The sequence below is a fragment of the Cryptomeria japonica genome, chromosome 4 (assembly GCF_030272615.1).
Source record: "Cryptomeria japonica chromosome 4, Sugi_1.0, whole genome shotgun sequence".
Lineage (NCBI taxonomy): Eukaryota > Viridiplantae > Streptophyta > Pinopsida > Cupressales > Cupressaceae > Cryptomeria > Cryptomeria japonica.
The window spans coordinates 584,299,383-584,371,471 of NC_081408.1; positions in this window are offsets into that span (position 1 = coordinate 584,299,383).

Below are 72,089 nucleotides of genomic sequence, written 5' to 3' on the forward strand. Positions count from 1 at the left end.
TCACAGCCTTTACTGCCTCTTTTGTGATTTTGTGAACTGAGTCTAACTAGAAGAATTCACCATGAACCTTGCTTAAAACTATCCTTATAACATCCTTAGGGAAATCCGGAATACTGAGAATTTCAGTGAATCCTAGGGTTTCAACTATTTTGTGTTTAGGTTTAACATTACCAGAATCATCACAAATTACAGTCTTATACATGCTCTTGATTTCCTCATCACCTAATTCTTCTATGTGACAATGAATGTACATTCTAGGGTCTTCTACAAAAACTACTCCTTTGGGGATTTGAGAAAATGCACCAACATTATCATCCTTCTTAGCAATTTCGGGAACTAACTGAAATACGGGTCTAGGGCGTTTAATCACTTCGACTACAGTAGGGTTTGCTATCAATTCAGGAACATATGAAGAAGCCATGGATATAAATACCTTTATCTGCCTTAGGAAAGATTGCTTGCTGAATTGCTTTGCTTCTTTGCTCGAAATGTCTTTGCTCAGGAATTTTCATGCTCTTTGATGTTTGAATGCTCGGTGAAATAAAATTAGAGCCTAAAACACTGATTTATAATGTTATTTTTGCCAACCACCATATTTAATGCTTGCCGGTTAAGTAATGACTTAACTTATCTGCCGGTATAGAAGTAATTTCAACTTCTCACCATCAATTGAGGGAATAATAGCATGTTTCACATTTGATTGCTAAACCCTCAAGGAAATTTTCTTTAGTTAGATGAAGAGTCTCCTTCTGGTGGAGTGTTACTCTCTTCTACCGGTGGAGTGTTACTTTGTTTTGCTGGTGGAGGAGTATTCCTATCAACATTTAGTTCTGATTTCCCGATCCATTGTTTTGAGAATTCCTTCTTTACTTCTTCAAATTTTTCTTTACCTTTCAAACTAGGACCTTTGTTATTTACCGGTGAGGACTTGCTTCTACAAAATTTTGCAATATGTCCAATCTTGTTACAGGCATAACAAGTCACATTATTTTTCTGAATAGCTTTTCCATATCCTATGCCAGTTTGTGTTCTGCATTGATTAGATAAGTGTCCAAATCTTCCACAAACATAACATCTTACATTCATTCTGCAATTTTTAGAATTATGACCAAATTTGTTGCATTTTGAACATTGACCAGTGGGTGTATTGGTATTCTGATAATTTCTAGATCGACATTGATTTTCTCTATGACCATACTTGTTACAGTTAAAGCATTTGCCATTAAATTTATAAGCAGTAGGTTGTCTTACCGGTTTGCCATGATCCTGTGTGTTTGCATTACCAGAGCTTTCACCAGCTTCAAAGCCAAGACCATTAGTGTCACCATTAGGTTTCTGATTCTTCAATAAGTCACCAAATTCTTCTGAGCTTTTCTTGAATTTTTCTTTATGTTGATTTGCAGCAGCCAGTTCTCCTTCCAAGATACCTTTTTGTCTCATGAGTTCATCTGAGTCATTCTGTGCATGCATTAGATCTGTCTTCAACATATCATTTTCATAACTAAGTCTTGTGTTTTCATGTGCAGCTTCATTCAGTCTTCTAGTCAAGTCTTCTTCATTCTTCTTTCTATCTTCAATTTCTTTACAAAATCTCATAGTCATATCCTGCATCTCATTCTTTGTTGTCATGTTTTCTTCTTTCAACTTATTCATTAGATCACTAAGAGTTTCCTTTTCATCATTCTCATTTTGCATATTTTCACAAAGTTCTCTTCTCTTGTTTCTTGAAATGGTAAGATTTTCTTGAAGTGCTTGAATAATATCCTATGCAGCTTTTAGATCATCTTCAAGTTTGATATTTTTCAATTTTTCAACATCATAGTCTGAGAGAGCTGCTTCTAATTGCCTCATCAAGTTTTCCATCTCTACTGGTGTCAATATCTTCCTTAAGCTATTAGGCTTTTGAAAATAGAGGACCAAGCTCTGATACCAATTGTTAGGATTCCCACAGATACTGAGAGGGGGGGGGGGGTGAATCAGTATCTAACTGGTTATTAGATTTTCTTAACTTAAAACATGTAGAACATATTAATACTGCATATTGGTAAACAAGAAATAATACAATAAACAAAGATAACAACCACATGAAAAACACACCATAACACAGTAGTTTAACGGGAAAAATCGGTGTGGGAAAAACCTCGGTGGGATTTGTGACCCACAATATTCACTTACTGGCCAATAAGAGAATATTACTGCTACAAGAGGGGCCTGCACATGCAGGAAGGCCAAGTGCCTCGAGATCACTACTCAATTACAAAATGGGAAGTCTCACTGACTTACAAAATGGATTATATAAATCCAATGTCTTGTACTGCTTCAAAATAGCATCTACCATGCCAGATCCAGTACTGGTTTATAGCTCTGCTTCATACATAAACCCTTAACCTATAATTCGCATAATAGGTTTGCCTTATTTTGCCTATATATTTTCTTCCTTCTTCTACTAAATGTTCTACAATGATCTCTTATATATAAGAGTCATTTTACAACTTGCCAAGTTGGCTTACAATGATTTTACAATAGTAAACAAAATATGTTACAAACAAAATTCCTGTAGGCTTCTGTGTCGGTATGCTTCCTTTTGTTGCCGATGGTCTCTGTGCCGGTGTAGAGTCTATCTTTGCTGGTGCCGGTAAAATTGTGTTGCCGGTGTCATAGGATTGTAAGCTTTCCATCAATGACAAAACCTTCAATCACCTACGATGTCTCATTGGAGTGTGCATTTGCCAACATGTACATGGTCTGCCACTAAATCTGTGAAATGAAAAGGGTTCTTCCGTCTCTGCAAATGAAGCCCAAACTTGCAATTGCAGCTGTGCAACTACAACCAACACACATAAAAGAGAAGAAAGGGGGGTTGTGGATAGGGGTTTGCCTCAGTCAAATCCCAATTGAGGAATCAACTTTGAAAGAAAGTAATTGCAAATACTTGAATGTAAACAATGGAAATGTATACCTTGTAGATCTGAAACTTGTTGATGATGATTGCTTTTCTTCTTGAATGTAACCACAAATGTTTTATGAAATTACATGTAACATGACCAAACCCTAACACACACATGCTTGCAAATGAATATTGGAATGTTTCTCCAATGGATGAATGAAGAAGACTTGAATGCTTGAATACTTGATGATGACCTTGAAATATTGTATCTTCTCCTTATGCTCTCTATCTATCTTTTCTTTGTCCATTCATCCAAGAATGAGGGTATTGAATTCCCTTTTATACATGCCTCAAGGATTAACTTTCAACCATCGAAGGGCGACAAAGAGGAATAACAAACCCTGAAGACAAGGAACGCATAGGAGATCAGGCAGAATGAACATAGGGCCACCCTAAGGGGTGAGGACAAGGGAACCACACCACTATCTAAGGGGGATAGGGGCACCATGCCACTGTCCTAGGGGGGAAAGGGGCGCCACGCCCCTATCTTGGCCTATTTTTCCACGCCCTTGTCTTGGCCTATTTTGGGGCTCAGACAGGGTCTAAAAAAGACACAAGATATGAAGGAGGAAGAGAGAAGGGTTAGAATTGCAGAAATAGGTCTCGGTTAAGGAAGGAGATGTCGTCGCCAAGGTGATGACCCCAAATGTGGTTAAAATTGTAGGGGTCACAATTTTATGACACTAAAGATACCACAAACCAAAATCAACCGTCCCTTTCAAATATCTGAATATTCTTTTTACAACAATAACATGAGATTCCTTAAGATCAACTTTAAATCTATCAACATGACACATATCATTCATTATATCAGGTCTAGTCTGAGTCTAATACAATAATTTACCAATCATAGATCTATATCTGGTTTGATTATCTTTCAAAGAATCATCAACTTTTATCAACTTATATCCGGTCAACATATGTGTACCAACTGGTTTAGAGTCCTCAATACTAAATTTTTTCAACAATTCCTTCACATACTTGGACTGAGATATGAAAATACCTTTATCCAACTGAGTAATTTACAATCCTAGAAAGAATTTCATCTCACTAATCACATACATCTCAAACTCATTTTGCATCTCTTCAGCAAATTTATTAAATAGGCAATCATTTCCTCCAAAGATAATGTCATCAACAAAAACTTCAACAATCAAAATATTATTCTGATCAATCTTGAAATAAAAATTACTATCAGTAGTACCTTTATTGAATCCAAGACTCATCAAATACTTATCCAATCTAGCATACTAAGCTCTGGGGGATTTCTTCAATCCATACAATGCTTTCTTCAACAAGCAAACCGTGTCCAATCTAGCATACCAAGCTCTGAGGGATTTCTTCAATCACACACATGCTTACAAAATGAGTGATATAATCTAGCATATCCAATCTAGCATGCCAAGATCTAGGGGCTTTCTTAAATCACACACATGCTTGCGAAATGAGTGATGCAATATTGCTCCAATGGATAGATGAAGAATATGTAGTCTTGAAGAATGCTTGATGTAGTCTCCTTGCCTTATCACCTTATGCTCCTTGTGTATGATTGATGGATGCCAAATGAGAGGGGAAAATCTCCTTATATACTTGCCTGTCGTCAAACTTATTAATTTTCTGACATAGGCCAACATGAAGAGGCAATTCCAACTCAAATTTGAGATAGGGTCTAGCAGCCAAAATGGGCCCCAATTGGGGAGGACTAGGGTGTGGCACCCTAATCTTGGTGAGGACCAAGGTGTGCACCCTAGTCCTACCCTAAATTGAGTCAAGGTTAAGGGCTTATGCAAGGTGTAGGATGGGAAAATGAAGCTTGGTTGCATGGAGAAGGCACAAATAGGTCCCGATCAAGCATGGGGATGAGACTTCAAAGGTGAGGGCCCCAAATGCGGTCAAAATTGCAAGGGGTGCAATTTTAGGATGCTACAACATGTATTATTTTTGTCAATCTGATTCAATTCTTCTTTCATAGCTTTAATCCAATTTTCATCTCCATCAACATTTTTAGGTTCAATCTTAGAAATCAAACAAATTTCTTTAGCAAGTCTTCTCCTAGTCATCACACCTTTATTCTTATCACCAATAATCTAATTTTTTGAATGATTCAACCTCACATACTTGGGAGTTTTAGGATTTTATTGAATTTCAAGCTCTTGAACTCTTTCTTCTGCACAAGCATTTGCACCTTTCTCTTCATTCTCTGACTTTTCCAGATCAAATTGAACTTGACTTTGGGTCTACACTTATTTTCCTTTATCTAAACTAGCATCCTGATCATCAAAAGCATATTAGCAAGATCTGATCTATCTTACATTACCTTCATCAACCTTCACATTAGTATTTTGAACTATATTTCTGGTAGGCCTTACTTCTAGTAGAATAACCAAGAAAGATTCCTTCATCACATCTAGCATCAAACTTTCCAAGATCTTCATCTCTTTTGATATAGAATCTACTTCCAAAAATTCAAAAATATCTAACAGTAGGGGCATGACCAAACCATAACTCATAAGGAGTCTTACCAGTATCTTACTTCTAGTAGAATAACCAAGAAAGATTCCTTCATCATATCTAGCATCAAACTTTCCAAGATCTTCATCTCTTTTGATATAGAATCTACTTCCAAAAATTCAAAAATATCTAACAGTAGGGGCATGACCAAACCATAACTGATAAGGAGTCTTACCAGTATCGCCTTTGACATTTACTCGATGAAGAGTGTATATTGTAGTACTCACATCTTCTCTCCAATACACATGCACAATATTTCCTTCAATCATCATGGTTCTAGCATCTTCTTGAACTGTTCTATTTTTTCACTCTACAACACCATTCTGTTGTAGTGTCCTAGGAGCAAATAACTATCTCTTAACTCCATGATCTTCACAATATGCATTAAACTCACCAAAAATAAATTCTCCACCTTTGTCAGATCCCAGACACTTCAGCTTCAATCCAGTATCAATTTCAACCATAACTTTGAAAATCTTGAACTTCTCCAACGCTTCAGACTTCTCCCTTAAGAAGGTAACCCACATCATTGTTCAATAATCATCAATCAACATCATGAAATACATGTCACCCTGCAAGCTTCTCACTTTAGAAGGACCACACAAATAAGTATGTACAAGATCCAACAATCCATTAGAATTATATGGTTTTCTCTTATAAGTAACTCTTGTGTACTTCGCTATTTGACATTCCTTACATACCGGATTAGAAGGCTTTATTAACTTCGGTAGATCTTGTTGGCAGCAACAATGTAGGAAAATTGAGAGAGGGGGGTGAATCATTTTTCACCAAGTTAAAAAAAATTAGCCTCAACTTTAGATATTATCAATAGAATCAATAGAAAAGATAAACACCACATCAACAACACACATAAGACATGGATTTTTGATGTGAAAACCCGGTCAAGGGAAAAACCACGGTGGCAACCTACCCACAATATGAAGATACTCTGCGATAGTATGTGTAAATATTACAATGGGAAATTCACATGCATTCAAGCACACTGCCTAGAGCTCACTTCTCAAAAACAATAAAGGGAAACAACCTTGGGAAGGCTCACTACCTTACAAAGATTGAACAACAATCTGGATTACATAAATTGAAAGAATAACATCTTCAAATGCTTGATTACAGTTCTGATTGGGCACACTGTTTGCACAACAACACTTCTCTGCTCTGCTCGACTACCAAAAGATAAATTCACTTGTTCGCACATACAATACTCTCACAGGTCTTAGATACAATTGTAGACACTCGCAGACACACATCTTACATGACCGCACCACCTATTTATACAAATCATCAACCTTAACCTTAAGTTCGGCTCAACACATAAGACCTAGTTACAAAATTACATCACACGATACATAAATCCATAACCGGACCAATAAAATGTCGGCAAGGACATATCATAGACCTAAATCAAATCCTTGAACACACAAAACCACCAAATAATTCACCAAGATCTTCTATAACACACAACATACATCGGGTCAGCCAAAAGTCGTATAAAATGAAGAGTACCACTAGACCATTAAAATATTCAATATCGAGCAACACGATCAACATGGACCACCAAAACACATAGAACATGATCAGAGAACATCAACAAGCAATGTGAATTCCACTACCATAACCACAACCACTCAGATAACAAGAATCATCATTATTTCACTACCGAATCTCAAGAATACCAACAACAAAATGAAAGAAACACTTGTGAAGTTCAAAATCATGAACCACCCGAACTGAGGACACACATGAACATCCCAAACATTCTCCAAAATCCGCACAACATAAGTGTGTGTGTGAAAAAGTGGTCTGTAGCTGCAAGCACAACACTTCAATTAAGTAATTACATGTATGGTTAGTAATCAATAATCAATAAATAATAAACCATAACAAAGTGACTAATTGCCTTCTAAAAGATGCGAGAATAAGATTTCTCTCAGATTTTTATAAGCAATACCAGTGACTAGACTACACCAAGACAAAGAATTTAATCTATATGATATTAACTATATGGATGCAAAATGGATGAATAATTTCAAGTAAATATGGATTCAAGCAATATGGATTCAAGCAATGATGGATGCAAATAATCTAAAAAGCATAATGATCTTCAATGACTCTAGAGTGAAATTAGCATGATAATAATCTCCAAACGTGTTCTCAAAAATCTCTGGGGTGAATTGAAATGAGAGCTGAAGACTGAATTTATAGAGCATCACAAGAGAAAAGCTAAAAAAATCTCAATTTAGGATTAATTGAAAATAATTGAGAAATCAGGTTTAGTGAACTTTGAGATAGATTCCAATTATAGTTTAATTGAAATGCATTCAAATTAGAAGTCCAAGTTGCATTGGAAATAATAATAAATTAATTCCATGCATTTGTGATAAAAATAGATAATTCTTTTATTTATTCAAGAAAAGAGTCTTTTCAATGCAACTGAACTTCTTTTTCTAAAAAGCTTTGATTTCCAATTTTAGAGAATAATTCAATAATTCAATTAATTGCTTTTCTGATTTCAAGTTCTAAATTTAGAAAAAGAAATAATATCTCAAGTTTGATTTCTCTCTCAATTCAATTCTTTTATTTTAATTTCAATTCAACTCTTGTTTTGTAATTAATTCCTCTTTTGTAATAAATTAATTCCTTTTGCATGATTAAATGACAATTTTATTAATTAATTAAATATGCAAGGATATTTAATAAATTAAATAAGATAATTGATCAAAATGATATTCTTGGAAATGATTCAATTAATTAAATGAATATTTAATTAATATTGAGTAATTGATTTGCCATGTGATATTTGATGATTAAAGAATTAATAATGTGCTCAAGATTGATTTATTGCCTTTAGTTAGGACCTTGGTGATGTTGTCGAGATTAGGGGCCCATGGTTTAGATGACCATTTTTAGGGTATTACAATAAGGAATCAAAATCGGATAAATACAATCTAGAAATCACAACTCCGCAATATAGAACCAACAGAAAAGCCAACCATCACACAGGATCACATAACTCGATCAAATCACCTTTCGAGATACTAAAAATCATACTAAATCAACTAGATATAAGTATCTCAAAAACCATTAATCCACATCAGCACATCTGCAATAGATCACCCAAACCAACTCTCTACAATAAACCAATTCTCTGCAACATAGGAATAAGTTGACATCAATGGCAACAACATATTCCAACAACTCTAATATCCAACAAATCTCTCACTTCTTGAGTAGAACTTATCTTAACCAAGCAATCAAAATTTATATGACACATTAATCTATGCCATAACCAAATCTTATCAATCGAAGCAATCAAACAACTTTTACTACCATCATTCAAGTGAAATATATTACCTTTAGTATTTGTACCTGATGCAATCTCAGTTCTAGAGCTACTCAAGATCTCACATTTGCCATTCTTGAATTGCAAGTTATATCCCTTATCAATCATCTGACCAACACTCAAAAGATTATTATTTAAACCTTCAACATACAATGCATCATCAATATTGTTTTTACCATCAAGAGAAGTAGAACCTCTACCACGGATTACACAAGCTTTGTTATCACCAAATCTTCCTATACCACCATCATACTTTTCTAAATTTACAAATTTACTCTTATCACATGTCATGTGATGAGATCAACCACTGTCAATTACCCTTTCATCTTTCTCCTCAACTTTAGCAACCAAATCTTTCTCCTCATTAATCCATCTTGTAGAATATATAGTTACAGGATCATCTTCTTTGATAGAAATGAACATAAATTCATCTCTCGAATTTCCCTTATTCGCCTCATCATCTGTCACACCTTCATCAATAGTATAATAACACTTCTTAAAAAATTTAGGCTTATATGGCTTAAATGGCTTCTAAGGATTTCTATATCTTTCTAGATACCTTGATGCAAAATTTCCTATCTTATTACATGAAAATAATTTAAGATGTAACTTTCCTTCATACTTACCGACACCTTTAGGAAATCTTTTGGCAATAAGTGCTTGAAGCTCCTCAAGTTCTCTTTCTTCATCTTTCATCTCTTTCATCTCTTTCTCATATCTAGATACTCTTGTAGAACTTTCTCCCAAATCATATCTTTGCTTCCCAAAAATAATAGATTTGAATGCAGATTCAGTCTTAGGAAGAGAGTCTCCAAACCCACTGAGCTCAAAAGTGGCAATTTTACCAATCAACATGTCTCTTGTCACATTCGTCACAGTCTGGATCTCATCAATAGCAGCAACTTTATTTTTGTAAGAATAAGGCAAGGATCTCAACACTTTAGCAACAATCTCATATTCTTCTAATACTCCACTAACACATATGATTCCACACACAAGCTCATTCACTTTCTAAATAAAAGAAGTATTGTTCTCATCTTCAAGTTCTCATATTTTCCCTTCAAGCTCTGCAACTTAGCAATCTTCACATGACTATCACCTTCATGCAAGGTCTCTAATTTTATCCAAATTTCATGAGCAATCTCTAAGTCCATCACATTAGTCAATTCAGAATCTGTCAAGGCACTCAGTAATACTTCCTTAGCTCTAATATTGCATTCTTCTTCCTTAATCTCATTTGGAGTAGTAGGACCATTCTGAGGAACATTATATACATTCTTAGTAATCTTCCAGCACTCTTCTCCAATGTATCTTAAATGACATTGCATCTGGCTTTTCGAGAGAGTATAGTTTGTTCCATAAAATCTCAGACTATCCTTCTTGAAAGAAAAGGTTGTCATCCTGAATCTCCTCAAGTGGTCAAGCTTCTTCCGGAGGATCTATCTTTGATACCAATTGTTGGAGAAAATGCAGCAAACTGAGAGGGGGGTGATTCAATTTGCACAAAAACTTACTGCAACTTAAACCATAAAAACTAGATTTGATAACTTATAGTTTAAATCATGAAACAACACCACATAAATAACACACATAACACCAATATTTTTGATGTGGAAAACCCGGTTAAGGAAAAAATTATGATGAGAACCTACCCACAATGAGATAATACCCTGTTAGGAGTAAGTGAAATATTACAATGGGGAATGCACATGCATTCATGTACACTGCCTAGAGCTCACTGATCAAACAAGAATCCTAGAAAGGGCTACAACCCTTAGGGAAGGCTCATTGCCTTACAGGAAGTCTCACTGACTTACAAAAGCATTCAAATTACATCTAGAGAATCATGAACTAATGAAATAACATCTCCACATGCTTGAGTATAGTTCTAGTTAAGCTCACTGTCAAATCTTCTCTGCGCCACACTCTTTTGCACAACTTCGCACAACTTCCCTACTACTAAATGATTGATACAATATTCACACATAGCATGATTCCTCTCAATTATTATTACATTCATATATACAAGTCATCAACCTATATTTCAAGGTTGGCTCAACACGCTACATATTACAAAATATAATTACAAACGCTACAACAATGCATGCAGACCAAAATAATGTCGACTAAGACATAGTCTAGACCAAAAAAACCACCGTAAACATGCAACACCTCCAACAATTACGCCTCGATCATTTGCAACACGCTACTATCACCAAGAATGAAGCATAACATGAAGAACGCCACTGGACAAGGAAAATCTTCAACAACATGCACAATAATCAATGTGGATCACCAATATGCATAGAACACGATCTAGAAACATTCACAAGCAATGTGAATTGTACCACAACAACCGCAACAACTCGGATTACTAGAATCATCATCATCTCTCTACTGCCACTCAAGAACACCAACATAGCTGACTGTCAACCTAAAATATTCTCTTGTGGATTTCCAAATCATGAATCAATCAAACTAAGGACACACATCAACATCCAGAATATATCCCACACATCCTCAACTAAAGATATTACAATTCAGGATCAATACGGACCACAAACCAGAATACCAAATAACATGAACAATTGAATAACATCCTCAATATCAAAGCTCATAACTTGATCAAATCAACATGCGAACCTCTGAAACTTCTACCAAATTAACTAAACATACATATATCAAAACCCATTACACCTCATTAGCTCATCTGCAACACATAGGCTAAACCAAGTCATCCAACCTAACTGCAACACTAGAATACATAGAAGAATATGTTGACATCAATGACAACACACTATTCTAATAAACTTATCAACAATATCCAACAATATATACATAAACACTCATTGAAGATATAGAATTAGAAGTTCATTTTTATTTAACTATTTCATATATCACAAATTTCTCAAATCAAAATGTTCTATCTAACATTTCATAAAATTCAGAAAGTTACTAGTACATTTCATCATATTAACATATTTCATTTACTCAACTAATATTAGCATCATCTAATTGTTTTCTAAGGCTAGTGCATTTCTCCACAGTGTCCTCCCTTGCACACACTATTAGAGGTTCAAAGTGAACATGATAGAGACTACACTTAACACAAAATGAGGGCCCACAATACTAAACATTCAAAATGAATACTATAGACATCAACAACAAAAGAGAAATTCCAAAAAGAAAGGATCATCAAATTCAACATTAAATCACAAAAAATTATCGATGAAATCAACAAGAAATAACGTGCGACAAGTGTCACCATAAAGAACAAAATAGATGAAATAAGAATTACAGAAATCCAAAAATCAAATTAACTCCAATGATACTTCTTTCAATCACCAAGTAAATCAAGGCAATTTAACCAACTCATCCAAATCTACATCAGGAGGTGACCATTATCAGTCACACCTAAGGGAATAACTGCTACATAGCCTCCAAGGGTATAATGCCCTGAATGTGTTAGAGAGTGCACACCAGACATTTAAGACCATATATTTATTTGCATATCCATATTCCTTTATTATCTTTTAATGCAATGCCTTCTCTTATGAAATTCTAAGAAATTATTCTTAATGAAAGAGGACATATACTAGGAAAAGATAAAGTGTCTCACACAAGTTCTTCAATTACACAATCCTATACACATATTACAATCACTTTAGTTTCTATTCATAAATGAATTAATATATTATTCCAACGTGACACATTAATCCTATAAGCATACCATTATTTAAAAGGATATACACAATTTCACTCACTCTATAGCATAATCATTTATATAGTGAAAACAACCTTAACATTCAGGCAAGCACTAGAAATTATAGATCAAAGCAAGACCCCATAGAATCATTTAAACATTTATTGCATCCAAAAGTCAAGCATAAGGAACAAATACAGATGTTGCACACAACTATAATTTCTAGAAAGGATTAAAGAGACAACACAAAGCATAGATTTCTAAAATTTTCCAAGGTTCCAATGTTCTTTGTTTCGTTACAATTTTCAAAGGAGAATTAAAGTCAAAGAGAAAACTATAGAACACCATTTAGGACTAAAATAAACAACCTTAACCAGAGATCCCAGTGTTTGCAACACGGGCTATGATACTAGATGTAATGCCCGCCAAAATACCCCGAAGAAACTAACCATCTAATATGCAAATAGAGATATTTTGTTTTAAACATATACTAATTCAACACATGCAAATAACTACTCATATTCATATAACATCCATTAACAAGATGAAAAATTAACTACCATGAACATATTCACCAAAGTAGTATACGTGGGTGGAAATAAATACAACTCTACAATTAATCTTCCCTAGGGTATATCAACACCATTACCTAACCTATCCATAGAGAATAATCACATCAATAATATATCATCATGAGCATAACATCATCATGATTACTACCATCATCTAATGCATTTTAACTCATCTATAATTATCTCTTCTCATGCATACATAAGATTCTTTTTTAGACCATCTATCATGATTCCATTCCTAATAATACAAATGCCAATAACTCCTTAGAATCATTTTAAAGCATCAATTACAAATGTTCCTAATCCCAATCACTTATTCAACATCCTAGCATAATTATTCCATTTCCAATACTAATAACCACATTACTAATTCATTTCCTTAACCATCATAGACATTCACATAACACTAGATGCATATCCATAGGTTCAATTCCATTAATGAGAAATATCCAAGATATAACAAGATACAACAAGATACATCATTATGTTCACCTAATATATCATCTACCATTACACATGAATACAATATCTATTTTACATCAATGAGAATAGCTCTCAACTACAAATACAATTATATCATGAATTTTACACACACACCAATCTGCTACAAGTATCCATCCATAGTTGAAGAGATAATAATCCACAATCATACACAAGAGAATCCAATGAAGAAAATCCCAATGGAAGAAGGCATCAAACCAACTAACCATGTGGAATGAAAGGAACCAACTCTCATGCTAGGACATGACACAAGATCTCACACACACTCTAGATCTAGGTTGACACCTAACAACCAAAGGATAACACTGCACACATCACATGGCTAAATCAAATTCAATAAAAACATAATACCTCCAGATGCTACTCAACTAATCAAGACTCAAGGTGCTAGGACCTACATGTAGGGAAAGAGTGTCATTGCATGCAATCATAATGGGAACTTGGGAACCTATCTTGGCATCCATAATGCCCATGTAGAGCTATCTCAACCTTGAAGGAGTAAGGGAGATTATCTTACCTTGATCATCAAGGTCTTCCCAATCCTATCCTAGATACCGCCCTTGGGAAAGAAATTGGGGCCACCATAACCATTTCTTATCTTATTATAGTGAATTACTATTACACAACCCTCTTAGAATAAATTAATTTAAATTATCACTTGATTACAAGATAAACTCCCAATGAGATATTTTGGAAGTCTAGACTCCAGGTAACCTAGTTGTCTACTCCCCATGACCCCAGTCACTCACTTGGAAACCCATTTCCCCTAGCACGCACCTCGACCTTAGGGTGACAACAATGCACATCACACAAAGCATGGGCTCTGAATACATCATAACTAGATAACCAAGATTATACATCAAATAATAATCTCCAAGAACATGAACAACATATGCCAAAATCACAGCCTTACATAGGCAACCAAGAATCGTCAAACATCAATAATTGCATTATCAAAAGCATCCAATATGAGCCCATTTTTTAAAATCCATTAGTTCAATTAATTATCTCAAATCAATAAATCATTCCCTTAACAACATCAGGAAACTTAGAAAAGCCAAAAGAACAACCTTTGAACTGGCAAAAATAAAAGAACAAAAAGCCAAGATGACTCAAAACATCAAACACAATAGTCTAGTGCTTATGCAGACTATCTCAATGCATATAAAAAAACAGTGTAGTGCTTATGCCAATAAAAATAGTGCTTTTGTTTAACAATTTAGCTATGCATATGAACAACGTTACAACACATTCACAAATAATACAATAGCGCAAATAAGACATAGCACACAAATGTCTCAAAATGGCCTAGAAACATTCGGCTAAGTCCGAAAAATAAATTAAACACTTAAGCCAAAGTCAGACTTAATAAAAAATGAGCCATAAATAAGTCACAACATGAAATAAATTGAATTAACCAAAACGACACCATCAATCCATTCATCCAAAATTCACGACAATCATTTCTAGAAAAGAGAATCACAAAATACAATAGTCTGCATAATATATTATTAAACCATATAATTAATTTAATGGCAACATCAATTTCTTATCCCTGCAGACAATCTTTTACAAACAGTCCATTTCAATAACAAAAGAAGTAGATCTCCAACCTGGTATTAGAAGTTATGAAAAGACAACAATCTGATGAAGTGCAATCCCAACTCCAAGCTCCAAAACCAAAAATCCCAAAATCTTCAAACAATGCAAAATTTCTCCAGCTAAGCCCACACCACAACAATCTCAAAAAAACCAAAAAAATATAATTCCATTCCAAATCCATGAAACATGTCAGCCAATAAAAAATAATTAGAAATATAATATTTCATACCAACCCCTACCCAAATTCGAGGTAAGAAAAATATAAAATAATATTACTTAACTTACCTGAATATCTCAACCAATAATAAAATAGGGTAGGTAGGGTAAATAATTAAATAATAGATAAATAATTAAACCAAATGAGAACATGGAAATTAAACAATAATAACCAATAAATAAAATATATAGGCTTAGTAAAATAAACCCAATAAATCAAATGTCCAATCAAAATAATAAAAAATAATATGTTTCTCACCAACCATCTCCAAAATTAAAACAACAATAATATAAAATAATATTATTATAATCTCCAACCTCATAACCAATAATGCGAGAGGGTAGGTAAGATAAATAATAAATAAATAATGGGTAGGAAGAATAAACAATAAACAATAATAAATAAACCCATTAAGCAATAAATAAAATAGAAAGGGCTAATAAATAAAATAAATAAATCAAAAGTCCAATAAATGTTAAACCACAAAAATAATATAAATAAATAAATAAACAATAAATAATATTATCTCACAAACACAACTCCCAAAAAGGTCAATCATAACAAGGGGTAAGTAAATAAATAAATAAATAATAAACAAATAATTAAATGTACAGATAGATATAAAAATACTCTAGCCAATATAATTTAAACTCAATAGCATTACTATCTCCCACATACATATAAAATATAATAAATAAATAAATAATCTTTCATTCAATATTATAAATGTCAAATATTATGATCCATAAAATAACATTAATAAATAATAACCCTCAATAATTAATTACACAATTATATTTAAATACCAATGCCATCCAATAATTTAATTTGTTATTAATTAACTATATATGTCAATTAATTAATTAATAATTTAATTAACCAGTAATCGCAACTCCTCAAGACAACCCATCATAGGGTAACATAAAATAACACATGACAACTCTAACCACAAAACTAAGACTGACATGGTACCAACTTAAAATCTAGAGTGTAGAATTGGATTTCATATAGTCTTTGATCAACTTGCCATTGGGATGAAGATACACTCAAACCTGTGAAGCCAAGTGGAGTTAATGTCTAGTACCTGCAAATGTGTCACCACCAATACACGTACAACAACATATACCATAACATATATATATCATGAAATAGGTAGACAAATGAAGGAGAATCACAATGTCATATCATGCTCATGAATGAGTGGTATGACATCGTCCATATCACAAACGTAGTAGAAGACAGTCACAATGACCAAGCACTATCATAATCATCATCATATCCAATATAATCCTGAAATAGGGTTATTACATAGTATGATACCATCAAATTATCATAAAGTAGACTAAGCTATATCAATATGGTCTATTGATGTACAAAAAGGCAAGATGAATCAGGGAGGGGCACTACTTAATTATTATGAGTATATAACAAATGAAAAAATGTTGGGATAAGGTGCTTTCACTTCCAAATATTATGTTTATAATGTATTACTTAATTATTATGAGTGTTGCACCTAGGGGAACCTAGATGGACATGCATCACTAGGAGTTAACATTCTTGCAGGGGCCACTTTATGTGTTGTATTATAACATTAGGAATCATATTTAAAGTGGGTGTCATGTTGAGATATTATATTATATTTATTTAATATTGGGAAAAGATATTTAATAAAGTGAACTTAGTAACCAATATTAAATGGGGGGTCAATGGTATTGCGTTCACCTAGTTTTACTTTACCACTTGGTTATTTTTGTTTGAGCTTCATTCTATAAAAGAAAGAACACGTTAGTGGTTTGGATTGGTTGGTTGATTGGGCTATCATTCTTTTCATTTTGAGGAGTGCATATGTGAAGCATGACATGTGATGTGTGGATTCATGCTTGGACACATGGAGAATGCATTGGAGGGCTTGTAGTTTCAGGGGTAATCATTGTAACTATGTAAGTGCCTTGTATTTCTTTATGGTTGAATAATACATAGAGTATGTGATTTTGGAGGTTGAGTTTTTTCCTCATGAGGGTTTCACTAGGGTATATCTTATGTTATCATAAGGCTTGTCTATTTAAAATTTGCATAATGGTTATTCTGTAAGCTTGTATGCATGCTTTTATCTCATGGGTTTTGTAGGATATTGATTAAATGTAACTGAGAATGAAGTAGTATTTCCTAACACTTCATAAAGAATGAGTGATAGCAGATCTATCTTTGAATTTTTTCTCCAGAGAGCTTAAAACAATATTGCAAATATTAGCTTCCTAAATTCATGCTTCTCCTTAAATTTGTGCATGAAGTGCAATTTGCACAAGCATGGATTCTCCCTTCTCATTATTTTTCTCTTGTTTCCTTCTCCATGCTTTTGTAATTTCTTTTTTTTTCCATGGTATTTTTTATCATGTCCTAAATAGATGGTTTCACAAAAAATACTTCTACAATATTGTTGTATATGTCCATAATTGTTGCATTTATAACATACAACACTATAATCCACTAAAAGAACAAATGAGCTAGTAAAGAAGCATATGTATTGTAGTTCCTACTTGAGAATCCCTAAGGTATTCTATTATTGTTCCAATCATAATCATATATCACATGTGTTATATAGTCCCTTGCTCCATGTCCAAAAATATTACATGAATAGCAATAAAAATAGAAAAATGACCAAACCTGGACGTATGTGGTTGTCTTGAAGGAAAGGACTTGAATTTTTTCTTGTTATATTTTGGAAGAATTCTTGATTTTTGTGTTAGCTGAATCTTCTTTCTACCCTCATTTTTAATATTTCTTTTTAGGGCTCTAATATACCTCTTTGGTTCCATCTTTGGTGCATTTTTGGAGTCTTCTTTATTTGCCTTTTGATTTTATTTATAACAAAATGATGATTTATTGAAAGATGACCTTTGTTCATTTAATATATACTCCAAAATCTCATTAGTCTTATCTAATTTAAGGCTCTTGTTCAACTTAAAGGATGTCTTTTATAGTTCCCTTCTCAAGGAAACAATCTTTGGCACTAATCTTTCACAATATTCTTCTTTTACTTTCAATTGGTCTTTCATCTCATGTTTAATGCTTTTCCCTTCTTCAATATGAATTTTTAAATCAATGACCACCTTTTCAAATACTTCAAGTCTTTGTGCTTACTCTACATTGGATTTATTGTCCACTTAAAGTTGTACATCTAGTTTCAAATTTATTTTCTTAAGTTTCTCATTCTCTCTATAAGCATAATGAAATTCCTCCTCAAGATGCACTTCTCATTCATCTTCATCATTTTATTCTTCTAGGTTCATATCAAAATTCTCGTCATATTCCTTTGAATCCTCTTATAATTTGAATTCTTCTTCTCTTTCACTCACAATATGGTCTTTATCTTTCAAGGATATCATAATTTGTTTCTATTGGCATGTGTGTTCCATTTGTCACCTCATCGTTAGTTCTTTCTTTTTTCCTATCACTTGCATTTAATTTTGTTGGTGCTTATTTATCAACACTCTACTTGGTATTTCCTTTTTACTTATTTCTCTTTCTTCTTACCATGTGTGCTTCCTAGGAGAAACCTTCAAGTGGTTAAACCCTAAATTCTCAAAGGAACCAACTCTAATACCAATGAGGAGCACAAGATTATACTGAGAGGGGGTGAGGTGAATCAGTATAATACATTTTTTTTCTTTTCCAAACTTAATACTATAATAATATCATTTGCACAATATCATTCTCATATGACGCAACAATTACACAACACAAGAAGAACACAAGAACACATGTGATTTTATGTGGAAACCCTTACAGGAGAAAACCATGGAAAAATATTTTCTTATGCAAACTATCCTTTATAAAATTTGTAGGCACCAACCCACATGAGAATCCAATCTCCTTAATTCATAGGCACCAACCCCTACACGTAAGAACCAAATTAGTGAGAGACACCAATCTCTCCTTTAGGAAGTGTCAACTTCCTAAAACAAGGTTCCACCTTCTAAATATTGCTACTACAATGGATGATCTTGGCAATTCAATCTCTTTTATAAAATTATCAATATCACATATCTTTAATGGATGATATTCACACAAATATCTTCATAAGATAGTTCCTTATTTTCTTCATACAAATCTACATATGGTAGTCTTCTAAATTCTTCATCTATTTCCTTCACGTACAAATTTGCCTCTTGGATTCTCTTCAAACAAATCTACCTTGCTCAAATATTATATAGTCCTATTAACAATTGTATATTCTCTCCTTCATTAAACTACATATTATCTACTTATCTCTACATGAGATTGTTGGTGTATAAAATTTATTTTAAATCTCCTCTCACACCTTCTACAACTTATTCATCTCCCTTTAATTCACTTCTATTCTTTATTCTCAATTTTGATTGTAAATCCTTCACAAATATTCTCACAACTCCTTTATAGTATCTTTACAAATATGCTCGAATATACTTCAATAATATGATCCAATTATACTCATAAATCTGATTCAAATATGTTGTAGAAACTCCTTAATACATCTTCTCTAAAATTACTATTATTCTCCTCTTGAATTTGCAATATCTTATTCACTAAATTTTCTTATAGATCCACAATAATGTTTTTCACAAATCTACAACAAATAACTTTTATTTTTACTCTTCCATGTGAGAGATATTCAATGAATGCTCACCTTGATATTTTTAGTTAATTTAAATTCCTTGCCCAAAATGGAAACTCATCCCAATGAGGTTAGCCCAAGAAAAAATATTTTTTATTACATGTCTTCCAAGTTGGGTGCCAAGAATAGGAGGGGCCCCTTAAATTATTATTATTATTATTTAATTTTAAAAGCCACATTTGGGGAAGTTCGGCCTCAAAGAGCATGCTTAAATTTAATTGTTTTAGATCCATTTAAAATCCAATGTAGATGCTATATTGTTGGGTTTTAGGTACCATCAACCTTGTAAATCTATGTATTTAATAATGTTCCTAATATTATTTGTAATTCACCCATAAGGGATAGATAATCTCATCGATAGAGGTAATTAATGTTTTACCAACATCGGTAATTGTATATTTAAAAACAATTAGTTACCATGTTACTACATACTACATAGTCATCGTAGTAAAGGTTTGGTGTCCACCTTTGGAATTTATATTTTGAAGGTTTATGACATTTGTCACAATTTGTAAGAGCATTCATGATATTTATGACAAATTTCATAATATGCTATGACAACTATGACAATATTTATGAAATTTATCATAAATTTTAAGAGCTTTCATGAGAGTAATGACAACTTTCATAAGATTCTATGACAACTATGATAATATTTATGATATTTGTCATAAGTTGTAAGAGAACTCATTATAGTTATGAAAACTGTCATAAGATGATATGACAAATATGACAATATTTATGACACATCTTGTCTATCTTAGAAAAATGTCTTATGACAGTTGTAAGAGCATATATAAGAGGTTATTTATGGGTCAAGTTGATGATTCCAAGGAGGTTTTAATGAAGGGGTCACATGGATTTTTACCATGGTATTTTGGAATCTTGTTTTGGCCCATGGTAATTTTTTGTGGTGGTATTTTGAGCCCTCGTGGGTCTATATATTGAGGGGTTGAGTTGGAGACACATATGGGCTTGTTCAAGACTTTTTTTGAACGGGTTGTGCTATTGGATTAAAGATTGAGTGGAGTTTGCGAGTTGTATTGTAATTTCATATTGCTAATAATCAAATTATTTCATCTCTTCTTGGTGGATTTTTTTTTCAAAAGGGTTTCTCCATGAAATTTCGTTGTTATGTGTTCATATTTTATAGTTTTCTTGATTTCATTATTGTAGCTATTTTATTTCCATTTGATAAACATAGATAAATCTGTTTGACAGTTAATTTGAAGCTACATATATTGTTGTTCACCTCTTCTTTTCTAACATATATAGCTTCTTCAAAACTCTATTTCTTCTTCTTTGTATCTACTCTAAAATTAGGAAATATATTCAATGAATTTATTAAGAAATCTTCCCTAAATCTTCAATAATTTCCCTATAATTTTTTTTGATATCAATGACATCAATATTGGACAACTAATTTATTAGATTTATCAATTTGTTTCTAGATTTTGATTGTGTGTTTCTTTTTTGCATCAATGTTTTAGATCACACTTTGTGATCCATCATCATGATGTATAAGAGTGTCAAGAGATGTAAAAATAAAGTGCAAAGTTAGACTCAATAAGGAGATATTTGAAGGGACAAAGCACGTAGAATGAGAAGGGAGAGGGACCAAAAATAACAAAAGGCTCAAAAAGGGGGTCAATTAAGAGAACACAACCTAAATAAGCTAAAACAGGGGGCAAACAAATAAAGAGGAGGAAAAATGTAAAATGATAAGACAATGAATAATTAATGAATACAAACTAATTGATGAAAAGAGAAAAGAAAAGAAAATAATAAAAATAAATGGAAAATAAAAGAGAAATAAACTAGATATGTAAAAAGGAAAAAATAAAAACTGCTACTACATAGATATTAAAAAGAAGAAAGATAGGAAAAATGAAATAACTAGAAAAAAATAACAAACACACACACACACACACACACACACACGTATGTGTGTGTGTGTGCTAATAATGTTATAATGAGGAAAAAAATGCAAAAGGAAAGACAAAAACAATGAAAACAAAAGAAAGAAAAGGAAGAGAATAAAGAGGAAAAAAAAATAAAAAGGAAGAAAAACAAGGGCAAGAAGGTAAACAACACACACAGAATTGGACAAGAGAGGAAGGAGGGGGGCCAGGGAGGGAATGAAAATGAGTAGAGGGAAGGAAAAGAGGGGAGCAAGAGAGTGCAGGAAAAAAGGTCAAGGAGAGGGGCAATGGTGGGTGTTTAAGGAAGAACAAATAGGATGCCAAGAAAGGCTAAGGTTCCACCCCTCATCACAGTTGAGATTAGCAGGGTGGTTGTATATTTCTATGGCCTCTTGTAGCTTTCTCTTGTAATAGTTGTATTCCTTAAATAGGATGAGAGTGTTTTCCAAACAAATGTGATGTTTGGTGGAAGATGAGTGCTCGACTAAGGCTAACTTGTGAACTCGATCATGCCTGATGTCAGCACTATGCTCTTTGATTCTGGTATTGGAAGAGCGACATTTTTCACCTATGTAGGAAGCCCTACAAGAACAAACCACTTTGTAGACTCTTGAGTTTAAGAGTGCATTCTCTTTAAGAGGGGGTATCTTATTTCTTAACACTGAAAGGGGTTTGAAGGCTCCACAAAGACCTTTTTGTTACTACTTATCAAGTTGCCATTAGTTTTTATATTCAAAGTCATACTATATACTCTAGTTGGTTAGCACTACCAAATCATGCAGTCGGTATACACAGAGAAGTCAGTATGCACAGTCTAGTCGGTTACAGAATAAAGTAGTCACAGAATGCAGTACACACCAAGCTGTCTACCGAGTATATTTTTATGTCTACCGAGCAGCAAAGATGACACACTGAGTGAAACGTGTTACCAGATTCATTGAACCTGGACATACATATGAAAATGTGTTACAAGATCGAGGCACATCTAACCATTATCACATTGGAAATTGCACTAGAAGATTGTGTATGATTTTGAGATCAATCTAACCAATGAAATATTTTGTATAGTTATTCATTCGAGGAATCGTGTTTGTAAGATCGAAGCAATGAATTGGATCACCGTCTTAAGAGATCTATTTATACAACATGAGTCAAGAGTTAAAGGTGTGTGCATGAGTGTAAGAAGACTATTACAGAGACACAAAGGTCACCGAGAAGGTTTTCAGAGAATAGTTGAAGAACAGAGTAAACATAAGGGTTTACCGAGTTACTATATGGGTTACCGAGGTATGCTATAAGCAAGGTAATCTATTCTGAGCACATAGAATCTGCTATACTATTTCAGATGTAAAGTTGCAGATATTTGTAATGATTTTATTGTAATACTGTGAAGTTATAATAGAAACCTTTAACAGGGTAAAAGACTCTAATCAAGTCTATAAATTGTAAAGCCTCTAACCAGGTGCAACATTTAGATTAAATGTTGTAAAATGCTTTAGCAAGGTAGATCTAACAGATCTTGTTACTCCTAATAGGGTAAGCTATCAAAAATAGCTAATATGTAGCTCTAACTGAGAACTCTTTATTATTGCAGTAGTGAAGTTGTGGGTGCCATCCCCACCGCAGTTTTTCTCTCTAACCAAGAGTTTTTGCGTAACCAAAATATATGTGTTATGGAGTGAATCATGTATGATTGTTATCTATTTGTTTTAACTTTATTTTATATTACTGCACTATTCTGTTTATGCATAATAGTAAAGTTATTATTCAAGAAAAGTTTTGGAGTACTGATTCACCCCTCCCCTCTCAGTACATTAGCTTTCCATATTGGGCCTAACACTTTTTTGTTAAGGATTTTGGAGATCTTGTGGAAGATCCCGTCAACAAAAGGAAGGGAGGAAGTTGGAAGAGGTGAAGGTTAGGAAGAATTAGCGGGAGGATTGGAGAGGAAATAGGATTTGGCTTCGTTCAGGGCCTTTGAAATTTGTTTGTTCGAGTACCCATTCATCCTGAAGACTTGGCAAAGATGAGAGAGCTCATGGTGTAAGTTCTCATCATCACAAATGTGATAGGCTCTTAAGGCTAGGGTTTTGAGGATGCCAAATTTTTGGCAAGGGTGGTGGTTGGAAGAGGCATGGATGTACAAATCAGTGTGGGTGATGCGGAGCATCATGAAAATCCATAAAACCTTCATTCAAGGGTAAACTTTAAACTTGAATCAAGAGACATATAAAAAGATAAATCACTCTTCTCAACTTCAAAACAATTTCAAAGGTTATATTACATCCTTAAAACCTTTCATTCAATATTTCAGATCATAACATTCACCATAACATGAGAGAACAAATTCTTTATTGCCATGGAATACCCTAGTTTAGGGTTTCATCTCTTAACAACTATTTTCACCAAAATAATCACAAAATATTCAATTCTTAACCAAATAAAGTAAGACCAAAAGAACTGGAAAGAAGATCCAGAGAAATTGCTAACACATATATCCTTTCTTCAATATTATCCCTCATGTGACCACACCAAATGCTACAACCGGGTTGTTGCTGCCTTCACCAATCTGCTTTTCACCGTGAACTGTAACAAACAGTCATCAATAAAATTTTACATATTTCTCATAAAGACAATCTCTTCAGTCATAATTTATATCACTGAGTTAAAAAAGTTCTCTAAAAATTTCAGCCAGATCCAACGGTTAAATAAAAAGATATGATCATTTTCCCAAAACTGGGTAACCCTTGGTAGGGTTTTGACAATCATTGAAAAAACAAACATATCTTGCCAAATACTCCACAAAAATGCACAAGAAAGGATTCATATGAAATATATTTCATCAATATATCATTAAATAACATCTACATATAAAATTACATCAAATTTGATCCTCCATGGATCTATGACAGCCATAGATTCCTTAAAACCTCATGACAGTTTGAGGGTTTGATGGATAATCTTTGTCAAATCCCCTCCAAACTGATCTCCCTTCTTGATTTTGACCAAAAATGGTTTTATAAACCATTTCCAACTCCTTTATAACTTCTCCAACCACCTCATAACCAATGGATTTAATTTTTACACTTTTGTTGCACTTTTGGCAATATTGCAACTTTGCAATTTTTACAATTTTTGACATAAATGACTCTAACTCTTACATGGACACTTTTAAAACTTCAATATGGACCAAATATGATATCTTTGGACAAAATGGCTCATTTAGCCTTACATATTATGATTTAATTGACTCAAATAACCTTAATACATTATGAATGACTCAAATACAATAAATTGTTCATATTATGACTTTTGACCTCCTGCTATGCTTGTGTGCTTAGGTGCCTCTGCACCATACTTCCGACCGTGAAAAGTTTCCAAGTGCCTTGGAAACGTGGGTACAATGACTTGCAAGAAAAAAAATTTGAGTGAAATTTTCACCTTTGTTTTCATCTTTACCTCTTTACGCCTCTTTATGCTTCTTCTCTCATCTTCTTTATGTTGCTTCTTCCTTCTCAAACAATCTCTTTGTGACTCCTACCAATGGATTTTGTAGTGGCTACCACCCAAGTGCTTTGTCCAACCATAAGTCCACCTCTCCATGCTGCATCACCTCACCAACAACCTCTATGCCTCACCTAGGAGTTCTCCTCTTTGCCTCTCTCCCTAGTCTTTTAGCAATCAATGGACCATCCCTTTGGCCCTTGACAGACCTTCCTTGTCTGCCTTCTTGCAGCTAGATGGATGAGCACCTTGCAACCAAAAAATCATCAGCAAAAACCAAATAACAAATCCTTCATGGCTAGGTCCTGGTGTGGATTGCCTCCTTCGGCGATCTATCCACACACTCAGGCTCTTCTAGCTCTGATACCAATTTGATGCGGAGCATCATGAAAATCCATAAAACCTTCATTCAAGGGTAAACTCTAAACTTGAATCAAGAGACATATAAAAAGATAAATCACTCTTCTCAACTTCAAAATAATCTCAAAGGTTATATTACATCCTTAAAACCCTTCATTCAATATTTCAGATCATAACATTCACCATAACATGAGAGAACAAATTCTTTATTGCCATGGAATACCCTAGTTTAGGGTTTCATCCCTTAACAACTATTTTCATCAAAATAGTCACAAAATATTCAATTCTTAACCAAATAAAGTAAGACAAAAAGAACTGGAAAGAAGATTCAGAGACCTTTCCAACACATATATCCTTTCTTCAATATTATCCCTCATGTGACCACACCAAATGCTACAACCGGGTTGTTGCTGCCTTCACCAATTTGCTTTTCACCGTGAACTGTAACAAATAGTCATCAATAACATTTTACATATTTCTCATAAAGACAATCTCTTCGGTCATAATTTATATCATTGAGTTAAACAAGTTTTCTAAAAATTTCAGCCAGATCCAACGGTTAAATAAAAATATATGATCATTTTTCCAAAACTGGGTAACCCTTGGCAGGGTTTTGACAATCATTGAAAAAACAAACATATCTTGCCAAATACTCCACAAAAATGCACAAGAAAGGATTCATCTGAAAGATATTTCATCAATATATCATTAAATAACATCTACATATAAAAATTACATCAAATGTGATCCTCCATGGATCTATGACAGCCATAGATTCCTTAAAACCTCATGACAGTTTGAGGGTTTGATGGATAATCTTTGTCAAATCCCCTCCAAATTGATCTCCCTTCTTGATTTTGACCAAACATGGTTTTATAAACTGTTTCCAACTCCTTTATAACTTCTCCAACCACCTCATAACCAATGGATTTAATTTTTACACTTTTGTTGCACTTTTGGCAATATTGCAACTTTGCAATTTTTACAATTTTTGACATAAATGACTCTAACTCTTACATGGACACTTTTAAAAATTCAATATGGACCAAATATGATATCTTTGGAAAAAATGGCTCATTTAGCCTTACATATTATTATTTAATTGACTCAAATAACCTTAATACATTATGAATGACTTAAATACAATAAATTGTTCATATTATGACTTTTGACCTCCTACTATGCTTGTGTGCTTAGGTGCCTCTGCACTAGTGGGTTGCTTGATGAAAGAGCTGATGACTGAAAGATTCATTAGAGTTTTTGATGAGCAAAACATCAAGGAAGGGTAATTGGTTGTCTGACTTGAGTTCCATGGTAAAGGAAATGCAAGGATAAATATTGTTGATGTGGTTGTGGAATTCTTCCAATTTGTCAAGACCATGTGGCCAACAAACATTGGTGTCATCTACATATCTTTTCCACCACCTTGGCTTAAGGGGAGAAGACAAGAGGGCCATTTCCTCAAATTGCTCCATATAAAGGTTGGCAATGATTGGTGAAAGGGGTGAGCCCATAGCTACCCCATCAACCTATTCATAGATCACATCCTGGAAGGAGAAGAATGTGGATCTTAAGCACAACTCAACCAAGGTGGCGATCTCAACATTAACCTTGTGCTTGACGATCTCAATGGAATCAGGAATAGGAACCTTGGTGAAGAGGGACACTACATCAAATCTCACCAAGATGCCATTACCATCTAATTTGGTGTCCTTAATAAATTACACAAAATGGGTGGAATCATTGACAAAGGAGTCAAATTTACCCACAAGAGGAGAGATTAATTTGGCAAGGAAAGAGGTTAATTTATAAGTAAGAGAACCCATGGTGTCAACAATGGGTCTTAGGGGAATGCCTTGTGAATTTTTGGAACCTCATAGATGCGAGGAGTAACCCCATGTTTATTTTTACATCTCTTGACTCTCTTATACATACTGATGATGGATCACAGAGTGTGATCCGAAATGTTGACGCAAAAAAGAAACACACAATCAAAATCCAGAAACAAGTTGATAATTAACTAATGGATTGTGGAAATCTGATTACATTAATTTATTCTTGACATCAATTATAAACTTGTCCACGCCCTTTTGACATCAATGCCAATATGTTCGACACAGTAGATGCTTCCACATTGAACCATCTTCACATTATTTTCCTTATGCTCTAATGTAATCAATTTTGGGAATCTTGAAATGTTTTGTCATACAAAGTTTTTGTGGTGACAGAGAAAGTGACAAATGCGAAATATTTCCATACCTATGGATGCAAGTAGAATTCTCATCCTCATTTTTTAAAAGAGACTTCATTGGGATACCTTTTTAAAAAAATTCTTAATCCAAATCTCATGAGTTAGGGTTAACCAAACTGTTTCTCTTAGGAGAAAATCCATCCATAATGTTACTTTGTATCTCCACCAGTGGATCAACATGATCTAATTAATTTTGCTTTGTATCAAACTCTTCATTTTGATCAAGTGAATCTATTCTATCACCCTACATGTCACATTTATTTCATTCTTGCACATGGTATCCTTCTTTTGACCACTTATAATATCAATGGGTCTCTCTTTGACAAATTAAAATCTTTTAAAATATTTTCACACTCAACATGTAATGAAGAATTCGTATCTAATGAAACCTTGTCCTGATATGAAAGCTCAATTGAAAAAGCTTTTTCATTTAAAATGTCTTTACTTTCATCCTCAATTTTTCACTCTTGCTCCTTATCTTGAACTTATAATTTAATGTATCTATCGCCCTTTGTAGTTCCAACATCTCATTCATACGTGTTTTTCCTTTTTCTTCTTCATTTCTTCCACAACTATGACTTGGCTCCCAAGAATACTTGCACGTAAAACAAATTCTGCTTCTTCTAAGTTTATTTTTAGTGTTTCTTTTCCACTTGCCATAGGAGAGATATTTTCTTTTGTACTTTTCTCCTTAGCAACCTTTTATTTTTCTTTTTCCTTGGTCTTGTCTTGTGTACATGTACTATTACAAAATATCACAAAGAATGGGTTCATTTGAGATTGTTCATTTCAACACAAACTTACACTCATATGACAATGGACCTAACTTGAGAGGCCATCATGACACTCAATATAGATATTTGAATTCTTTCATAACATGTTAGGGCTCATAGTGTCAAGACTTCTAGACCAATATATGCATGCCTCTTATGAGTTGGATCAAATTTGTATCAACTAAACTCCATCTATTGGACCTTATGACTTGATAGATAATTTAAGAAAAAAATTCACCTTAATCTCTTTCTTTCACCTTCCGAAGAACTCTTCAACTCATAGGAATATCCATTTTGATTCCTTACTTATGGGTCATTTTATGTTACCCCACCCCCTCAACCATAGGTTAACCACGCCAAGTCCTTAATTTGTTTCCACTTGGTTTTAATTTTAAGGATTTTCCATTTTCCTTTGATATTAGAAATATGTATTTTGACATTAATATTACTAGTATAGGGGTTCCCACATTGTATTATAAATATTGGGTGTATAAAACTTACATTAAATAAGCTATTTCTTTGGTCCATAGGATGGGATAAAATACTATCCCATCACCTATACTATTAAATACCTTTAGTAATGGTGATAGGTTGAAGACTACTTCCATCAAGAAGATTATTTATTTTATCACCTTGGGTCTTAAGACCATTCCTAATAAACTATTTTCATAGATAGATACACTATTTGTAACATGATTTTAGTATGACCTTATATTAGAGGGTGAATATCATCCTCTCTTCTCTTTTTCATGAGCTTCATTGTCTCCACCGAAGTAATGTCAATGTTGCTAAGGTGGTGTCTTTTGCCTTTAATTTTTATGTAATTGAGAAGACTAGGAGTAAAATAGAGTCTACCCAAACCATGAGGTATCCCATATCAAACCAATGTTGTTAACAATCAAGACTTTCCTAAATATAAACCTAGAGATAAAACTAATAATTTTTAAAATTTAAAAGAATATTGAAATAGCTTCTAAAACAACTTATCTTTTTCCTAAATCCTCATTTGATTTACCTACATACAGGTGTCTTCTACTATGGCTTCCATTTGTGTGTGTGAGACTTCATATTCAAGTGGAAATGGAAATCCACTTGATTAGGAGATTGGTTACTCTAAGTCTATTTTTTATTATTCATGTTTTAGATGAATATGAAGATCATCAAGGATGAATTTGAGTCCCCATATATGTATACATACATACATACATACATACATACATACATACATACATACATACATACATATGTATATATGTATGTTTATATGTATGTATATGTATACATACATACATACATACATACATACATATGTATATATGTATGTTTATATGTATGTATATGTATACATACATACATACATATGTATATACATATGTATATATGTATGTATATGTATACATACATACATACATACATACATATGTATATATGTATGTATATGTATACATACATACACATACATGTATATACACACACACATACACATGCATATATGTACATGTATGTATGTATGTATGTATGTATACATACACACACACATATGCATATGCATATGTATATGTATATATACACACACATACATATATATTATGGACACATTAAAAAATTCATTAAAAAGTGTCCTCTTATCAAATATCAATTTTCCAATCATTATCAAGTGGATCCATTAATAATATTCATTCCTCATCATTTCATTATTCTCTGTTATACTATTCATTATATCAATATTCATATCCATATTATTATTCCATTAAATCAATAATATATTCATTTTACATTATTCCATTAAATCCATTTTATTCTCATACCCCTATCATATCCACTTCACCCTCTTATCGTCTCTCACCCCTAGAAATTACACTCATCTAATGCATGTGGGATAAACACTCTTCATTTATGCCCTAATTTATTATCCCACTTTCATCCTACAACCTGGATTCCCCCTAAGGACAACTATTTAAACTTTTATCCTCCTCATTCCTAAGCCTAACAATTTAATCCATTGTTTGCATATTTCAATCTTTTGCACATCTTGCATCTTTCAATCATTCTCATTTCAAGGCATAGGTAGTTCATTCTTACATTCATCTCATAATCTCCATTATGCATATCCTCTTGTGTAGTGCTTTTGAGAGCATCCATTTTAAACACAAGATCTTGACATATAGGAGTGCAATGGAGGCAAATTCGTGTTAAATGCATATGTGTGCATGTTGTTTGTTTTTCTTTTCATGCATGTTTTCCTGTAGGTACTTCATTGTTTGATGTTAAATCAATCTGAATCTTGACTCCATAAGATCTCAAATCTGATTTCACCATCTAAACATATCTACACACACACACACATAAATATATGTATATATACATATAGATACACACACACACACACATAGATATACATATACGTATACATATATGCACACACACATATGTAGATATATATGTATATGTTTATGTATGTATGTATATATGTGTGTATGTATGTACATACATACATACATACATATATATATATATATATATATATATATATATATATATATATATATATATATACATATATGTACATAAACATGCATATATATATACATGTGTGTGTGTGTGTGTGTGAGAGAGAGAGAGAGAGAGAGAGAGAGAGAGAGAGAGAGAGAGAGAGAGAGAGAGAGAGAGAGAGAGAGAGAGAGAGAGAGAGAGAGAGAGAGAGAGAGAGAGAGAGAATCCCAAGTGAGGTCAGATAAACCCTTGTAACTTTAACAAATAATTTAGTTGATGCACAATACATTGGAAGTAAAATAAAATTTACATTTCACACTAGCTACACATTATGGTTAAAACTTATGGTGTTTCATTTATTTTACTTTTTAACATTTTGTCTTTACAAAGTTTCAAGCACTCTTCTTAATTTTCACCATTGTGGATTGTGGCTTCTTATTTTCAAACCTTGATAGATACTACATCTACTTGCTCCACCTTGAGCAAAAAAATGACTTTGGTCCATATCTATGCTATTTACCATCAAGCCCTATATTAGGTATGCAACTCTATAGTTTGTGTCTAGAAGCTAGTAAGAAAATCTTTTGATATTCATACCTCAACAAGAGTAGAATCTCAAAAAGTTATCCTAATTGTTGAGTCAAGATTGGAAAAAGGAGTCTAAATCAAGCCATTTTAGTGTGTTAGATTTTTCTTGAGAAAGTGCTTGAGTAATTTTGACCTTTGGTGGTAAGACCTTTTATTTTCCTAGTTCAATATGGGGTGTGGACTAGGGGCATGTAATCATTATTTTTAACTCGTTTCTATTTCTCTCATATTCCTCGGCCTTTGGTTTTGATCATTCACATCTCTTGGTTAGGAGGGTTCACGGATAGGTTGCACATGATGCCCTTATTCACCCAATTCTACACTTCAATGGTTAGCTCTTGCATCATTCAAGTTGTACATGACTAGGCTTAGGGAGTCACGATAAAAAATAAAGAAAAAAGAAAAAGAAATGAAGTATGATTGCCTAGCATGACACTCCTTACTATTCACAATCTCATTAGACAAATTCTTTTTTTGCTTCCCAAATTTTCTTGTTTTAACATGTTGACCATCTTTTGGTGTCTATATTTTGACCCATGAATGAAGATATTTGATTCCCCTTCTTTCATGATAGTGTAAATCAGAGTCAATCTTTTTCCTATTAGAAATATTGGACTTCATCTTTCTTGTTCCTTGTAGATGATCCCTCTTAAACCATAATTTTTTTTTTAAAGAAATACCAATGCAAAAGCATATATGATATTCTAGGAAGAGTATCATCATATTGCATAATGTATTTAATGGACGAGAAAAATATTTGTTTTATATATGAAACATCACATAGCTGCATGTAGATCTCATAGATGGCATAGAATGGCATAATGAACATGTGTGTAAAATAGAGAAGGAAACATCATAGAAGATCACATGAAATAATATAGAAGAATGTCTGTGTCTATGTGCGTAGTATGTTAGTTTGTATAAAGCTCCTCATAAGTCCAAAACGAAGGGCATATAGATCCTAACCTAATCCTATTCTCTATAAGAGAAATCTGCATCTCAATTTCCAATGATTGATAGTGCAGCGACACTTCTGTTTCCTCCCACCCTACTGCCCCGTGTGGGGGATATTGTTCGGCTATTAGTGCTCTGATGGTTTAACCTGGTTGGACCTGCAACAACGGTGACTAGGGCTTGACCCAAGTTTCTAGCAAACGAGGTCAATGTGCCCTACCATCTAGAGTTTTCATTCGATAGTATGCGACCTTAACAACCAAAACTGATGCAATCTATATACGAGTGTTCACAGGGAATCATAGAGGCCCACCCCTAACCCTCCTTGTGATTAGTCCATGTAAGTCCATTCTTTCCTTGCCAATCTTATGGATCTAAATCTAGATATTGATTTGCATTTAGATATCTGGTATGAAGCTAAATGCACTAGGAATGACTCAATCATGAAGAATATTAATTTACATCTAAATATCTGATATGAAGCTAAATGCACTAGGAATGACTTAATCATGAAGGCAAAGCTCATCATCGACTCTACTCTAAGTTGTAAAATCCTATAAAGATCTTTGTATATATGAGGTGGTATATCCATGCCTCAATAGTATTTATACCATGTGTCTCACTCCCCATTACAATAGAAGCGAAATGGCCCATTTGCTATTTATTAAAAGTTCTTGATAGCCATATCTAGCATGATAGACATCGCACAATGGAAGTACATATGTAGAGAAGCTTATTAGCTCCCTTATCAACAGTTCAAAAGTGGCAAGTATCCCCATGCAATGACATCTTTTTTAACACCCCTAAAAGTGGTCTTTTCGCCATTCATGTAATTTAAATCTATTTAACACACCTGAAATCATACATCCATGGCAGCATTAATTCTTTGGCCAGCGATTTGAACTGAATATTTAGCTACCTTTTTAAGGGAAGCTTAGGCTGCAACTGCAGATTGCATTTATATTCAGCCAGCCATTATATCATTAGGACAGCGTTGGCAGTTTTCAGATACATGCAAGGAAGGTTAGTATGAGATCGCAGGAGGATTTCGATTGAATGTGGATTCTCAAGATAAGAGGATCGTGGATTTAATAAGGAAAAACAATTATTTGGGCAGGATGATTTGAGTTCTTTTTGGGGCGATTTCCAGTAGCCCCCTTTTTCCGCATTTATATAATGCTGGCTGCATGTAAAAGGATTCGAATGATTTCAGGGAGATGAACATGATCCAAGGATGATTCAAAATGAGAAAGAAGGGCACAGCTAGCATTAATCTAGGGAATTTGGGCAATGAAACCAGTTTTGAGCAGGATTTATTAATGAGGTTGGATAAAACTTAGGAGAGGAGTAAGATTTGGAATCTTTAAGTTGGCAGGATTCTCATAGGGAGGAGGATTTATGAGTTAGAATAGCAGGGGTTTGAAGAAGTTAAAAATAGAGTATGGCGTGAGAAGAAGATAGAAGGTCTACAAACCAGGAAAAAAAAGAGAAGATTAAAAGGTGCGCAGTAGAAAGGATGGAAGACATCAGAAATAGAATGATAGTAATAAGTTTGGAGAAACAATTTTTTTTTTAGTAAATTTGAAAAAGTAGTGTACAAATAATTTTAAATTTGATTAGAAAAATTACAAAATGAAGAAACATATATATAAATATATAAAAAAATAGTCATAATAGGGGAAGAGTATGGGTGGTCTTATAATTCTAATAATTGTTCATTCTTTGTATTTTCAATTTTCCAATTACTAATTTTAAAGAAATCTCAAAAATGATAACTAAAAGTTTATTAATAAATTTCACATGTATCAATAACTATTCACTTTTTAGCATTTTTGGACCACAATTAGCCTATTTGTGCATGACCAATGTGGCTTTTGTAGCCTGAAGGAGCATCATAGTTGGTTAAGGGCTTTGGGTTCTTCCCATATAGGTCCCTAGATTGATTCATGTTGTCTCGAGTTAAATGGCATGTGGTTGGTTCAGGCCCGAGCACTGCTTCGCATGGACTAGTCTCGCCTCTGCAACACCCCAAAACATGGCAAAAAAGTAAGACCAAGGGAAGCTATGTTGAGATGCTGGATCAAGTTGCAAAGGGGCCAATGCTTATCATAGTTTATGGGGATACCACAGGGTGATAAAAAAAATGTGGCAATTATGCACAACTATTGCGGCATTTGTGCATAAGTATTGGCAATTTTAAGTGCACAATTATTGGAGCATCTTTAAGTAGGTATCATGCAACACTTTGAAATGTGTACTTTTTGACCCTTTTGCACATAATAGATCCCACAATGTGTACCATTACTACCCAGAAGCCAAAAGAATAGCTATAAGTAGCTAAGTTGCATATGTAGACAACAAAAAAAAAATCATTGAAATCTAATGTACCATTTAGGATCTGTGGGTGCGTGAAGTTAGCTATAACAACCACTGGTATGCTTTCCCTATCGTGATTTACAAAAATAAAATTCTTTTGGGAGAAAATCTTCACTCTTAAACTTGCACAATGTATTATCAAATGTAAAACAAGATTACAATACATTTGTAACACAAGCCTTTATGAGAGCATTTCGTTACTGTCTAAATACAATGTAATTTTGATAGCATATTAATAGCACCTATGTCCTTGAAAGCTCTCATATCACATTAGAATTCCATCACCCAATTTATTAGCAACAAGTAACTTGTAAATTGTTAATAGTTTACAAAACAATGTGCTAAACCCTTCTAATGGTATGATGCCTAAAGTAGAATCCCAATTCCAATGTCCACCTAGGAAGATTCCACAATCTTGTTAAAAATAGTAAATCAATATCATCTCTTACAGTTTTCACAATGTGTCATAATCACTCACCCAACATGGGTGCCCAAGTTTGTAACTTTCATTGCCTAAATAAAGTTTCAAGATAAATGTAATCACCTTCTATAAATCTGGTCAAGATTCTAAAGTAAATCCTCTTTTACAAAAATTATTTCAAGGCACTAGAACACTTGGCAAAGATGCTACCTCAAATTAGTATACCCCATTTTCATGTGATGCTAATTAAAATAATAATAAAATATAATTGATTTGTAATTACAAAAATAATAAATAAATAATTCTAGAAACTTACATAGGTTGACGAACCCTAATTCCCAATATTCTCCCTCTTGTCAAATGCGTTGCAAGAGACAAAAGGAAACACTAATATTAGAATCTAATTTGGTTGAGAGGTCCATAGACTTGAATATCGTATGAACTTCTCTATGTTCATTGGATTTGTTAATGCATCATAACATTTATCAGTCTTTACCCTATCTAATTTTATCCTTCCATCTTTGACAATGTTTCTCACAAAGTGATGCTACACATTTATGTGCTTGGTTCTCACATGAATTTTGAGTTTTTAACTAAAAAAATTACACTTTTAAGTTATCACAATAAATAAATAGCACTCTACTGCAACCTAATATATGAACATAACATTTTAAGTCAAATGAACTCTTTATAGGTATAGTTTATTACCATATACTCAGCCTCTATGGTAGAAAAAGTAACTACAACCTATCATTTACTCATCCAACTTATTGCACCACCAAATAAAGTAAACACATAAGCATTGGTGATTTCTTTGCAACCAAAATAACTTGCCTAGTTTGAATCCACAAAACCACATATATTAAGAGAATCCACACCCCCTACCAAATTACCACAATAAAGTAAGAATAATATTAAGTACTTTGCAAATATTTGAACTCTATTAACATCATCCCAATAAATATATCTAGGATTAGACATATAAACTTGTTGAGAAATCCTATTGCTTGGACAATGCTTGATCTAATACAGATCATATAACATTTAAAATCATAAAGATAAAAATAAAATTCCAAACATTGCACATGAATATTTAAGCATAACCAATATAAATTTTTTATCCAAATATAGTCATCGTGGTCATCCTTTCCCATGCATAAATTATGTTGTAGTCAATATAAGGATTTGGAAATATTTTCTTATATTTATTTATATCGACTAGTCTCTAAGGCCTCGGGGGATATTGGAACAAAGATGAGGAAGGGGATGCTAGAATAAAGTAGAGAAGAGAAGAAAATATACAAGTGATAAGTATGTATTATTTTTTATATAATCAAAAAATAATTTAAATGCTTCTCTATATATTGGGTTTACACATTTTGTCTATTAAAAGTGGTTTTTTTTGTCTATTAAAAGTGGTTTCAATAGAGTTGAGAATAATAGTTATGTAGATTATTACTTGCTAATATAGAGAAATAAACAAGTGTAAGGAGTATCACCTTCCTCACTAATATGTGCAACCATAACATGGACGTAACTTGTACTCAAAAACATGAGGCCTACCCTTAAGTATGTGAATTGCATATAGTTGTGCAACTTGTCATGCAAATATGATGGTGTAGGTTTTTTCACTTATTTTTTGTAAAAGAAATGTACTCAAAACTTTAGTACTGGTTTTTCATTATAAAAAGGAAGAATTTGTTAGAGTAGAAAATTTGATTTATGGTTGTGCATATATATACAAAAAAAAATTACGCCTTTATATTGAAGAGCAAATATGAAATAATATCCATAAATTAATTATCTCTTTGGTTTAGTTTTCAATGAGGGTAAATTGACTAGCATGAAGTTTATAAAAGGGTTTAGATTTAGGGGAAATGGTCATGTGGTCATATATTTTAATTTCTGATTTTACAAGAACTTTTTAAATAGTATTTTAAATTTTTGTAAAAAAATTAGTATGTATTTATATTTTATATAATAGCTTAAAGTTATTATTTAAAAGGTTCTATATAGTAACAATTTATGTGAGATGGATCATATGTGGATTATGGTCCTTAATTGGTCAGTTTGAAGTAGTGATTAATACCTATGGAAAGAGGGTCCATATTTATACAAAAGTGAATATATTACTATTTCACATTATTTCACTTAGATTTTAGGGTACCTAAAACAATGTCATAAATTTAATTTTTAAAGAATAATTTTATGTCTCACATTTTATATTTACCTAATTAAATAAAATATAATATGAAAACCTTTGACTTCCACATTTAACCCCGACCTTACTCATCTCTTATTGTTCCCACTTTATTTTTTCCTTTCTTAACATTCTTGCATCATGTCACTCTATCATTGATTATAACAACATTTCAAAGGTTTTGTCAACTTCTTAGTGAATAATAACATATGGTAAAAAAATATTACTTATGTGATGGCTTGGGAATCTCGTAGCTCATTAATACATAGGAACAAATCTAGATCAAAAGAAGGTAATTTTTTAGATCTATTTCCCTTACCCCATCAAGGGTGAGAGATATTATTACTTAGACACTAATAATAATTTAAAAGTTAGGGTTAATATCAATAGACATATCAATGATCAATCATACTATTAGTGCATAGAGTTGTAGGTCCCAAAATCCTAAAGGTAGACCTCTTCCTGAGCACTAGGGGTGTCAAACTTAGGGAAGTGACTTCAACCTTACAATTAGATGGGGAAACTTTGGATAGATTCTCTAAGTAGGGTAATACCTTCTTTGACTGTAGGATCAACTAGACATAAGAGACTTCCCTAGAGGCATCTTAAATATGATTAAACACAATCAAAATGGATAAATGGGATTTTGTTTTTGAATTTGATAGCTAGCCTCACAACTCCCAAAAAATCACCTGCAACCAAAACACCTACCACATTTGAAGAGAATAAGCCATGATTGTTGATGTACAACCTTGAGAGAGATTGATCCAAGAAAGAATGATTAATATGCTTGTATTGATTGATTGAATAAATTAATATTGATTAATTAATTAGGATACCACCTTAGTAATTAAATAATCAATCATCAATTACTTATGTCCCTTATTGCTTCATTAACTTAAGCTAACCTTTGGAGTGCTTTTCTATGATTATATTGATGGGGCATATTAAATTGCGAAGGTGGGCATGTGTTGTAGAGGCTTTTGTGATGTGACCAATGTAGGGTATAGCCTCTTGTAGGTTAAAAACTTTCTTTTATTTATTTTTTTATTTCTTAACTTAAAAAAACTTATTTTTTTCATTAACAAATTCATTTGTTAAGATTTTTTTTTGCAAATTATAGAGGAAAACCAGATTTTTTTTAGATTTTCTAAAAATTTGGAAAAACCAAAAATTATTCCATATTTGTACCTACAGATTGATCAAGAAGAATGGTGGCTATTCATGCACAAATTCATATGCACAATTGTCCAACTGTTAATTTTTTTTTCTATTTTTCAACTTGAATTTCGGTGAATGAATAGGTGATCTTTATATTTTTTGCCACTTTGAATCCAATGATGACACCTACTTTTCTTGAAGACAAGCCAATTTTATTCCAAGGTTAAATCTCTTAGAAAACAAACAAAATCATAGATCTAGTGTACCATGTTGGAGTTGATAACTAAGCCCACAACTTCAATAAATCACCTACAACTAATAAACATATCACATTTGAAGAGAAGTAGGCATAATTATTGTTATGTAACTTTGAGAGAGAGATTGATCAAAGAAAGCATGATGGATATGCCTATATTGAATTGATATAGTAAACTTTAGATTATATTGGATTGATTATAATGAATACAATGATTGCTTATAAAAGCATAAATATGCAACCCTAGAAGAGGATTAATTTAGAGCTTGACAAGTGTCTTAATCCTATAACTTGAGACAACTTAACATATAATTATCCCAATCCAATAATAGAAAATCACTCCTAAGTTTCTAGATCAACTGAATTTACTAATAAGGGACTTAAGTAATTAATCATTAATTAATTAATTACTAAGATGATATCCTAGTTACTCCAAAAAAATTGTTGTAGTCATACCTAATATATGTCTAACCTCGAAAGATATATCTTGGCCAATGAATAACATATTTATATAGCCTTTATTATTTTCATAATCACATCATTGCATCCAGTAACATTATCAAGGTATACACAATTTGATTATAGGGTGATGATTGATATATGGATCATTGAAGATGTTTTCCATAATTATAATGTTGAATCATGATGTGCATACATTCTACTTCCTAGTTCTAATCTATCAGTGAAAATGTTTCCAATTCAAGCATGTAATATATCATTATTTCTAGGATTGGTACCTATTCATTAGGTAGATTACCATGAGAAATAACATAAATAAATAACAAAGTGCAATATGATTCAAGTGCATAAAAATATACTGTGCAAACAATGATTTCAAATAACTATAAATTGTTAGGAATCCATCTTAGACTGCAAAATTCATATGCAATGAAGAAAAATAAACATTTCAAAGATTGTAATGGATTAGAATGTAATATCATTCATCTACTCTTCAATTACATCCACGCCAACATATATTTCAAAAGCATACCATAAAGTAGAAATTCCCAAAATATCCACAAATAAAACCAACACACAATATTGGGTAGGGGAAGATCATATTAAATATAATTGTGCAAGAAAGATAGAATAAGCTCCTTTATTGTTGATAATATTCTAGATAAATATTAACAATTTGAAGATCACATTTTTGCATTAAATACTATATTATTTTATTATTTATCAATAGATATATCTAAATTAGTAGAGAAAAAAGACATAAGAATATACCAAGTAATAGGAAAAAATATTCTTGAATATATCTTGAGAATCAAAGAAGAGGTATAAGATGGAAGTTGATATATATGTAGTATTGTATATATTATATCCTCATATAATTTCATACTTATTTGGGGTGCACTTTGGTTTTTCTCCCTTCATATTCCCTTAAGATTGATTGGTTCTACTCAAATCAATGTCAAATCTAAGGACTCTACATTGTTTCTACCTCTCTAACCTAGATCCCAACCTAGGAGGATTGGAGTAGGTTTCCTAGAGACCTATTCCCCTTGTAATAGGGCACCTAGTGCCATAGTCCAACCAGAAGGGGCCCAAATTTGAATCCTCTAACAATTGAAAAACGTTGAGCAGGAAAGTGCTCCCAGTGTCAGTCTTCTTTGAAATTTTCAACATGTTTCATGAGGTTGAGTATAAAAGCAAGTCTTAACCCCTCATTTGAAACCTCTCTCATCAAGGAATTCAATTCACATCAAGCAATTCAATTGAGCAAGGAAATTAGGCATTCTTAAGGTAATGAATAAGAGCTCAAGTATTCATATTTTCAAGTTTTCAAATTTTCAAGCCTTCCAAATTGTAGTGTCCCTCCCTGATTCATCTTTATTTTGTGCATCAATAGATTTTCTTAGACTCTTTGATGATGTTTCAATTGATACTTATGGTTAATCTATATCTTGGATGTTTGTGGTTGATGTTAGATATTTTATATTCACATATGACACATTATGATTTATATGGATGATGACATATCCTGGATTATTATGATGGATGGACTTACATTTGGTGATCTAAATCCACTCATTATTCATGTATGAATTATATTGTTTATGATAATATGAGGATATTTTTCTAGTGCTAACCCCACTTTATGATTGTATTAGATGAAATGATGATGTGGTTACCATGATTGTTTATTACTGTATTGGTGATAGGGACAATGTCATACCACTTGTCATGAGCATGATATGACGTCGTGATTCTCTTTCATTTGTTTGATCATTATTTAGATATATGCAATATATACATTGTCTCATGGATATTGGTGGTTGCAAGATTGTAGGTACTAGATATCGACTCCACTTGGTCTCACCAGTTTGAGTGTGTCTTTAATCCCAATGGCAAGTTGATCAGAGATTACATGAGTTCCATCTACACACTCTAGGCTGAAGTTGATACCCTATCAGTTTAGTATCTTGGCATGAGTTGTCTTGTTAGCGTCATGTGGTATGTTATTCAACCTTATGCCGAGTTGCTTTGTCGAGTTGTGATTATTAATTAGCTAATAATTAATTGATTCACATAGTTTATTAATGTTAAAATTAATTTAATGTATGGTTTTGATATTTAAACTATTAGTGGATAATTTTTTATTGAGCATTAATATTTATTAATGTTATTTGGATTAATGTTTGTTTGAGCATTTAGACTATTGGGCTTTTGATTTATTGGATTATTTATTGATTGTTTAATTATTGTTGAATTTATATTATTGTGTTTTGTGGCTTTATATTTAACTGTGTGTTTATATTATTGCACTCATGATTTATCTAATTAATTGGCTATCTTATTATTGTTTTCCATTGACCCATTTGATTTATTATTTACTCTACCTACCCTCTTTTACTATTGGCTATGATATTTAGAATATTGACATAATATTATTTTATTATTTACCACCTCGATTTTGGGTATGGTAGGTATGATTTATTATATTTTGGATTTTTTTGATTGGTTGGGAGATTGTATAGCTTTTGAATTAATTTCTATAAATAGAGCTTTCTAAGAATTCTTGGGGGTTCTTTTGGTTGGAGAAATATTTTTCTTGCTTTGAAGAATTTGGAATTGGATTTGGCTTGGAGCTTGCTTGGATTTGGATTTTTGTTGGATTGTGGATTGCACTTCTTCAGTTTTCATAACCATTCCTTCTATTACCAGGTTGGAGGTTTTATCCTTCTTCATATTTTGTTTTTCAAAAAGATTGCCTATGAAAAGATTGTTTGTGGGTAGGAGCTGGGAATTGTTGTAAAATTAATTATTAAGCTTTATAAACATTATATTTGGGGCTATGGTGCTTCTATGGTTATATAAATATATTTTCCCTAGTGTGTTTTTTGTGAATGCTTTTGTCCCTGCCTCTTTGACCATTGTTGTGAAATGATTGTGAATATTCTTAGGAGTCTTTGGTATCTTGATTTTCTTTTGTGCCTTTGGGGATGTTGTGACTGAGATTAATGATTTGGTTGAGAAAATTTGGAATCTTATTCCTTCTATGATTAATTTTCTTTTTACTGTAGTTGGGAGTTTTCTTTTTGAGGAATTTTGAGATGGGAAGTGTAATGCAGCTCATTTATAATCTATTTTGTCATGTTCATTTGTTGTTGTTATGTATTGCACTTGAATTGTTCTCCTTGGGTGTTGTAGTTCCCCTCCCTAACTCATCCTTTATGAGAGGGTGCGATATACACTTTTAGATTTGTGCTCTGATAGTATCCTTGACATTAATGGATTCATTATGATTTATATGGATAAAATTATGTCCTGGACTGACATGATGATCAGACTTAAATGTGTAATGATCTAAATGCACTCATTATTCATGTATGGATTATATTTCTTATGAGGTTATCATGGCAACTTGATTATGCTAACCCTATTCTATGATTATGATGATGATGATTGAGTTGATGCTATAATGATTGTGATTGTCTTCGTGATAGAGACGATGCCATACCACTCATTGTGAGCATGATATGGTGTTGTGATTCTCTATCATTTGCTTGGTTATATATGATATATGTTATTGTATATGTTGTATCATGGTTATTGGTAGTTGTAGGATTGTAGTTACTAGACATCGACTCCACCTGGTCTCACAGGTTTGAGCTTGTCTCTATCCCAAAGGCAAGTTGTTGGTGATGGCATGAGTTTCCTTCCTTACACTCTAAGTTTGAGTTGATATCCTTGTCAATTAGTGTCTCAATTGAGTTTTCTTGTGGAGCCTTACAGTATGATTGTTCGACCCTGGTGTGGGGTTGCCTTGTGACATTGTGAGTATTTGATTATTTAATTAATGATTTGATTTATATAGTTTATAAATATTAAATTAAATCAATCCAGACGACATTAATATTTAATATTAATGTGCAATTATTATTGGAGAATTATAATTCATTAATATTTATTTTATGGATTTATATTTTATTGGTTATTTAGAATTGTGGAAATTAATTAATCAAATTACTACATATAGCCCATTGGCGTAAATTATTAAATAATGGTTATTACAAATACAAAATATATATTTATTTACTTAGAGTTTATATTTAATTAATAATTAATTGGTGGAATTATATTGAGTTTAAATTATATTGGCTAGAGCATTTATATGTATCGGTACATTTAATTATTTGTTTATTGCTTATCTATTTATTTATTTTTTGCTCATCTATTTATTGGTTATTTATTATTTATTTATAGTTGTTTTGATTTATTATATGAAATTTTGATTTATTTATTATTTAATTACTAGATGGGTATTTATGCTTGTCTGTACATTTATTTATTTATCTTCTTTATTGTTTATTTATTATTGTTGGGTTATTTATTGTTTATCTAATTATTTATTGTTTTGATTATTTATTTATTTATTTGCATTGTTGCTTTATTTATTTGTTATTATCTATGTACCTACCCCTTGTTATGATTGGCCCTCTTGGGAGTTGTGATTATGAGGATAATATTATTTAATTGTTTGTTTGTTTATTTATATTTTTTGTGGTTTTATATTTAATTGGAGTATTTATTTATATTGCCTTTGATTTATTTTATTTGGATTTGATTTATTATTATTGGTTAGTATATTATTACATTCTCTTGTTACCAATTGAGTAATTAAATATTAGATTTATACCTACCCTATTATTTTATTGGTTGAGATTTGGGGGTAAGTAAATAATATTATTTTATATTCTTACCTCGATTTTCGGAAGGAGGTTGGTATAAAATATAGTTTATTAGAATATTTTGATTGGCTGGGATTCTTCTATAGTTTTTGAATGAGATTTTATTTATTGGCTTTTTGAGAATTTGTGGGTGTATGCTTCGAGATTTTTTTCTGCAACTTTTAGATTTTTGAATTGCTTGGAGTTGGAATTGCTTGGTTGGATTGGATTTTGGAAAGCTTGTTGGTCTGGATTTTTGCTCTTCTACGATTGCATTACCATCATTCTACTTCCAGGTTGGAGATCTTTTCCATTCTTGCATTTTGATTTTTGAAAATAGTTGTTTTCTTTGTGTCTGCTTAAAGATTGTTTGTGGGAGATTGGGAAACATAATTGAAGAAAGGTTATTAATATTGAAATATATTTATTAAGAGTGGGGAATTAAATATTTGTATTCATTTTATTTATTGCGTTGGGTGTTGTCGTGAGTTCTTGTGGCATTTGGGAATAAATCTTATGTCCTTACTTTGGTTGATTGTTGAGATTTTTACTTGTTCCTTGCAATATATTAGTTATTTGTCTCTCCTAGATTGGTTTTGAGTCATAATTTATGCCTTAATGAATCTTCTGAGTCAATTGGGAGTCTTCATTTTTGTTTTTCTGAGTTCTTAGTCCCTGCCATAGATGTGTTGTTATGTTAGGCCAATGCGCCATAGATGCATTGTTATGTTCTATGAATGCACTACTGTGTTCTCCAAATGTGCTAATCTGATTGGTGGATGCGCTAAAATGCTTTGTATATGGGTCTTTGATCATTTGTCAGTCTATGATGCATTTTTTTGGATTTTAGCTTGTACCAAAGGCTTTTTGTGATTACCTTGAGTTTTCTCTGAGATTTTTATGGTTTAGTATCATTCATTTTATTGTTGATTTGTGCATCGACAAGATGGTTGTGCCTTGCCATTGAGGTATCTGCATATATGTTGATTAGCTCCAACAAGAAGGAGAATACCTTGTTGTTGAGGTAGATTGTATATGAGCTATAGTGGGATGGGGCTCTTGTTTTGGCATGTTGGCATTATAGTTCATTGTTATCCTTCAAATTTGTATCCGTGATATTGTGATAATGGATTTATTGCATTGGAGCCTTCATGATGTTATTGTAATGTTGATGTGGTTTATGTTTCACCCTAAGGTCTTGGTCCATGGTTGGGAGAGTGGGCTCATGCATGTGTAGGACTAGGGTCATGAGCAATAGGCTTCTAAGAGGTTCCTTGTAAGGATGCTTAGGGTCTAGACCTGTCATGGAACCGCATGAAGAGTTTATGTTTAATTGAAAGTGATAAATTTAATAAATTTATTAGTGGGTTGGGTAATTAGGATTCACTTAATCAAGATAATGAATTTGAGTTGTATACCCCAATGACAGGTCCCAGGGAGATGGTTTTGGGATCTATGGTTGGGAAGATCGTTGGAGTGGTAAACCAATCTCCTTTGTTTTGCTCCAAGGTTGAGATGGATTCCACATGAGGCTAGCATGTGATGACACTCTTTCCCTACATGTGTCGATGATCCTTATGCCTTGATTGTTTGGTATGCCTCTGGGAGTTTATTGCATTTTGATTTAGGCTTGTATTGTGCTTTTGTGTAATCTTATGTGGTTGCTTTTATATGATTGTGAGTTATTGTCCTTTGGTTGTTATGTGTTAGCCTAGATCTAGAGTGTTAGTTGGAACCTTGTGTCATCTCCTAGCACGGGGGATGGTTCCATATTGGTTCCACATAGTCAGGTGGTTTGATGCCTTCTTTCGTTGGGATGTTCTTCATTGGAAGCTAGCATGTGTGGATGTGGATTCTTATCTTCTCTTCATGTGGATGGATTCTTGGAGCTTATTCTATGTTTACAATTGAGATTGTAATTAAATGTATCTTATGTCATGAGGAAAGATGTAATTGTAAAGAAACTATGTATCGTATTTATGTATCTTGCAATCATTTGTGATAGGACTAGTAATAGGTTGTGATCATGATGTAAGGTAGTAGGTTATTATTGTTGTAGTCATTGTAATACTTATGTTGTAATTAGATATTTGTATATAATTTGGGATTGGAAGGAAACAATTGAATGAATGAGTAACTTTACTAGATTATTTTATTTGTATCTATGGATGTAAAGAGAATATGAAATGAACATATTAGCATTGTGGTAGATGTTCTTAATGGAAATGATGCTATTCCCTATTGTTTTTTTGTTGGTAAAAATGGAAAATCCACTAAACTTATATATTATTAATAAAATGTTTACATCGGGTTCAAAAAAAGGCATACTGACAGGAAAGAACCCGCAAGAAAACCTCTGGTTGTAGCCTTCAAAAAAATAAAACTAGGCACTACCCTTACATCATTTGTATCTGTCTAGTCAGATCCCCCAACCCCCTACCTCTAATATTTTTACAAGGGTCCCATAGGACAATTCTAAAAAACCAGACTGCCACCAAATGAAGGGCTAAACAAAAATGCCATAAAGGACCACCAGGGAGATAAGAGACCTGTATAAGTTCCTGCCAAAGCCATAGATAATCATCCGAGCATAATAGAAGCCAAAGAACCTCCAAATCTGCAACAACAAAAACCATTCCACCAACTACAAAAAATAGTCAGATATCTAAAAGCCAAGAGCTAGTGCTCTCCTCCGAAGGTTCATGAGCTAAGACCGGAGGTGAAATAACCCTTAGAGGAAAATCCAAACAAGTAGGAGCAGAGCACAAAAAGCCTAGAGTGATTAACAAATGCAATGCTTGAAAGACAACCCAAGCTTTATCCACATACTGATCAGGAGCTAGATACAACATAAAATCCATGGAGGCCTGAGTGTCTTCCATGGAATCACATATCAATCCCATGCATAATTCATGCAATAATTGGCTAGACCAGTCATTAGCCATAAGCTCGTGATGAGGAAGAAAGCCACCATAGTAAAAAGGCCCCATATCAAAATGATAATCAACCAATGTAGGAGAAACCAAGGCCCAATTACATACTGACGAAAAAATAAATGTGGAAACCAAGAGGCGGACCAAATCCTCATCAAGTAAAACATCATAGCAAATAGTAACAAAGCAACACAAAAGCTCAACATAAGAAACCCGAGGGCAACCTTACAGCCACTGACACCCCATAAGCCTACGGAATTCAAAATCCACTGCAGGAGTAAACAAATTAAAGACCTTACCAAGCTTGACAGAACTGTCCTCATTTTCTTCTTCCACTATTCGGGCTCTTAGAACCACTCTGTATGCACGAATGGATAGAGAAGAAGACATTTTCAGGAGGAAGAGCTCCAAAAAAGCCACAAAAACATAAACATAAAAAGTTGCTTGACAAGATAATATACTGAGCTAATATAAATGAGAAAACCACCCTTAACTTCCCATAATGACAATGCAAAATATCCATTGCAACCTTACTTGATTAGAACATTTCACACGGATTAACAACCCTTAAACTCACATCCATAAATGAATATCTCGCAAGAGAGGACACCACCCTCAACAATGATTATCACATAAAACCAATTCTATTGAGGCCGAAAATACACAGAAGGCGGCCAACGATATAGTACAAACACTTTAACAAGTAATAAAGGCCCAGGAACGTACTCACATTAAAAAGTTACAAGCATGCCACATCCTATGAAGGACTGAAACAAAAACTACTCAAATCACACATGCCGCCACCCTATAAATGACTTTGTCAATGACTGATACACAAAGTAAAAATGTGGTTTCTATATTAGATAGCGAGCCTATACAAGGCATCCCATTGCCTTATACATAGCCTTGAGGAATATCCCTTACCTCGATAGTATTTCAATTTATCTTTAGAATAACATGCATCTACAACAAAAACTACAAATTACCTGCTAACCATACCTCATGGGATATACACCCCATCATCTAGCCCAGAAGCAAATTTTAAGAACACACAATATGTAAACAATAGCATAATATATCCTATCATCCTCCTATCTACACATGTGGTACAAATAAAATCTGATTCGAGTAAAGGATAACATGCATACCTCAAGAGATAATAGAAATGGATAAATTGAAATGAATTACCATAAACCCATAGGTTAGATAAAAAAAGCCAAGAACCCATACCTCAACAGAATATAAATTGATCTTAAGAATGATTTACAAACTACAATTTACCTACTAGCCACACCTCATGAGATATACACATCAACATCTAGCCCAAAATGTAGAATTGTAAGAATGCACCATATGTAAACATAAACATAATAGAGCCTATCATTCTCCTATCTACACATGTGGTACAAATACAATCTGATCAGAAAAGAGGATAATATGAATACCTCAAGAGATAATGGAAAGAAGTAGCTCAAGACAATTACCTTAAAACCTTGGGATTAGATCAAATACCCGAGAAGAATGGCTTGAGGAATATCACTCACCTCCACAATCTTAAGTTGAGCACCGGTATCAATTGCCATGTTAGCCAGAAAATTTGCCAGCCTATTCAATTCTCTAAAACAATGAGATAATGAGAATGTATCAAAGAAGGACAATTTTTCCAAAATAGGATCTACAATGTACTTCAAGTGCCAACAATTACTCTTACAACTCAAAACACTCTGAATGATGACCATTGAATCCCCCTGAATCAATAGATTTTTAATCCCTAAAGAAATAGCCAAATCAATCCCAAGGGACAAAGCTTGGCATTCAACAAAATTGTTTGAATGGGAACTAAGGGCATGACATTGAGAAGCTATTAGGACTGCATTGTGGTAAAAAATAGCCATACCAGCCCCAGCCAAACCCAGATTACCCCTAGAAGCCCCATCAAAATGAAGCTTGAAATGGCCCATAGGAGGAGGAACCCATCTAGCAGCAAGTCTCTTATTACTAGTAACCAGACCTCATGCAACAGACCCATGAGAAGCGATGGCAGAGAGAGATTTCCATGTCCTTGTAATCCTGCCATCCCAATGAGAGAAGGATGTCAAATTTTCCAAATTCTTATGAATGTATGACAAAGCCACCTCTGAGATAGAAGCTTCTATCTTGACTAAAATGTCAAAGAGCGAAGCTGATGACTTTCTAAAAATCCTATTGTTTCTTTCTAACCATATGTTCCAAATGATAATCGATGGAGAGCTGAGCCAGAGAAAAGCATAAAAGGATGAGGAGAACAAGATAGGCTAGCCTCTAAAGTGGGAGAGAAGGTCATTGCCAATAATAAAGGACAGACCTAGTTTCTCAAGCAGCCATTGCCAACATCCAAAGGCAAAATCACAATGAAGAAACAGTTGAGAGGACAATTCCAAATTCTTATTGCACAAAACACAAGGGAAAACAACAGACAAACCCATCCTATCCAATCTCATCCCTGTAAGAACCATGTCTTGTACAACAAGCCAAGCAAATGCACTTTCCTTCGGAAGGAAAGCCAGATGCCGGAATAATTTGAAAGGACAAGAAGAAAAGTCCTTAAGAAAAGTCCTTAGCCGGCATAAGGGAATTATATCCATCTTTCATAGAGTACTTGCTAGATGCACTCTTAGTCCAAATAAGCTCATCTTCCCTCTCAGACAAGATGATAACTCTATCTTTGACGATAGTACAAAATTCTACTTTCAAACTAGGATTAACATTTAGACAGTCAATTGATTTCCATTTAGCCATCTTCACTTGCCCATTATGTACAATATCAAAATAATCAGACAAAAAAATCCCCCATCTGTCCGAAAGGATTGATTTTAATGGGGTCCAATCCCTAATCAAATCCAAAGGACAGTAACCATTCCAAGTGTCATCCCAAAATCTAGCTTTACTACCATTGTGCACAACCCAAGAGAGATGAGGCAACAAGACACTTCTACATTTCACCAAAAAATTCCAAATAGCTGACCCCTGGGGCAAACTCGAGGCACGAAAAATAGATTCTCTAACTCCATTATTAAAATACTTGGCAAACATGATATTAGCCCAAAGGGAATCTGGTTTATCATACAATTTCCACACTAGCTTAGCCCCCAGAGCCAAATTCTGATTCTCCAAACTTCTAATTCCTAACCCCCCAAGCTCTTTAGGAAGACTGACCTTATCCCAGGCTAGCAAGGGGATCCTATATTTCCCATCCTTACTATTATTCCAAAGAAAGGATCTCAGAGTATCCTTTAAACTGACAAGGACAGACTTGGGAGCTTTGAGAATTGACATTAAGTAAATTGGCACCACATTCAACACAGACTTAATTAGAACAATTTTCCCTACCATGGAAAGCCATTTATGGTTCAAGGACAAGATTTTCTTTGAAGCCCCTACAATTAATTTATTCCAAAAACCCACCTTGTCCTTTTTAACAAAAAAATGGGATCCCAAGGTAGCTACAAGGAAAATCCCCAAGTTGGAAACCTCAAAATTTCTGAAGCCTATCCTGAATCAAAGAGTGAGTGTTTAATAAGAATATCTTAGACTTGCCCTTGTTGATCTTTTGACCTGAAAATGAAACATAATTCTTAACCACTTGATCAATGATTCTAGCCTCCTTCAAAGATGCACTACCAAACAAAAGGGTGTCATCGGCAAAAAGGCAATGGGAAATCCTTTGGTCAAAGTTTTTAATTTTGATACCCCTCCATAGACCGCTCACTCTAGCTGCTCTAATTGCCCAACTCCAAGTTTCAATTAGTAATATAAACAAGAAAGGGGACAAAGGATCCCCTTGCCTCAAACCCCTAGAAGAGTGGAAGAAACCACAAGGAGACCCATTAACAAGAACCGCAAATCTAGCCAAGGAGATGCAAGACATGATCCATTTTATCCAAGCCAAAAAAAAACCCAGCCTTGACAAAACAACTTTTAACGCATTCCATTCGACCCTGTCATAGGACTTCATCATATCTAGCTTAAGGATAAAGGCATGACATTTCTGAACTGAAATCGAATGTAAAACCTCGTGTGCAACTATAGCCCCCTCAAAAGTTTCCCTTTGTGGAACAAAAACTCCTTGCTCTACGGAAATTATTTGTGGTAAAAGTTTAGCCAATCTCATAGAAATCACTTTGGCGAAGATCTTGTAGAGGGTATTACATAAAGCTATAGGATGAAAATCTGCAAAAGTTTTTGGGTCCTCCTTCTTAGATTAACTTAAAGGAATAGAATTAGGTTAACTTTATATGCTGTTTGCATGGAAAAGATGATATCATGTTAGATGGTTTAGAAAAGGGAAATAGGAACATTTGGTTTGGAGCTTTAGAATGAATACAAGAGTCAATGGGAATATGTAGGATTTGCATTGATGGTTCATAATACTCATGTTAGGAAGAAAGTAATTGATTAGGAACTAAATGTAATGGATTTTGATGGTATCATGATTATGGATGTGCTTATGTGTTATTGTTAGCTAAGTAATGGCATTGAGGTACTCTAGGGATGGAGAGTTGTTGTATTGTTATTTTTGCTTGCATATTATGTTGTTAGGAATATGATTATGTTTAAGATGTTTATGCATTCATGTAATGTTATGGCTAATGCATATGAGTACTTGTAACGTTACATGTGGTATTAGTGAATGTTTTAAAAAAAAAATTCTCTATTTATTAGTTAGATTAGTTATTTTCTCTAGGGTATTTTGGCGGGCATTACATGTGTCATTTCCGTGGAACTTATTGTATTTTTGAACTTGTTGTATTTTTCATTTCTGAGTCTATTTTAACTTCTCTTTCTTGTATGCGCTAAAAAATTATGTATATGCGTTGTTAGATTTGGCATATGTGCTACCTTGTCGAGTGTATGCGCTAGTCTGTCTGGCATAGGCACAACTGAAATGAGTGTATGTGTTGTTCTTCTTTGTAAAGGTGTTAAACCATTGGGAATATGTGTTGGTTGTCTAAATGTATGTGTTGCAGGGTTAAGCATATGTGCTAACTTGTTATCTATATTCGCTAAAATTTTGAATAGAAGCGTTGAACTAGTTTATGGATGCACATACTTGTTATGTGAATACATTGTATCATTTTGTATGTGTGCCAGTCTATTGTCCTTCATTTATGAGTTGATTTTAGTTTTCTATGTTGACTTTTATGAATCTGTTCTTCATACCAAAGGTTGTATTTCATTTCTGTGTGATTTTTTGAGATGGTTTATGTGTTCTAAGATGGATATTTAAGTATTTTTATGGTTCCGACAAGAAGGTTTTGCCTTGTTGAGAATGTTTGTATTATATTATGGCTGAGAAAGAGGGGTCATGCCTTTCTCATGATTATTGATCATTTATGAGGCTCTTGGTCACATTATGTGATTTGGCATTGTGGCATTTGGCTATTGGTTCATATTTTAATAATTATGTGTGGATGTTATTATGTGGAATTGAATGAGCCTCCTTGTTGTTGTATTGATGTTGTTTAGCCCAAGGTCTTGGAACATGGTTAGGGGGAGTGAGTTTTCATGAGTTGGTCAGGGTCATGTGAGAATATGCCACCAAGAGATTCCTTGTAAGGATGTTTGTGGGTCTAGATTGCCAGGATCTCATTGAAAGTTTTCTTGTTTAGTAGAGTGGTAATCTTAATAATTAATTAGATGGGTTGGGTATTTAGGATTCATCTAAACAAGATAATAATTGGGTTTTGGTGCCCCATCTCATAGCCCTAAAGTGGAGACTCGGGATGAGCTTGAGAAGGCCATAGAGATGAAAAACTGAATTCCCTTGATTCTCAAATAGGTAGAGATGGTTCCACATGTCTATCAAGGGTGCAAGGGCATAGACCCATGGATCTCTCTTCTTTGTGAGGGTAGCATGTGATGACAGTCTTCCCTACATGTGCCCTTGTTCCTTAAGCCATGTTTGTTGGATAGCCTCTAGGAGTTTTATGCTTTTGATTTAGCCTTGTGATGAGTTTTGGAGTATTATTTATGTGGTTGATTTTTAGTCATTGTTATGGTTATGTTTATGTCCTTTGGTTGTTAGGCATCAGCCTAGGTCTAGAGTGTGTGTGGGGCCTTGTGTCATTCTCCATAGCACGAGGGGTGGTTCCTTATTGGTTCCACATAGTCGAGTGGTTTGATGCCTTCTTCCCTTAGGATTTTCTTCTCCATTGGATGCTTGTGTGCATGGTATGGAATCATTATCTTTTCAGTTGAGCTTGGAATTCTCGAGCAGGTGTTATGTATTCTTATATTAGTTGGAAGACAATGGTGTAATATGTACCATGAGATAGTCCTAATTATAGATTGGAATCTATGTATCATGATGCAAGAAAAAAAATTGTATTCATGTGTAATAAGTTATCGATGTAGTAGGCTATAATTATGATTTTTATGCTAGAAGATGTTATTGTAATCCTTGTTGGACTTATAATGTATCTTGGATATTTGATATTCATGTAACTAGAGATTAAGATTCATTGCTAAATAAATGATATTATTGGAATAGTAATTTGTGCATCTTATGACTTGAAAGGATAATGTTGGATTAGTCTTGTATGGATTATAATATGAGGAAAGATTATATTTTAAAAATGTTATCTTTTTTAAATTCAATGGTTATTCATTGGATGGAATAAGTGAATAGGAACATTTAGAATTGGTACTTTAAAAATGAATCTAAAAGATAAATGGTAATTGGATTAAGGTAAAATGTGTTCATGATGTATGGGTTATTGGATGATCTCTTGTGTTATTGTAAGTAGTAATGATAGAAGAGAATGTTAGAATGAATCAGATATTGGTAGAGTTCATGGTGCTTATGTTCTTAGTGTTATGTTAAGTAATGGCCTTGAGATGCCTTAGGGAATGTTAATTGATGAGATGATATCTATTTTCCACTTGTGTAAATTATGTTCTTATTATCATGCTTTAAGTTGATTATGTGCATGTCTAGTTGATTTTTAAGTAGATGTCAATGATTATTGAGTTATACGTGTTGCATTAGTCTAATATCAAAAAATAATAATCTCTATTTGCATGTTAGATGGTTATATTTCTCTAGGGTATTTTGGCGGGCATTACAAAGATGGCATCCATGATTAGGTTTATATGAAGGCATGCATGATCTTCCACCTAGCAACATTAGCCTTTCACGAGACTTCAAGGAAAGGAGATTCATAGAAAAGGTATGACATTTCAATTCTAAATTTCCTTATGGTTTTTAGCCTCTACCCTACAAGGGTGGGCTCTTTTTTTCATCATCATTGTTGTAGTGTTAATTCCAACCTGGGGTTTGACCTAGGAAAACCCCTATACAACCTAACATAATTTTCTCTCTCTTCTATGTGTAGGATTCAGATCTAACAAAGAAGGATTATAGATTCATAAAGTGCAGACTAAGACAAACAGATACAAACTTTGAAGAAGCAGAAAACCCTAGTCAGTGGCAACTATTTTCAATGATCAGTCGATACTTTTTCGATAAAATTTCAGGGAGATAATCTATGCGTCATCCTGATCTAGAATTTGTTCACAATATTTGTATTAGACATTGTCAAGTCAGTGGTACCTGGCCACATAGACTAACACTTTTTGGCTCAAATTGGAAGCACAAGTTCTTTTTTTATTGCACTTTTTGGATCTATTCTCAAAGTTTGCATATCTATTATGTAGATCACTATTTATGTTGATTATTATCTTGATTTTACATCTTTATACCTAGTTCTTGCATTTTATCATTCTATCTTATCCAATTACATCAATGGCACAAAAATGAATAATCAATCATTGTGTCGAGCACTCTCAAGGGTTTGTAGTCAGGCCTATTAATTATTCTTTAATGTATGTTGATATGAATGGGTTTGATTCCTAGTTTGCATGTTTAGACTAGTGAACCCCATTCCACCAAACTACAATATATTATTAAAATTTAACATTGAATTTAATATAAAATATAAATAAATAATAATAATAGGAGACTATATAATAGTCTAGTATCCAAAAATGACTTGATAGAGATGAATAATTCACTATGGATAGATTCAAATTATAGAAAAGAGGTGATCTAAAAAATATTCATTGATATTAAAGACTAAAGTTGGGTATTTCTAGACATATTGATTAGTTATTCTCAAGTCTAGATTATGTGCATGTCAATCTATATTATGAACTCCTAAAGATAGAATATTATAATTATCAAGAAAGTAGAAGCTAATAGTGGTATTGTAATATGTTAGTATCATATACTAATACTTTCACCTATAGAATAGTTTTATGAATTACATGACTTGAAATTTTTAATAATAATCATCTATAATTAACACATGGTAAATGGCTGACATAATGATGTGATAATAAAATACCCTTCAAGCTAATGTGAAGATCTAATATTTTTTAATATATTGAACCTATTAATATTTAAACCATAATTATTTGATTATTTTTTAATATATACTCATTCAAGAGAACTTGGTGGTATTATTTTAAATATCACTATAAAAAATAAATTCTACTTAGTAAAAGGTTGCTAAAATTTTATTATGGGTTATCATTTATGTGTGAAAAATAAAAAAAAAATGTACAGGCTATTAAAGAATTTATTTCTTTTGAATTTTTGACAAACAATACTTTGGACAACACTCTAATTTTAGTTTTTCATTGAAGCATTATCTTTTTATTTATTTATTTATTTTTTAAATTATATTAGATTATGCTATTATATCTTTCCTTGTAATTTATTAATTTTACTCAAACTTATTCATTTCAAAATAATCGTTATTATGCATATTTTCTCTCTTGTTTTATTAGAAAAATAGTTGAAAATGAGTCAATTTAATTTTCAATTTTCATACTCTTTTTTTTTCCCCTCTTGAATAATTCTCCATAGTTCATGTTTATTCTATCTAGAGTTTCTTAATTTGTTTCCTTATTTTGCCCTTTTTATATATTTTGGTTAAAATGATAAGAAAATCCAAATATTACTAGGTGGGCACAAGAAGTTGAGTCCACTTTTAGTAAAGTCTTATAGGGTAAAAAATTTCACCAAGAATGGTTACATGTTTCATAAAAAAATGTGTATTTGTTTAGATATGGGTGCTCTATTCATATAAAAAATGTACTCATTTTGGTTTAGGATCTTTTTCTTAAATATATAGGAGTTCTACAAGAAATGGATATCCATTTTAAAATAGGTTTACATTCTAAAAATAAAATATAGTCATTTTTTTATAAAAAAATATGTATTTTGAAGTGGATATATATTTTTTATGACATATTGTCTTTGGTGGTTACATCAATTAATTCTTTAAGACTATCCCATTGTTGAAGTCCATCCAGTTGTTTAACAACACAAGTTTTACAACTAGGGATACCAAGGATACATCATCATACTATTAATGAGTGTCAAATCCCTCTCTCTTATGAAGAATCTATGGAGGGTAATCCCCTGTAATCATAGTTTGCACGTTTAGACTAATGAATCCCATTCCACCAAATTAAAATATCTTATAAATATTGAAAATCTCAATTAATATAAAATACAAATAAATAATAATAAATATAAGATTATCTACTAGTCTACTATCCAAAAATGACTTTGCAAAGATGAATTACTCATGATGGATAGATTCAAATTATGGAAAAGAGGCGATCCAAAAAATATTTATTGATAATGAAGACTAAATTTGGGTACTTCTATACATATTGATTAGTTAGGTTCAAGTATAAATTATGTGCATGTTAATCTATCTTATGGGTTCTTGAAGATAGAATATTATAATTTTAAACATAGTAGAAGGTAATAGTGGTACAATGTGTAAATATCATATGCTGATACTTTCACCTATAGAACAATTTTGTGAATTACATAACCAAAAAAATAAATAACAATCTATAATTAACAAATGTTAAATTGTTGACATAATAATGTGATAATCAAATACCCATCTAGCTAATGTGCAAATCTAATATTTTATAATAAATTGAATATGTTAATTTTCAAACTATATTTATTTGGATTATTTAAGTGATGCAATCTTATTTGAGAACTTGGTGATATTATTTTAAATATTTTGTAAAATTAAAAAGAGGAAGGGAATTATAACCCTTTAAAAATTAAATTCTATTCATTTTAAGTGGTTACTAATTTTTTTTTATACTAGTTAGCATATATGTATGAAAATCACGAAAAAAAATGTAGAGGACAAAAGAATCTCTTTCTTTTGAGTTTTTGACAAACAAATACTTTGGACTTGACATTCTAATTTTAGTCTTCTATTGAAGCATTATTTTTTATTTTTTATAGATTATGCTATTATTTATCAAGATATTTCTTTATAATTTATAAATTTTATTCAAATTTATTCATTTCTAAATAATCATTATTATGTAGATTTGTTAAATTCTAGATTCTATTTGATAAATTTGTATATTTTCTCTCCTTTTTATTAGAACAATAGTTTAAAATGAATCAATCTTGTTTTCAAATTTTTAGGCTCTTTTTCTTTTCCTCTCCTCCCTCATTTGTGTTGAATAATTTTAGATAGCTGTTCATGTTTAATCTATTTAAGATTTCTTTATTCTTTTCCTTCTTTTTTTCTTTTTATATATTTTTGGTTAGAAGTATACAACAAATTCAAACATTAGGTGGACACAAGAAGTTAAGTCCTCTATTAGTAAAAGTCTTATGAAAGAAAATGATTTTATCAAGAATGATTACAGGTTTCATAAAAAAAAATAAAAATTGTACTTATTTAGATATGAATGCTCCAACCCAAAATTTTATCTATATGAAACATGTACCTGTTTTAATTTAAGATATTTTTCTTAAATAGATATACCATTTAAAATGGGTGGTACAAATTCTAAAAATAAACTAGAATTCACACTCATTTTGTAAGGATACCCATATCTATTAGAACATATACCCATTTCTATTTAGACCATATAACCATTTGTTTTTAAGAACAAATATACATTTTGAAGTTGATAATATTCCTCGTTGGTTGCACCAATAACTTCTTCAAGACTATCTCATCCCTGATGGCCATCCAGTAGTTTAAGAGCACGAATTTTACACCCAGGGATACCAAGGCCGCTTGTCATACTAATGAGTGCCAAATCCTCCGATTCATCTCTCTTATGGAGAATCCGCATAGGGTAATCCCCTATAATTATTCATTAAATCACAAGTTTAATTTGTTATGTAAATCTATGAAACTCTAATAACAATGGAGAAATCAGTGATCATCAAAATACGATCAACAGCCATCAGAATGCTAATGCATGGCTTGCCTTTATACATTGTTAAGATTCAGTCGAGGTGGCAAGCAGTGAAACGAGGCAAATTAAACTTGAAGGAAGCTCCCTTAAATTTTGAACTCATACATGCGTCACACTCGGAGGCACTGCAAGAAAAATCGCTGGATTCATCTGACACTTCTGCCCTGCGTTTGGCGATGGAAGGCGATACGTAATGATAGCACTGATGAAAAATAGAAAGATGAAGAGGATAATAATCATAGTAAGAATAAGAATATGAGTATAAATCTTTTGTAGATTCAAAGCAGTCAATGAGAATCGAAAAACACTTGGCTGCTATACTGTGCACCTCAGATTTGCAGAATCATGCCGACAGAGCTATTTTTAGATGGGTTTTCCATCAATTGTGCCAAAAAAAATCCGATCTTCGATTAGCTAAATCTGTCTTTCTTTGGCATTTATTTCTGCCAGATTGATATAGCTATTCATAAAGAATAGAATAGAATGAGAATGCCAAATAACCCACTTCTCACTGTCTTATTATTCATACAAGGAGCGTCTGTTTTAGGATTTCCAACAATTTATTCATTTATCTGATAGATATTAAATGCGTATATGCATGCAATGTACTCTCTGTTGAGGGCATACATCGTGGAGAGAGAGCGTAAAAATAGGAGGACTGTGTACACTGGTTTGATAGGAATAAATTTTGCAGAGTTGTATATGTGACATATGTTGTTGAGGGCAGTGGTGGTTGGGAATATCGATGTGGGTATGGATGCAGTGGATAGATATTGTGTATATGTCCAGAAAGATATATCTTATGTGTATGTGTCCATGAGGAGGATATTGACGTATAGCACAAGTTAGGCTGCCATTGGAGATAGTTTTTAACGTTTATATAGCTCAAACGTGTGTGTATCAGGTTGTCTAAGTTACAATATGAGCATCTCCTTTTTGAAGTATAATCTTTCAAACATTTGAGTTCATAGATTGTTTTTTTTAAGTGGTATATTTCAATTCATGTTGCTTCCTGGTTTTACAAAGATAATTGAGTGTTGGGTTTGAATCATAACTTAGGGTTCCAAATGTGCTTTGGCCAAAGTGGTTTATTGGGTTATCAAAGAATGTCTTGTGCTTTTGCTGCATGATTTCGACTGGAAGCAATTTTTCATCTACTGTTGTGTTTTGGATTTGAGGACTGATTTTCTGAAGTGGGTTTATGAAGCTCAAGGATATGGATTGCTGGGACAAGGAGGAGACAGAGCTTGGACTGAAACTCTGCTGCCCACCTGTGAAGAGAAGAAGAAGAGACAGTTGCAGTCTTGATTTATTCAATGGGAGTTCCTGTGAGACTGTTGTTGGAATTACTAAGAGTTTGGGTAATAGAGATAACAGTAGTTCTGTAAGTGCTGATCCAGCTGGGGAATTGAAGGAGCAGGACCTTATAAGGTGTCTAATGAAGAGTTGTAGCAGCTCTAAGGACAATAGATCAGCTAGTTTCTGCAGTGGTGTGGATTGCACTCTGTCTCTGGGTATGCCCCATAATGGGCTATGTCCAAGGGAACAAAACCCCATGGAGATGCTAAGGCAAAGGACCATGCAAGGTAGCTTCATAGAAAAAATGCAGTCTAAAATTCTTTCACCCAAGGTACCACTCTCATTTCATTGCTATGTTAAAAAATGCTTTTGAGAATAAGATGACTTTCTGGCAATGTCATGGGCGAATCTGTTTGAAATTGAAAACATTAGCAATGTTATCCTAATTTATTTATTATATTATGTTTGAATGTAAAAAAAAAAAAACTTTTAATTTGTTTTTGTCTTTTCCACGTTCTGTTTGTTATTAATCTATTGAAAAGGAAAAGATTTCTGCATTGTTATGAAGGTTTAATTCAGTTTGTGACTAAGATTTGATAAAACTTGTGTAGCCGTTGTTTTATTGATTGTTTAATTGTCAAATAATGGTTGGAATTACATTAAGCCTATGCACAGCTCATGTTATGCTGTCAGGTGCACTTAAACTTTTTGTAAGGGCTTATCAATCACAGATAGTTTAATATAAAATAAAAAATACAGCCTCGTTACTTTTTGTCATTGGAAAAATGGTCAGGGTTTGATTAGACAAAGTTCAAACCCTCCTCCATTCTTTATTTTGGAAAGATCGCAAGCATACAGATTTTCTATAGAATCGTTTCTCTGACAGACCTTTCTTTTTTATAATATTCATGAATTTCTCTGCTCAACAAAATAGGCTTAGGCACCTTGCATTGACATAGTGGGGACAATCAATCTAACTTTATTCGTTTTTCAAACTTTTTAACGAATTGAATGTTGGTTTGTGATAATAATATAAAACAAATTAAATCTTTATCTTATATATATATATTTATTTGTAGTCTTGAAAGGAAATATAACTTGTAATAGCAACAGCGTGAAGATTTTATATGCATCTTTGTAGTCTTCAAATTAGTTTTTTCTAAAGTTTGATGATGGTTGTTATATGCAAGGTATTATATACATCTTTGCTGTCTTAAAAAGAAATTCAATTTGTAATAATAGTTGCATATATATACTCTTGAAAAGAAATTTACTTTGTAGTAGCAGCTGTGTCAAGATTATATTTTAATGAAACATAAGACTTGATAAACTGCAATATTATATGATTCCGTGGGCTCACGTTTTCTCAGAAAGAAAATAAACTTAACTGACACTTGAATAGATTGGTCTTTTGTCCCCTCTTATCATTTGGGTTTCTTGTTTCATAACAGATAAAGGATTCTGACTTGGAAGCTTCATACAACAAAGCTGCTCCATTTAGTGGATTGTACAACATATCATCAGTAAACAACGTTTATAGATCCCACCTGTACAAATCTCATAGGGATACTACAGCCAATGCTGCTACCACTTCCTATCCCATAGCTTGGTTCCCAATAGCCCACACCGGATCAAAGTTTATGGATTCCAAGGACATTCTGGCACATAGAAGCTATGCAACAGATTTGGGATCCGAACTACTACATACAAGACCCAAAAAGGGTGACAGAAACCCCATGAACAATAGTAATGGAAGCTCCATAAGAATAGTGCAACAGAAGCAGCGAAGTAATATTACTTCGCATGACCCGGCAAGAAGGTGCTCTGCATGTCACACCACTACTACACCCTTGTGGAGGAACGGTCCTAAGGGTGCCAAGGTAAATTTGATAAAATTTTTCTTTTTAAGATACAATCAAATTATACAGATATCAGGATCTTTGCTCTTAAATATCTGATTAGAGCACCCTAAATAAATGTACACTTATACCTACCTTTAAGGATTTGTGTATTGAAAGGGTAATACACTATCATACTCATCAATTGAGTTACAATCCCTTCTGTTTCAAAATATATTTTCTTTTAACAGTACAATAATATTATCTCTAATTAGATTTATGAAGATTTATGCTGATTAATACTTGTTTTCTTTGGTGTGTTGATAAACAGTCTCTATGTAATGCATGTGGCATCCGATATAAGAAAGAAGAAAGGCGTGTAGCATCTGCCATGGCTGCTGCAGCAGAGAGCAAAAATCAGTTTGTAAATCATAATAATAAGATTGCCACTTCTTAAAGGCATAAATTGACCTACAAACCTGGAATTATTGACATTCCAGTTCTATAGATTGAATTGGAATAGGTTTAGTAAGAGCAGATTTCAGAATTTGTTTGCATAGGGAATCAGTTCATAGAGAAATCGTAACTCAGATGGAGTTCTGGCTTAAAATAATATCCCTAAGCTGCAATCTTTCATGAGCTCTCCCTTTACATTTGTAAGATATTTAAAATGCTATCCTTGTCTTGCATGGTAAAGATAGCAAAAGCCTTCTCACTGATGTCTTACAGTTTTTTTTTCTGAAAATTCCTTTTAGCCATGCATTTGTGTTTTATTGACCTATAATAGATCATTGCACTCAAAATAGTTAGATACATGAGTCATCTGTAAAGTATTCTTTCATGTCAATACAACAGTTTAGATAAATGAATAATTAGATACATGAGGCGTCTGTAAATTATTCTTTCATGTCAATACAATAGATTAGATAAATGAAAAACCTATAGAAATAAAACATGAATAATTAAGCTTCCCCTTCTTCCCAATTCAAACTGTTATGGCTTCAGCCTTTCACAATAGAATGAGAAGTTTATCAATGCTTATACTGAATGGGCTGGAGTTTATAAGAATCTTATTCCAAAATGATTCTCATAAATTCTATTCAAATTTGAATCATAGTTCTATGAAATTTAACAAATTAGTTGTTTGTTTCATTTTATTTCAAGAAAAACCTTCTTAATATATTTATGTAGAGATAAACAATGCATATATCATAATTTTTTTATAAATTTTGTTTTAATGTTTGTTTATAATAAATATGCCTCGAACTAATTATGATGTCTTTAAAAAGCATGAACTATCCCCAACCACCTTGTTCCAACAAGTCAAAAATTCTCATACAACAAATTCCTTGGTTCACCCTATTAGGATAAGGTGACATTAACCTTGCAATCTTAAGCCATTCATATGTCTCTATGTTCTTTGGAAATGATTTCCTAGGACAAGTGAGGAAAATATTAAATATTTGTATTTAATGGCTATTTGTAATTGCATTTTCAAGAGGTGAATGTGAAGAGGTGATATATATAAATTAAAATGGATAAAATATACTCCTTCCCATGTCCATAATGGGACATGAAGGGTCATGCATAAGGAGATCAAGTTTGGGAGGAGAAAAGGTGTCCATTTGGGGTTTTGAATAATCATCGCAAGATTTAGAGCACTTGGAAAATGCAAAGACTTAGTGGGTTTGGGTTTGGTGCCCATGAGGAGTCACTTGAAGAGTTATTTATTATTTTATTATGTCTATTGGCTATTCGTTCTCCAAGGCATGAGTTTTTGCAAGTGGCTTTTGCCCCTTATTTTGAGAAAACAACAATGGTTTTTCCTACCCCATTTGGCTATAAATTGGAGCCAAGGCATAGTTGTTTAATCATTAGTTGGTCATTGTTTCCAAGTAGTTCTGAGATCATTTGAAGAATTGTAGTGAAGTGTATTATTATGGTTTTCTCTCTTTTGAAGAATAATATTATACTTGCCCTCGTTCTATGGTGGAGTTTTTCCCCAAGAGGGTTTCTCTATGCAAATCTGGTGTCTCTTTTGGAATGGACGTTTTTATATTTATGTTGAATGGTATAATCACATGTTCATTTCAGATTTAGTTTAATATTTTGTAATCTTTATAGATTTGTAATCACATAATAAAGTTAATATTGCAAGCTTTCTTCACCTTGTTTCTCAACACACCCAAGTGCTTTTCAGTTTTCTATCTTTTGAGAAACTTATGCATACAAACCTATTTTCCAAGATAGTTTTTCACATAGTGGCATCCTAAATTTTTAAACTTTAAGTTATGACTATTTGTTAAATTAATCTCAAGCTAGCATATTTAATTGGGATACAAAAAATGAAAACTATTTTCTATCTCCTAGCAACATCTACACACACTTTTCTTCTTGCAAACAACTTAGAACATCCTCCATAGTTAGTATACACATGAATTTCAATATTACACTAGAATCTTAGGACCACACACCTCTAATATTTTCAAAACTTAAAGCTAAAATATACTTGCTACAATCTTGTCCAATTCAAGCTCCTAAATGTACCATTGGCACCCTATTTTCCTCTATTCTTTAAAAAAAAATTCTTAAACATACTACATAAATGATTGACCAATGAAAACTCTTAAATGTCCCATAGGCACCCCTTTTTCCTTTACTTTTTAGACATTTCTTGAATCGTAATAGTTGGTATGAAGTACTCAAGGTCACATAATTTATATTAGCGAGTATGGAGGATATGGCCATAGGTGTATATGATACTAATCTTGTAGATGAATGCTTATGTCCTTGGAGGATAGATACACACTTAATAGAAAAATTTGGCTAGAGAGTTAATTACTTTTGTTAAGATATAGCTACACCTATGAGATATTTTAGTGCTTATTGTGACACTTATATCTAAGTCAAGAAAACTTCCAAATATGACATAAAATAGCCTTTCAAAACACATTGTCAGTCATTTACAATCTTCTTTTTCCATCTGCATGTATCTCCTTGTTCCTTCAAAAACTAAGCAAGGTTCATTTATCCTTTTGTTCTTTCTAGTTCTAGTGCTATTTCATCTTCAAATCTTTATATATTTTACTTAATTAAATTTTAAAAGATTATTATTATTTATTTGTCAAAATCATATTAAAATTATGTGAATTTATGCTTCCAAGTAATTTAAAAATAATATATTATCTTAGTATTATTTTTTTTTAAACTATGTTTTGGTGAACATTTAGTTGACCTATTTTCCTTTAGTTCCTATTATTTTATTTTTTCTATAAGTATTCAACCATTGTTGAATTCTCCAACCTTCACAACATCCACACCACTTTTTCCCATTAGATTTATTATTTTGATACTAATTTCCAAGTGTATATGATAATGACTTAATTTCTCACCTCTATACTATTATTATTTCTACAAAATCTCATGCTCATTCCTTCTTTCCACTTTTTATGATACTTCCTCTCCCAAGGGCTCCTATTCTTTCATTGATTATGTATATTTTTTTTAACTTTAATAAATCCTCCCAAAGTGATAATGAAGTTCATGTGCCTACTTTTGAACATCTTCATCATTATCCTCCCTTTATTCTTAATAAATATCATACCACATCTTACTCATAATATTTCTCTACACATCTCCTTTAGTTGAAGTAGTTAGATACAAAACATACCTTGAGGGAGAAGGCATCATAAAATATTTTATCTTTAAATAAATTTGGATTAACTTCACCATAATGACTCATCTATCCAACACTACATCTCATTTTGAATATACTACCTCCACTTAACCTTCACTTTCTCATACTATAGCTTATGTGATTAAAAAATAAAAGAAATTGGAACACAATTTTACAACTTAACTTGCTCCCTCAAATATGCCTAAAATTATTACAACACCCATGAATTTCTTCTAACATCCTATCTCATTCTTCTAAGACATTTGAAACTCTATTTTTACATTGTATATTAAAAGAGAGGATCCCTTGAGCTATATATGAGACCTCTACAAGTACTATATGGTTAACTCATACTTTCAACAATAGAATATTTGCAAAATTATTTCCTATCAAGTTAACTAACTATATCTTTGATTGGTTTCATATCTTAGTTCATGTCGTTGTAGAATATTTTTTAAATTTATTTTAATCATTTTATAATATTTTCAATTCATTTTTTATCCTATAGTCCATCTTACACAATATTACAATGTAAGGAACACACCAATATGTGTGAAAAATCTTAAATCTTATTCTTCTAGACAACATCTCTAGCAACCTTTTTTCATAGAAAAACTGATGTTAATTATTCAAGAGAAAAGTGTATTATAACATATTATTTTCTCTTTTAATTATTTTTAGAATCCATAAAGGCTGATTAAAATTCACTACATCTCAATGATCAATAGCCTCCTTCCACAATGCAACTATAGTCCATCATAGTGAGCCTTCTTCACATAATTGACCTCCCTTGCATCACAACAATAATAAGATAAAGGTACCCATCATACCTAAGATAAGTGATTCTCTAGAGTATATGTTAATTCTTTTAAATCTATCTATGATGATCATGCTACCCTATTTTAAATATAAAAAACATTCTTTATACAATCATCTTCAACTTTATTTTTTCTCATATCATAGGATGTTAGGCTATTTTACTAATAATTTTAAGCCTTACATTAAAAAATCCAATATCTTATTAATGAGTAAACTCTTGCACTTGAAATTAAATGTAACATATCCTTCAAACATGACTATGTCACCCTTAGAATTGTGCATGAGAATGTCTAATATCGTAGTGATACACCCTTCAAATGTTCTCATGGTTCCAAAATATTATTTTTTTAGATGACTACATAAGCAAATACACATCATTTCATTAACCTATGATATCTATTGGGAAATAAATAGGTTCAATACCAAAGATTTCAAAGATCAATCTTTGTCCAACAAACTAATCAAAGGACGAGATTCAAGGCTTGGATAGTTGCAACATGAAAATATAAAAAATTAAGTTGTCTTAATTGTGGAAATCCAAGATTAGATCCTTCTTCTTTATCATCCCCAAAATCACCATATAAATCATGTTTAATAAACCTATCTTATATTTGAAATTATAACATCAATAAATAATTATTAACATCAGCATAAGATAGAAGAAATAAGGCATAAGTCAGCAGCATAATATCCACACATAACATAGGATTTATGTGGAGAAACCATTGCAGAAAAAAAAACTCCACCAAGAAGATAGGATAAGCTTTCATTATTAGTAGTAAAAGTGCTTCCAATACAATCACTTCTATTCTCCTCTTTTCCTCCATCATAGAAGTGCCTATGTACATGTGAACAAATACCTTCTGCTTCTCATTCATCCTTTGTTCCTACAAATAAATCTACATTCAACTATTACATCTAAAATCTTCACCCAAAGGTTGAATTTATAATGGCATGAGCTCCAAAACCACTAGTAAAGTTTCCCAAAGGAGCCTCTTCATTCTTTATTACCATAACCCTTGAAATTCCTCTATGAAACTCGAAAAGACACCGATTAATAATTTCCCTCCAACTTAGGTGCCCATACTTGCAAGATAAAAATTACATTAAATGTGATAAGTGATCAAATATCAAGAGACACATGTTACCTCTTCCATGCTCCCAGTTGGTTTTTCCCATGGGTCATTCTTTTTCCACTTCCTTAAGCCATTAAATATCTTATTCTAGACGTCCATAAGGGGGGAAAATAATATTAAATAATTGTGTTCACAACCCACTTTTATCATTGCTAGTGGAACCCATCACCCCTTATGAATACATTAAAAATAATGGTGAGAATAAAATATTATAAATTATTTTCCCAATACATCCTAAGTGCTTTAGGAAACTTTCCAAGGATGCTGGAACCATGTTATAGGATTTACAAGGTAGATGGCACCTTAATCCTACCAATAGCCAAATTGATGATTAGGAGTCTCAAGATAAACATATGGATGACCAAACTCATCATGCATATTATAAACTATATGTATATAGTGAGTATTTTTAACTTACTTCTCAAATAGAGTTTTATCCTATTTTTCAAGTGTTGATTATTCTTCTATGGTAATTTTCCTCTTCTTATCAACCTATCTACAATATTTAAATTGATATTTATATGTTTGAGTCAAAAGGAATTGTCCTAGTAAGAATATAATTCCATTATAACAAAAAAAAAATCATCTTGAAAAACATGTATGTATTTCTTTTGCCATAGATTTATCTCACATGCATATATTTATCCCTCAAGAACAAAAGTGTCATACATGATCAAAAATATTTCTATTGAACTTGCTAACAAAAATCATGTGAACTCAAATAAAAAATTTAGACTCTTACTATAGACATAATTATTTAAAGTGGAGGAAAATAAAGAGGTAATACACATTTGGGATCTTTTCTTGGTCAAACCCATAAGAAGCATGTTACATTTTCAAGTATTGAAAAAGGTTTGAGGTGTGTAGCCCTATAATGTTGTTTTAGCAATTAAATTAATTTGTTTATTAGGTAATATAAGTATATCCTAGTACAAGATGAAAGGTATGTGTAGGTGCTACTAGGTATTAGTGGAAGAATTCCATTTTTAGTAATTTTCTTAAATAAGGTAGCTTGAGAATAATCAATGCATTAGGCATGAATTAAGGCTATATTTTATTGAGAAAATAATTTTTAGTTATGTAAAGGGACTTTCAATCATGTAAGACACTATTGTATGTGAAACTATCCTAGGAGACATATCTACATACATAAGCATCCTAAATAATGTATAAAAGTGTGAAAGTATGTGTCAATTTACTTATCATGTGAAGGATTGTGTCTATAGAATGAGATTTCTTATGGGTATTTCATGTTCTAAGGGAATTATAATTAGTTTAAGTAATGATTATTGTAAACAAGCACTAAACTAAGAGGAAAATTTATGAAAATTTTGATAAAATTATTCTTGAAACAAAAATTCAAGATAAATTGGTAAAAAAGTAAGAGAATTCGATTAAAAAATCATCTTGGAGGAGAAATTCAAGATATGACACTAAAAATTTCAAGATGTAACAATAAAAATATTGGTAGTACTTACGATCTAGTTTCTAAACTACTACTTTTTAAAAAATTGGTGGAGATTACCTATGAAATAGGGGAGCACACAAAGTGGTCCTATTTTTGTTAGAAAATCAACAAAGCATCAAGTTTGTTCCCCCTAAAATATTGACATTTTGAAACTATTTCAAAACTACTTTGGTGGAAAGCTAGATAAAATCATGTAGGGTGATACATTTTAATGCTTTTTTTTTAAACAAACAAATCAATACTTGGTTAGAACCACAAAGATTATTCCTATTACCCATCACTATAACATCTATCCACATAATGTATCCTCTTCCCATGTGATATGTATGTAAATAAGATCCTAGGCCTATGAACTCTTTCAAACTAATATCTCAAATCTCCATTACATATCATTGGATTTACATAAATAGGTTAAACTATAGTCCTAATAGGAGAGTTGAACATTTGGGTTTATGTTCCTTTGTTGCAACAGAATTGAAATTATGAAATGAGTGTGAATGAACTAGGTTAAATGATAAAAAACTGACGACTTTCAATAATAATGCCAAGTTGCAAAATAAAAAACCAACATAGTAAGCATGTTTTGGAAAGTAGACACTAAAAGGAATCTAGATTTACAATCAAGAGCTGAAAGTGTTGGACTTGTGTCTCGATGCCCTAGTATAGGGGGTTCCCAAAGTGACAAAAAGGGATAAAAATACAATTAAGAGGTTATGTAGGTCTATCTCCCAAAAATATAGCTAAAAAGTGCCAAACACCTGTGTTGGGCACCCTAGTCATGAAGTTCTATCTATTCAAAATTTGGAACACACAAAAATGTGGAAGAATGGTTGTGTTTTAAAAAGTCTTTCCTAAGTCATCCTCATGTTGGTGTTCCCACCTTCAAAATAGTTATGATTGATGAAAAAGAGAGCTTCTCCTCAGGAGGATAGAGGTCAGAATAATGATGGAAAGTTTGAAATGAAATGATTATACCTTAGGTATTAATCCCTCTCATTTACTTCGCATAAAGGTGGTGATGCAATGCTCTTTAGACAATCCTTACAAGTGTTAATGAAATACCATAATAAACATAAATCACAAACATGAAATCAAAACCTGAATGTTGAATACTTGTCATCTCTTTCTCCTTGTAATCAGTTATACTCTTCAATGATGTAGAATGTGGATTGATTGCTTCTTAAAATTTAAACTTATGAATGATAGAAGAATTGATTTATATAAGGATCACAAGGTTATTTACAATTTTAGGCCAACATAAAATAGTCAAGTACATAAATTAAGACCAAATTTTAAATTTTGAAGCTTTACACTAGCAATGGCTATAGTTTTAGGTAATTTTGGTATGACAAGTGTGTAGGGCACCTAACTGCCACCAAAATAGGGTCTTCAAAAATGAATTATGAGTTTTGGGGTTTGTGATGCTAGAGCCAATCCTAATTCAAGTATTTGATGATATTTAAATTAAGAGATTAATAGTAAAATTGTAGTGGGATAGGACCCAAATAGGATTAAAATTATCTAGAAAAAATTCATTAAATTAGGTCACAAATAGAGTTTGAAATTGTACAATGATACAATTTACTACACTACACCATGTAATTCTAAATCTAGGAGAATCAAATTTGTGAATATCATTCATGCTTTCTAAGGCTTGATCATTTAGTCCACCCCTAAACTTTTAATGAATGCATAGTTTTTTATTAATTTTTTAAGTCAACACATCCTAAAAATAAAAATTGAGTGGCATGTTTCCACCTTAATTTCAAGAGAACGAATGAAAAATATTTTTTATCAAACATGTGTATTATGGAGTCTAGAATGTAAAAAATTAATTTATTTCAATTTAGATAAGAAGATAAAAAATGAGAATAAAAAATTATAAAATGAATTTTAGAAAAAAAGGAAAAAATTATAAAATGAATTTTAGAAAAAAACGAAGACAATAACAAAAGAAAGTAAAGATCAAAACTTCTATATATTCAAAATGTAGAAAAAATTACATGATTAGGACGGCAACAAGAGAGATTTTGATGTTATTATGGATTTATTCTAGAATAGCATCTTAAAGTGTGCAAACAAGATGAAGAACATACTAATAATTTATCCATTTTTTAGTGTTTAATGGGAAATTGGAGAAGGTTGTTAAGAAATATGATTTTTTTGAGGGAAAGGTTTGGATTGGTGGTATCTTTCCTAGAATTTTTTTTTGAAAAAAAGGCCCAAATATGTCAATATTTATGAAGCTATGAAGATAGGACTGGAAACTAACAATTGCAAAGTCTTTGCAAAACAATTGGATCTTTTCATGGAGATAATTTCATCATTAGATGTTGGGTGCTTTCCTAATTTATTCCACGCCCTTCTTTGTCTGACTTCTTATAAGTCACATGTGCACAAATCCGGTTATAACATTGCAAGGGGTGATGAAAGAGCAAATTTGAAGAGGATTAAGATTGATGTTCCTCTTCACGCCTTTAGAGAGGAAAAATGGTAGCTTCTGGAAGTAGGCTTGGGAACAAAGCAGAGGCAATAAAAAAAGGTTGAAGTTCATATTCAAGTTACTAAGGAGGAAGAATGGTGGCTCCTTGATCCAGGTTTGGGAACAAGGCAGCGGCAACCAAAAGCTCTTATGTTGGCTGAGCGGAAGAATTATTTAGTGGGTTATCAACTCTTAGAGAAGGAGATTTAAAATCAAGTTCATGAGAAGGAGGAGGTGGATTAGAATTCTCCAAAACACCTCTTTTTTTAAGTTTTGCCTATGTTCTTAGTTGGTTTTTGTTTTATGCATTGGTTTATGTTCGTTGGTCATGCAGAACATTTTGTATAGCTTGTCTTTGGAAAATTGTCTCGAAATCCTTCTACTTCACGCTTTCTCTCATGTATGTAATTAATCTTTATTAATAATATATATATTTAGGCTATATGCTTTTATCAAAAAAAAAAATCATTATAATGTGCTCACATTATGAATTGATCTTTTTGAGCCATATCAAGCCAAACACTATCACATTATAACATGTTCATGTTATGTCATATTTTTCTTTAAAACATTTTGTGGTCATATTTTAATTGATGGAAAACCCCATATTTGTGCATGTAACCATACATGGTA